This window comes from Magnolia sinica, chromosome 14 (genome assembly GCF_029962835.1).
Source record: "Magnolia sinica isolate HGM2019 chromosome 14, MsV1, whole genome shotgun sequence".
In the NCBI taxonomy this organism is placed as follows: domain Eukaryota; kingdom Viridiplantae; phylum Streptophyta; class Magnoliopsida; order Magnoliales; family Magnoliaceae; genus Magnolia; species Magnolia sinica.
Genome location: NC_080586.1, coordinates 6,942,541 through 7,014,629, shown reverse-complemented (window position 1 = coordinate 7,014,629; position 72,089 = coordinate 6,942,541). Strand labels below are relative to the sequence as shown.

General features: G+C 41.1%; 2 protein-coding genes across 2 annotated transcripts; both read right to left on the bottom strand.

Moving 5' to 3' along the window:
- Positions 1 to 38,310: 38,310 nt before the first annotated feature.
- LOC131224853 (UPF0481 protein At3g47200-like) lies at positions 38,311 to 40,262 on the bottom strand. The gene has a single exon (XM_058220280.1). It carries the CDS (start codon positions 40,022 to 40,024, stop codon positions 38,516 to 38,518), a length of 1,509 nt encoding a protein of 502 aa, XP_058076263.1. The 5' UTR covers positions 40,025 to 40,262; the 3' UTR covers positions 38,311 to 38,515.
- A 3,201-nt stretch (positions 40,263 to 43,463) lies between these two features.
- Positions 43,464 to 45,999, bottom strand: LOC131224852 (UPF0481 protein At3g47200-like). Its single transcript, XM_058220279.1, has 2 exons — positions 45,678 to 45,999; positions 43,464 to 44,898 (listed from the first exon to the last, which is right to left on the bottom strand). The coding sequence occupies exons 1-2, from the start codon at positions 45,982 to 45,984 to the stop codon at positions 43,517 to 43,519; spliced, it is 1,689 nt and encodes a 562-aa protein (XP_058076262.1). The 5' UTR covers positions 45,985 to 45,999; the 3' UTR covers positions 43,464 to 43,516.
- Between the last annotated feature and the right edge of the window lie 26,090 nt (positions 46,000 to 72,089).

Below are 72,089 nucleotides of genomic sequence, written 5' to 3'. Positions count from 1 at the left end.
TCACCGTTCCAGATTATCTACGGACGAGTGCCTCGCTACACACTTGACTTGGTCCCTCTGCCCAAGCACCCAAGAACGAGCATTGCAGCAGAACATATGGCAGACAAGATCATGGACATCCATGCAGAAGTGCAGACTAAGCTACATGCCTCGAACGAGAAGTACAAGGAACAAGCGGACAAACATCGGCGACAAAAAGTGTTCGAGGTGGGCGACCGCGTTATGGTCCATCTGCGCAAAGAGAGATTTCCGACCGGGACGTACAACAAGTTGAAAAATAAGAAGATTGGACCGGTATCAATTATCCGAAAGATCAATGACAACGCTTATGTTGTTGATCTTCCAGATGACATGACAATCTCACAGACTTTCAATGTCGCGGACTTGACCGAGTATCATGAACCAGAGCATAACGAGAACTCGAGGACGAGTTCTTTTGAAGTAGAGGAGACTGATGTAGAGCGGGTCGCGGACAGTTACATGGCCAAGATGGTCGACGACAGAAGTGATCCAGACCATCGAACCTTAAATCGGGCGTATCTTGCAATTCGGAATGAGTTATCTAACGTAAAATATATGATTTTGGGGTAGAACGAGCTACTGAAGCCAACCAACCGGAATTGCGAAAAACCCCTGGATCGACGGTCATTTTCCCGTTTTAATTTCATTTTTACTATAAATAGTAAGTTTTAGTTTGATTATAACTCTTCATCCGTCGGGCTTTAGGAGTTGCGCCCAACGTGAAAAGAGCTTAGAATAATCAGGAGAACGGTTTGGTGAAGCCAAATAGGACACTTACTATTTTTGGCCGAAAACCTTGCGCACTAGTAGACATCACGACCGTCTATAAATAGTAAGTTTACTATTTATAGTAAGTCGCGGATTCTAAGAGTTTGAGTTGTAGTTTGATTCTGATTTCTTTCCCATTGCCTGTTACCCTTATTTAAAGGGTTGTGAACTCATTTTTATTTATCAATTAATCAATTTCGAATTTATTAGAATTTATTTCTATTTTCTGCTTTCTTTCCTCGTGGATTCGAGAAGTCTCTGTGAGGAGTCCAGAGAAGCTCCGTGGATTCGGAGTAGTTATCCTCATCACGTTCATCCCTGCGTCATACCTCGTGCATTTGGTCAGTTCCCTCCAAGTCTTGGGATGTCCCAAAATGTCGGCCATATTGAGAACTCAAATTCGCCATACAATTTGAAATCATAATAAAAGCATCTAAAGTATTCTGTGAGGCACACCTGAATTTTGGAATGGCTTGAAATTTTGTGTGATCAGTCATCCATACGAAACGCACACAATAGATGGGTTGGATGACTAGATCACATCCCATGGGCCCTGTAAACAATCAGTAAAGTTCTAATGTGCAGGTATACAATTCAACCTTTTTTTTTACACATACCTCACATGGGCTCTCGAACTCATGACCGTTGAAACATGCTCTGTCTATCACTAAGCCATGAGTAGAGACTAGGCATACAATTCAACTGTTGTCTATGATGTGGCCCACCTACCGCAGATTGGCTTGATTTTAATTTCAGCCTCGACCTACCGTGGAAGGACACATTTACTTGATGGTGTTGATTTCTGGAACGCATCACAGTGGGGCCCACAGAGCTCGACCTCATGGGAAACTCCCATAAGATCGACCACATGGAACCTTTAAATGTATGTGAACGAGTGACGACTTCAAGGATCCAAATCGTTTATTTCACAGGCCTACAATGGTAGCCGCTCAATGGGGTCCACATGATGAATGTGGCTGTTATTGGAACCATCCATGTTGGAGAATCCATGTTATGTCGGCCATCAGAGCTGAGCATATGATTATTAACACCACTATCGGTAGACGAATTTAGAAAGTGAAAAGAAAATTCTTAATGGCTAACAATCAAGTATAAAAATCAAAGGCGAGGATTATTATTATGACATAATTATGGGAGATAATAAGTCATTCAAACTAGCAAACAGAATATGAGGTTCATTGCCTAATTTAAGAGATAGAGGTGAGTCAGTAGGACAGGTCTGAGTCTGACCCAACTCATCCGGGTTGACTTCGATCTGAGTAACCGACTCTTTTTATTTATTACATAATATTAACCACGAGTGAAATTAAACAACGGTGAAGATTAAAGAAGAGAAAAGAGATGAACCGTCCGTCTAAGAGCGATTAACATGGTAGGCTAGGATGGAATACAAGGTCTGAGTCAGCGTGAGGCCGATGATGAGAACAGCGGCCACGACGGATAAGGTAGACCATGGATGGCGGAAATACTCTCGCTTCAAGCTGGCCCTCCAAGTGGGCCACTTACGCGAGACATACTCATTCAACTCAGAAGACAGGGCGTAGATATGACAGCCGTCCCTGTGGTCGATGCTTATACCTCGACTAAGATCATTGAAGAGCTGTGCCACAGCCTCCTCGCTTCCTAGCTGGTGGTTGATAATCCCTTTCTGTTGTAGATAGGCGACGTCTCGTTTGGTGTTGATCAGCCCGTCCATGAAAACAATGTAGGAACTGATTTGGTCACTACATTGCGGGTGGCACTGCTCGAAGGCCATGAGGTTGAGGAAGATGGACTTTGTGTTGTCGTCCACTAACAACGGTGGGATTTTGAGAACGCCTCTTTCGAATTTGATATCCGTCAATTTGCTCGATGTTCTCTTCTCGAACTTCACCCCGGAGTCCCTTAGAGATGAGACGCATCGCATCATCAGATCGGGACGAGGATAACTATCTGGGAGTTTATCAAGGGGCCGTGATGATGATGATGATGCTGATGTGGGCCGCGTTGATTGTAATGTAATGAGGCTTTGCCGGAGAACATTGAGAAGATGCAAGCCTTCCTCATCCTTATTTCCTGTGCTGGGAGTCTCTTGAAAGTTGATGATTCCAGGGACAGTCCAGCTGAAGAAGCAGAGAGCGAGTTGACTCACTGAGTAGTCATTGTAATCTGGTCCTGCAGTGATCTCGAACATGCGTTCCAGGAAGAACAATGGGATTTGGTTCTCGAGCAATAACATGTCGCTTCGGATCTGTAGGACCTACAGCCGCACGGACGGAGAAGAGCGGGTCATCCTTTCGGCTGAAGCCTTGTGCAACTGCATAGAGTAATTCAAGGATGAAGGAAGAGTCGAGCAGCAGCATCTCGATGAAATCTTGATCGTTTATCTCGTCGGTGGGTTCTGCATAGCATCTTCGTGCCCGGTCCACGAGTGGCGAGATCTCATTGATGAAGTACTCCAGATTGTGCCTAGTACGGCCGATGCAGCGACCCAGGAAACGCCACTTGTGTGCTTCCATGGATTCCAACAGCTCGTTGTAGCTGCTTCTGTGGAATGGTCCAATGGAGATAATATGGGGTTCGTAGGCCTCCTCGTTCACTTCCTTAAGGTTTCGTGGGGCCCAAAAGATGGAATAGCTGCGCCATACTTTCTTATCCAGTTGAGGAAGTCTATCTAGTTTTCCTTGGATAGAGATTACCCAATTCTTCTGATTGTTTCCTTCTTCAATATTTGCTGTTGGTGCAGGGGAGGAAATCGCCTCATTTTCACTGCTGGACTCCGGTTGGCTATCTTTTATCTCACGGTCTCTGTAACTAACTGGAGGAAATCACCCCAAAAAATTGATGGTTAAAATTATAATTAACATATATCATTTTTTTTATTAACATCGAATAATTACAATTTTTATAGGCTTTTATTTTTATTTAATGTTTTTATGACCTTAGATTGACGTCACCGGCTAAAAATGAGTTAAGTCTTCCGTTGCTTGGGCTAAACACCGATCATATTAGGTTGAGATCATGAGAAACGGTAGACACTGAGCATCCCTGGTTGAAATCTTTTTAGGGATTGTTTAAATATCTGCATTTGCTTATAAAGGCTTTAAAAACTGTAAACACATTACAGCTTTTCACTGTAATATAAAACGAAGAAAAAAGCCGTATTGCAGGTTATCCGTAAAGTTTAATTTGCTGTTAAAACGACATTATACAAAATAGAATACAATGGTTGATATATAATCCTGATGTGAGGGGCCCATCATAATTTGTATGATTTATCTAATTGGTCGATCATGTGCTTTCCTTGATGCTCTCCTATGGTGTCTATCATAATGTGTATGGTTTATCCAATCGGTCCATCTCGATGTTCTCCTATGGCTTTTTTTAAAAAAAAAAAAAAAAAAAGTTTCATTGGTCATCAAATGAACCACACATGACAGGAAAGGATGAGATGCCCATTATTAAAAACTTTCAAATTGCACTTAGGGTTTATATATCAACCACACATGAGAGGGTTTCTTGCTACCGCTCCAAATTCCGTAGTATTCCAGCTCGTTTTCCAAAGCATGCCAAACTTATAGCAAATGAAAAAAACCAACAGAACATCGTAGTAGTACAGTGGTATCTTTTAATTCAATCCCATCTAATACCACCCGATATATAGCAAAATAAACAGGCCTTAAACCAAGTAGGGATACATTATCTGTAAAGTAATTTCTAAGGTGAGGTTGCAATGACACGTATGTGAGCGTACACATGTATCCACGTGGCCTTTTGCACAGTTTTAAAAGCCCTCTTCTCTTAATAGGAGGAGAGAGACCCGTTCCTGCGATGAACAGCGTTTGAACAGGAGAAGCTTTCTTTGGATTGTAATGGACAAAAACTTAATATTGCATACAAATAAAGGTTATAAAATTAAATTAATCGCCATCGTTGAAAAACAGAGAAAATATAGAGAAAGTGATGGGAAAAAGGAAAAGGGAAAATATATAGAAAGAAACATATAAGGATCACTCTTACTGGCGTTACTCTTCAGCCATATTGGACGCCCGATTTGATGAATACGGGAGAAGGGAAAAGGGATTGGCTGAATACCATCATCGCTGACTTCCATTGCTGAAAACCTATCACTGCGTCCCTACACAAGAAGAAGGATTCTAAATCCTCGTCACTGTGTCACACCATCACGAGCATGTAGCAGCCCTTCTCTGACGCCTACAGCCACTGCTTCATTTTCTTTCCTTTAACACGTCCTGACAAACCCACTCCATGTAAGTGAGGGCCACGGTGTATTGATCCAAACCATTATAAATAGGTGTCTTGAGTGACTGCCTGCGGATCAAGCCTCACATTCCGCCTAAGTATCAAATAAACGGATGGACGGTGAATTTCTCGCAAACATCAGCGTGGCCCCACCTAGCATCCAGTGCAGTAACTTCCTGCGAAACCCGTTGGCAGGAAATCCGCGTCCAAAACGCGTTGACGGACGGACGCGGATTGCGTCCTACCCCGTCCGAGCAAGGATCTGTGGGGTCCACCATGATGCAAGTGTTTTATCCATGCAGTTCATCGTTTTTTTCAGATCATTTTAATGTAGGATCGAAAAAATGAGGTAGGTCCATGGCTTAAGTGGACCACAAAGTGGGGATTGAACATCTACCATTAAAAACTTCCTGGGAGCCGGATAAGTTTCGGATCAAGCTGATATTTCTGTTTTCACTTCATCCACGTCTACATAACCTTATGAATAGTTGGACGGTAAAAAAACATCTCGGTGGCCCTTAGAAAGGTTTCAACGGTGGATGTCATTATCACCGCAGCTTCCTTTGGTGTGGTCAACTAGAGTTGTGGACCTCCTTCGTTTCTAGGATCATGCCTTAAAAGGATCTTTGAAAATCTATGAACGGGGTGGATAAAACACTTACATCACGGTGGGCCCAAGGAGTCCTGCCCAGACGGATTGCCTTCCTGGCGTGGGGTAGGACGCAATCCGCGTCCGTTGACGGACTTGGACGCGGATGGGGGCACCGAAACTTATCCGGCTCCCAGGAGACAATATGCAATCCAACACTCAAGTGGGCCACGCCAAAAGAAATAGTGGCCCCACAAAGTTTTTAACGGTAAGTATTCTATTCCCTTTTTTCATATGACGTGGTCCACTTGAGCATTGGATATGCCTCATTTTTTTTTACTCATACTATAAATTCAACTGGAATAGTGGATGAACGATGTGGATAAGTGAAATGCATCATAGTGGGATCCACGGATATTTTGTAATATTTTTTATTTTGGTGTCAAAAAGTAAGCAGTCAAATCAGGTATGTTATAAATGTACGGGGAAATAATTATTACTTTTTTACATGGTATTTATCTGTTCACCGAAAAATCAAACAAGCCCTAAATGCAAAAGTCATCTGTAGTGTGGTCCAATTGAGCATTAGATTTGCCTCATTTTTGTTCTGATGCCTTAAAATAATTTGAGAAAAGGGATAAAGGGTTTGGATGTATAAATACATCATGGTGGGCCTGCCCACAGAATTGCCCCTTCGGAGCTAGGGATGGGCAGGGTAGTACGCAATCCGCGTCCATGTGCCACACACCATCGACCTCGGTGTGCTGACATCATCTAGTTCAACACAGATCATAGCTCAAGCCACACAAAGAAGTGACGAATTGGCTGGTGTATGGCCCACACCAACCTGGATAATGTGTTGACGTTACCAAGTTCTGTGAATCCCATCACGAGGTATGTGTTCTATCCAAACATCGGCCATAATACATATCCAAAGATCAATTGCAAAAAGCAATAGGAGGTTGAACATCTACTATCGAAACATTTTTGGGGTCACAGCAGTTTTGTATCAATGTGATATTTGTTTTTTCTCTTCATCCAAGTTTGTATGACCTTATGAGCAGATTGGATGGAAAATAAACGTTATGATGGGCCTTGTGAATGTTTTAATGGTGAGAAATTTCACTGCTATTTGTGGTAATGGTCTTCTTAATACCTGGATATAATTCATTTTTGGGATTATGATCTAAAATGATCTTTAAAAATAGATGAATAGTGTGGATATAATAAATAAATAAATTATTATGACTTGTCATGGGTAAAAATGAATTAATTAAAGAGAAGAAGTCAGCTCGGACATCTCAGCAGGACATGAGGTCAGCTAACGCCGATCATGATTAATGAGCTCATCAATGACCAAGGAAGAGAAGTCAGCCAAAACCACCTCAGCCTCGACAGCTCAGCTCGGCCGTAACAAGTTAGCTCGACCTCGAAAGCTTAGCTCGGCCTTAATAGGTCAACTCGGCCTTAACAGGTCAGGTCGACCTCGACAGGTCAACTTGGTCTCGGTCAGGTCAGCTCGGCCTCAGCAGGTTAGCTCGACCACGACTTTCTCAGGATTCGATCACCTGATCTTATCTTGACCAGAGATCATGCGAAATGTCCATTGAATGCACGCCCATAATTCAGGAAATGTCTCCACTCACGTAATCAACTCTTGCCTTATAAATAGAGGACTTATTTACGGTGAAAGGTACGTAAAATCTCACACCCTATGCCCCTGCTACACTACTTAGACCAAGATTCCTAGCCTGACTTTGGCATCGAAGGATTCTCTGCTCTAGCCAGGGTCTCCTTTGCTTTCTTCCTATGTAGGCTTACAAGGCTTAGCGCAAGCATTCGGAGCTCGGCGAGGGTAAACCAATTTTCTGCATCAACATTTTGGCGCCGTCTGTGGGAAGTTGAACAAAAAACCGCTCTTACTCACTGAGGAAAAATGACAAGACGAAAGAAGAAAATGCATACACCAACTGTTGCTGTTGATTTAAAGCTATCTAGGGCTCGAAACTCAACTTTTGAACTGCAGATAGAGTCTGCGCCTACGGAGTCTACTCACCGATCTAGAAATCGAGGATGCAGATATCAAGCATTATAACACCAAATGGAGATGCTGGTTAATGAGGTCAGCCAGATGAGATAACAAATTAATAGACAACATCCACTTCTACATCAGGAGGTAAATGCTCCGATGGTTACAAAACGCCAAGCTCTTGCAATGTCCCGAGATGCCTCGCGAAGAGCATCTACTTGGATCCCGATGCGACCGTGAAAGCCATAGAACTGAGCCTCGACGCCTGTCTCTGAGACATCAGCATTGACTCCGACTGATCTCCGCCACGAATCGGAACAAAGAAGGTGCGAGAGGACCCTTGAGCCTAACCAGGTTCAAGAGGCAGTGGCCGAGAACAAAGATCCCCGGGAGACTCAGCTTGAAGAACTACGAGGACACAGATCGATACAATGCATTGGATGTATCAAACTCAGACCCCAATCACCGTGGAAGTGATGATGGAGGAGACTGAACCCCCATACACCAGCGAGATAATGAATGCGGTGATGTCACCGAGGTTCCGGATGCCTCCCATCATGCCCTACGCGAGCTCCGAGGACGCTACCGAGCACACAAAGTCCTATCGTTCATGGATGGAGCTCTAGTCAACTTTCAGGCCCATAATGTGCTGAGTGTTCTCGATAACGCTAACTGGAGCCGCACAAGGCTGGTTTCAACAACTGAAACCAAAGTCTATCGGCTCGTTTGCTGAGCTCAATAAGGCATTCCTCACACAGCTTATCGTAGGAAAGCAGCGCAGGAAATCCTTTGCACACCTACTCACCATCAAGCAGAAAGATGGAGAAACTCTAAAGGACTACATTCTCCGATTCAATGGAGAAGCGATGCAAGTCGACGACTACTAGGAAAAGATGGCTCTGGCTGCGATAATCTCTAGGCTCAAGGAAGGAAAGTTCCTATTCTCGATAGGGAAAAACCCTTCGACTACGCTGTGAGACTTTATCAATCAAGCATAAAAGTACTCGTACGCCGAGGACTTCTTCAACTCTCGGAAAGGGACTCACCATACGGGAAACTCATTCAGAGACAAAAAGTGCAAAGATGCCCCGTTCCAGCCAAGCACGAGCAAAAAGAGGACGGATGAGGACGGATCCTGCTGCCAAAGGCCAAGTAGAAGACCCGAAAGTCGATTCAGTTCGTATACTCCTCTTAACACATCTCTAGAGTAGATCCTCTTGGATATCTGAGATAAGAAACTATTACATTGGCCGAGCTGTATGAAGACGGAAGTGGGTCAGTGAGACAAACGCAAATATTGTCGCTTTCATCGTCACCATAAGCACAATGCTAGTGACTGTTTTTAATAGTGAGCATTCAATTACCACTGTATCTAGTGATACCGTCTACTTGAAATGGGCCAGGAAAAATGGATGGACGGCGTGGATACACGACACATCATCAAGGTGGGCCCACGATGAAGGTAACAACCATCAAGGTGTTACTTTACCCAGGTAAAACCTAATCCACTCCAGTCAGTAGCAGGAAATAATGATCCTGCACATGGCACGTACCAGTTCGCTGACACTCATGATCCCACACCCGATGCAAAATGCGTGGATGCAGATTGGGCACTGACGCGTTGATGGGAAGCATTAGTAGGGACCGTTACACGTGGTAAGCGGATTGGCTGGTGTACCACGCACCAATGATATAGCTAGAGTAGGTATGTCGTGCGAAGACGAGTGCTGACCAGAGTTGGGCATCGAACCGAGTCGGATCGGATTGGGTCTAACTCAATCCAATCCGAAATCTCAGCAGCCTGACCCGAACTCGATCCGATCCGGGACCCAGTCCAGGTCACCTGACTCGAACCGATTCGAATGGAACATGGCTTGAACCGATCCGAGTCCAACTCGGTTAGGAAAACCAAGTCGGATCGGATTGGGCAATGTTCAGATATCTTTGTTGCTATTTTCGGTGTAGTCCATTTAAGTTGTAAATGTGTTTTTTTTTTTTCAAATGCTCTAAAATGGTCACGACAAATGGATAAAAGGTATGGATATAATAAATACATCATTGTGGGGCCCATGCAATTTTGATCTCATTTGAGCCGATCGTACAACTCGGAGCTCCTTGAAGTGCACAACACGAAAGTGCAGTCTTGAGATGCACTTTGCTATATTGACGTTAGCAAGTTCTATAGGTCTGATGATGGAGTATGTGTTATATCCAAACTATCCATTCATTTAGCAAGCTCGTCTTAAGCTTTATACAAAAAATAAAAAAGATCTAACTATCAAGTGGGCCACACAAATAATATAACGGTGAAAATCATTATCTCTATTGCTATTTGTGACGTGGTGTTGATGATATTTGGATATTATTCATTTTTTAGATAATGTTTTATAATGATAGCTAAATATGCGTAAAAATTGTATGTATAATAAATACAGAACTGCAGGGACCAGATAACTTTGATCTCCTTTAACCCGTTCGTACAACTCGGAGCAGGGGTAGGCTTGACGTTCAACAGCACGAAAGTGCATGTCGAGGTGCACTTTGTTGTATTTATGTTAGCAAATTCTATGGGTTACGGGGAATATGTTATATCCAAACCGTCCATTCATTTGGCAAGCTCGTCTTAAGTCTGACAAAAAATAAGAAAGATATAACCATCAGAAGGACCACATGAACGGTTTAATTTTAACGGTGAAAATCATCACCTGTGCTGCTATTTGTGGTGTAGTTCAAATGATTTTTGGATATTATTCAGTTTTTGGATAATGCTTTATAATGACATATAAAAATATATGAACGGTGTAGATATAATAAATACATTACTGTGGAGTCATATAACTTTGATCTCATTTTAAACGTTCGTACAGCTCGGAGCTCGAGGAGAGTCAGTACCCGCACGGACGTGGATTGCGTCCTGCCCCCGCCCGTCTCTAGCCCCGAATGGGCAGTTCGGTGGGCTGGCCTATCTTGATGTATCTGTACATCCAAGACGTCCATGCCATTTCTAAAATCATTTTAAGACAAGACTGTAAAAATGAGGCAGTTCCAACGCTCAAGTTGAGCACACCAAATAATAAGCTTGGTTCCCTTAAACGTACAAAGCATTAAATGCCAGTAGCATTAAATGCCATAGTCATATATGGTATGGTTCATTTGAGCGTTGGATCTGCCTTATTTTTGCGATCATGCGTTAAAATGATCTTAGAAAATGGTTGGACGGCTTAGATGTACAGATACATCACGGTAGGCCCGCCCACAGAACCGCCCGTTCGGGGCCAAAGACGGCGGGGGTAGGACGCAATCCACATCCCTTTCGCACGACACGTACCTTTGGCTACAGCTACAAGCTTACAGGCTACAGCTATACCTGCACCTACACGTACATGTAGTTACAGAAACTCGGTGCTCTTTGAGCCGCACTATGATGTATGTGTTTCATCCATTCCGTCTATCTATTTTTCCATTTCATTTTAACTTAAGAAACCAAAAATCAGATATATACCATTATCAAGTGGACCGCATTAAAGGAAATAATGTTCAATGAGCATCGACCATTAAAAACCTTTTGGAGGCCATAAAAGTTTTGAATAAAGCTAATATTTATTTATTCCCTTCATCTGGGCCATAATGACCTAATCAACAGATTGGATGTCAAATAAACAATACAGTGAGCCTTAGGAGAATTTTAATGATGTATGTCCAGTTACTATTGTTTTCCTGTGGTGGGACCGACCTGAGACTTATATTCCTCTAACTTTTGGTATCAAGACTTAAAATGATCTTAAAAAATGGATGAACGGAATGGATGAAACATATATATATCATAATAGGGCCCACAGAGCACTCAGCAGCAGCTACAGGGCTGGTGGCAGGGGGAGTAGCCGAGTAGCCAATCTGTTTCGTCATAATACAGTACTCTCTCGTGAAAGCTCTCTCTCTCTCTCTCAAGCTCCGTCTCTCATAGATGCCATCTCTGGCTGAAAATGAAAGCTCTCTCTCGACTGTATGATATCATCGTCCCATTAGTGCACGCGGCGGATCGAGTCGGATCGGTCCGGATTGATTGCAACCCGAACCCGATTCAAAAACATTCGAATCGCAATGGCCCAGCTTGATCCGCACCGATCGAGGCCGCTGGTTCGAATTGGGTCGGGTCTGACATTCCCTGACGGTCCTCAAACGGTCCAAAGGAGATCAAAGTTACATTGGTGCTAAAATGATATATTTATTATATCCACACCGTTCATCTCTTTTTGGAGATCATTTTAGAGCATGAGCCAAATAACGAATTATATCTAGAGCTTAACTGGAGCACACCACAAATAGCAGCGGGATAATGATTTTCATTGTTATAACATCCGTAGTGCCCCCCATAACATTTTTTTTTCCATCCAATCTGTTCATAAGGTCACAAATACCTGGTTTAATACGAAAAACAAATATCATATTAATCCAGAACTTATGTGAGTACCAAAAGGGTTTCAATTGTAGACGTTCAGTCTCCCACTGATTTTTGTCGTGTGGTCCACTTGATCTTTAGATCTTTCGTATTTTTCGGCTGAAGCATTATAACGAGCTCTCCAAGTATATAGACGGTTTGGATATAACAAATACCTCATGATGGATCCACAGAATTTGCTGACGTAAGCACACCAAGGAAATGGATGGTGTGTGTCACACCAAGGAATCTGTTTCCTGGTTGGAGCTATTTGGGCCCAGCATGATGAAACCTGTGGCATCTTTAACTTTTTCCAGCTTTCTATAGCATCGGTGCTCTGTGCCCACCATGATATATACGTTTTACCTGGAAACGGATTGGCTACTCGCCCTGACACCAGCCGCGTGGCTGGTGGTTGGTGCTCTGTGGGACCACCATGATGTATGTGTTTCATCCATTCCGTTCATCCATTTTTATAGATCATTTTAAGTTTTTATACCAAAAATTAGAGGGATATAAATCTCAGGTGGACCACACTACATGAAAACAATAGTGATTGGATATCCACCATTAAAATCCTCCTCAGGCCTACTGTACTGTTTATTTGACATCCAATCTGTTGATTAGGTCATACAGGCCCAGATGAAGGGAAAAAACAAAAATCAGCTTGATCCAAAACTTTTATGGCCCCCAAAATATTTTCAATGGTCGAAATTTATTTAACACTTTTTCCTGTAATGTGGTCCACTTGAGATCGGAATATACCTCATTTTTGGTCTCATAATGTAAAATGATCTGTAAAAATAGATGGACGGCATAGATGAAACAGATACATCATGGTGGGGCCAAAATAGCACCGACCACCGGCCATTGGCAGGTGTAGGGGGAGTAGCCAATCCGTTTCTGGTTTACCTCTGGCATCTTTTCATGATTCCAGCTTTCTAAAGCAGAAGCAGCTTTGTTCACGCGGTGGCAGCACTTTATCCCGCTTTCTAGCGGAAGCAGTTTTGTCCACACGGTAGCAGCACCTTATCCGTGTGTTTTGGAGGCGTCTATAATTTTAGCGATGGGCCAAGATATCGTGGGTCAAGATGGGTGTCATCTGGTAGGATTTTGGTTTGCTTTGGTCACGTGCAATGCCTATGAGTGTACTAGAATTGATTGTGTGGCTTGGTTCTAACCAAATGACGACCCTAAGCACAAGACAGAGAAATACATCGAGATTCACAATATATTATTGTCAAAACATGTCTAAAATCTGTTTGATCCGAGTTGCTCGACCTGCTGAGGGACTGGCTCGACTAATTGAAGTTCCTTTCGACTGGTCGAAGCCTGAACTGGGTCAGACTCCTAAATGAGTTTTATAGTGCCTAATGAGTTTCACAGTGACTCAAGTCAATCTCTGGTTGAGTCAAGTTGACTCAGCTGAGTTTCAAGTCAAGTTGCTGAGTTTTCGAACTATGATTTTGATCTGTTCAATCCAATGCTTGATTTGGAGTCATGGAGCAGTCCAAACAGTTTCCATTCCAAAGTGGGCCTCTAGATGAGCCGATCCATTGCCTGTGCAGCCCATATCAAAACCAGTTCAACGGACCAGATCGCACCGTTCCGGTTCTGAAAAACTAGTAGAGACAGGCCCGAAACTTGCAATCGCAAGAGATTAATAGAGATGGATGTCAGACGAAAAATCATTTAATATGGGCGAAAGATTTCTCTGTCCTGTGTAGAAAGTTTAGTGGGACCCACCTAATGCGTTTTCCTTGTAGATGCCTTTTACATTAGTTGTACTGGCTCAATCTATTGTCTATTGGTAGCTTAGGGCCACGTCTAAACATGGTTGGATGACTCAAACTGACAAGCACCGTGGGGCCCAGTCCAAAAATGGGCTGATCATATGATCTGATTGGTGATCAGCGGACTGTTTTTTTTTTTCAGCCTTTTCTCGCTTGGGCATGGGCCACTTTTTATATATTCCGAGTATAAAACAAGCGTCGATTAGCATCATCTCCACGAATTCTCGAGCGTCCATTTCCTTGATGAGCCCCGCATAGCCCCGCATCTAGACATGGTTAGATGGCCCAAACTGACAAGCACCGTGGGCCCAGTCCAAATATTGGCTGATCAACAGAACTTTTTCGCTTTTTCTAGCTTGGGATGCGCCACTTTTTTTATATTTTTGGTAAACCAAGAGATTCTATTAACAAGAATGAGAAAACATACAAGCGGAAACGTCCAACAGAAGATAATTACATAACCTTTCATTAATGATTGTTTGTGGAAACATTAGATTTTTATTCAACTGCTTGTTTCAATGACACCATGTGATGGACAGGAACATCCAATTAGCATGGCCATGGACCGAGGAATGAGGCAGAAAAGTTCCCCATTATCTTTCCATCTCATTTTTCTTTCCTTTAAATGCTTGTATGACATGATATGGAAATGTGGCCCACTAGCGAAAGGAAAATCCGGTGGAATGATAGAAAACTCCCCAATCAAAGCAAATGGGTTTACGGTATATATCCTATTCCATTGTTCTGTAATAGTCGGGGAAGTTGCCTCTTTATTTCAAAATTTGGCTAGGTTCAATATGTATTGGCGTGCCAAAACTGACTGTGTAGGTTGATTCCAACCAAATTACTTTGACCTCAAGTGTCAAGATTGGCTGATACGTCAAATTCGACTATATGTTACTAAGATCTAAGATCTGATTAGACCGGTTGCCTTTTCAGCCACTCATGAGGTGTTTAAAATAATTAGGCAATTATTGGAGGGGTAGGGTTCATCCTTCCAAAATGATGCTAATGTAGTATCAGGTTATTGGTTACGCTAAGGAGTGTAAAAAAAATAAATTATGCTAAGGAGGATTATACTGGAATAGATTTGTTTAAATTAGTTTGTTTGATTGGATTAGCTAGTATGATACCCTTTACATCGTTGAGTTCTTAGTTCTTGAGCTTTGAAATAAACATCTGGATGCTTCCCACGTCTAACTACTACAATAATCGCTTTAGCACTACACTTGAGTTTCAGAATGGACTGAAATTTGGTATTACCCATCATCCAAATCTGACACACGCAATGGATGGGTTGGATGGCTGAATCACATCTCAGTAGGCCCATAAACAATAGGTAAGATTTCAATGTGTGGTAATGCACTTCAACTGCTCTCTATGGTGTGGCCTACCTAAGGCAGAGATTGGCCACATTTTCGGGCCCATGGCCACCATGGAAGGGTACATTTAATTGATGGCGTTGATGTATGACACGCATCACAGTGGAGCCTGCAGAGCTCGACCTCATGGGAATCTCCCATGAGGTCGACCACATAGAACCTTAATGTATATGTGCATGTGTAACTATGCCAATGATCCAAATCCTTTATTGCATAGGCCAACATTGGTAGCTGAACAGATGAAATGGTAGGGTCTTCATGATGAATGCTGCAGTTATCGGAACCGTTGCTGAACAGATGATTGCATCACTATCAGTAGATGAATTAAGAAAATGAAAAGAAAAATTTCAATGGGTCACATTCAAGTAGGAAAATCAAAGGTGCGGATTACCATTACGACATAATTGTGGGTGATAATAACTCATTCACAGTAGCAAACAGAAGGATTATCATTATGACATAATTAAGAGAGATAATAACTCGTTCATACTGACAAACAGAACATGCGGTTCAAATTATCGGCAGCATGTAGGACCCAGAAGGTTTCGATGGTTACCCTTCAATCCTAACGTCTCTTGAGGTGGCGTCCAATCCCTGTTGAGTTTTAACAAATATATAGGTCCAACTGTTGCCTAATTTAAGAGATAGAGGTGAGTCAGTAGGATAGATCTGAGTCTGACCCAACTCATCCGCGTCAACTTCGATTTGAGTAACCGACTCTTTTTGCCTTTATTTATTTTATTTTATTTTGTTTTATTTTTAACCATAAGTGAAGTAAAACAAGGAAGGAGATTAAAGAAGAGAAAGAGATGAACCGTCCGTCTAAGAGTGACCGCGATGGTAGGCTAAGATGGAATACAAGGTCTGAGTCAGCGTGAGGCCGATGATGAGAACAGCGGCCACGATGGATATGGTGGACCATGGATGGCGGAAATACTTGCGCTTCAAGCTGGCCCTCCAAGTGGGCCACTTACGCGAGGCATACTCATTCAACTCAGAAGACAGAGCATAGATATGACAGCCGTCCATGTGGTCGATGCTTATCCCTCGACTAAGATCATTGAAGAGCCGGGCCACAGCCTCCTCGCTTCCTAGCTGGTGATTGATAATCCCTTTCTGTTGTACATAGACCACGTCTCGTTGGGTATTGATCAGCCCGCCCATGAAAACAATGTAGGAACTGATTTGGTCGCTACATTGTGAGTGGCACTGCTCGAAGGCCATGAGGTTGAGGAAGATGGACTTTGTGTTGTCGTCCACTAACAACGGTGGGATTTTGAGAATGCCTCTTTCGAATTTGATATCCGCCAATTTGCTCGATGTTCTCTTCTCGAACTTCACCTCGAAGTCCCTTAGAGATGAGACACATCGCATCATCAGATCGGGGTGGGGATAACTATCCGGGAGTTTATCAAATGGCCGCGATGATGATGATGATGCTGGTGTCAGCCGCGTCGATTGTAATGTAATGATGCTTTGCCAGAGAACATTTAGAAGATGCAAGCCTTCCTCATCCTTATTTCCTGTGTTGGGAGTCTCTTGAATCTTGATGCTTCCAGGGACAGTCCAGCTGAAGAAGTAGAGAGTGAGTTGACTTACTGAGTAGTCATTGTAGTCTAGTCTGTTGGGGATTTGAGCTGCCGAATCACACAGATCTAGATCTATGATAGCAATCCAATGGCACCAAGCAAACACAAGAAAACACAAATTTAACGTGGAAAACCCTTGTAGGAAAAACCACGGCACAAAGCGACAGATCTCCACTATGAAAATAGAAATTACAAAGAAAGAAGACTTACTCGATTCGAACAACCTCGAATCTCACTCTTGCTACACCCTTTAGAAACCCTAAAAACCTTTTAGGAATCCTTGAAAAACCTTTAGAAAGCCATAAAATCCTTTAGAATAGCCTCAGGGACTCCTATTTATAGTTTAGGAAACTCCACCTACGCACCTCATTTGGAAAAGTCCGGAAACCGCATCAAATTTACGCAGTCGGCGCACCAGCTACGTAAACCCTCGACTGGTTAAGCATCACGGACACTCAAAAAACGAGCTCATTGGACTTTGAATCGAGCTGGCCTTGACTAGTCGAGCAGCCTCCTCAACCGGTCGAGCATCCCGGATTCAAGACATCTGACAACAATCTCCACTATGTCTTTAATCTGCAATCGTGTAGCTCTCTGACATCTTTTCTTATCCCTGCATTACATCATATCTTCTCGTGTACACTCCGTCCTTCTTTTCCGCCATCGCTGAGCCTAGAGAAGTTACACAGAACTTGAACTTCTCTACAGGAATGATTTAAGTGAATATGCCTGCCGGATTTGAATCCACGTGCCCAACCGCCTTTGCTCTTGTCTTTTCAAAAGAAAAGACGTAGTCTTCTTACCATCTCACCGCTACCCAATATTGTTTGCTGGGGTATTTGCTCACAATACTGATAGCTTGTGAAATAACCGGTTTAATCCAGACTATGGCATACACTGTCAACCGCATTCGAATAAGGCTCATGAAATATTTTTCTTTTCCTCATCTGCTTTGGGACATGTCCTGAGGAAAACTTTGAGGAGAGAAGCGTAGGGAATGCTCTCCAGCTTTACATGGTCTATCATCTCCTTGATCAATACCTACCCTAGGTATCCTACCTAAGATAACCAAAGCCTACTCCTCTTTCAGTCTCAATGCTGATAACTATCTTTGCAACCCCCCGATCATTCATCCTGAATGTTCCACTTAACCGAGTCTTCAGTATATTGATATCAGACATGTCACAATTGGCAATCTACATGTCATCAACATACAATACCTGACCCACCATGAAGGAATCAAACCACTTGCCTAGGCGACAGGTCGTACCATGACCTCCTGCAAACTCTTTTTCTTAGTCCCTTTTAACTTCGAACAGCTCTGGTTGCTTCATGTAGATATGCTCTTCCAATTTCCCTTATAGAAGTATAGACTTCACATCTATCCTTGCAACTCAAGATCATATTGGCCAACAAGTGCCAATCACAGATCTAATAGACACCTTCTATACCATCGACGCGAATATCTCTAAGAAGCTGATCCCTTCTCTCTGAGCATAATCTTTCGCCACCAACCTCGTCCTGTATCTATGATGTATCCTCCTGAAGATTCACCTGCATCCAACCGCTTCTCGACCTACTGGAAGCTCCACCAACTCCCGTGTGTCGATCTGGTATAACAAGTCCATCATATCGCCCAAAGTCTCCTCCACTTCTTAGCACTAGGTTCACCTAGAGCCATCTGAATAGTATACAGATCCCCTGCGATATTAGAGTCATCCATGTACCTCGCCGATATCATGCAATTATGCTGTGTGATTCTTCTCACAGGTGGCTGCCCCACCTGCAATGATCTCGAACATGCGGTCTAGGACGAACAATGGGATTTGGTTCTCGAACAATAACATGTCACTTCAATTTTGTAGGTCAACCGAACGGACGGAGAAGAGCTGGTCATCCTTTCGTTTGAGGCCTTGGCCACTGCATGGAGTAATTTAAGGATGAAGCAAGAGTCGAGTAGCAGCATCTCCATGAATTCTTGATCACTTATCCTGTTGGTGGGTTCTGCATAGCATCTTCATGCTCGGTCCACGAGTGGCGAGATGGCATTGATGAAGACTTATAGATCGTGCCCAGTAGGGTCGAGGCAGCAGTGCAGGAAACGCAATTTGTGTACTTCCATGGGTTGTTGGTAGTAGTAGCCTCTGTGGAATGGGCCAATAATCTGGGGTACGTAGCTAGGCACTACAGTCCATTTCTTTAAGGTTTCGTGGGGCCCGAAAGATGGAATGGCTGTACCATGCTTCCTTATCCATTTAAGGAATTCTATCTAGTTTTTGTTAGATAGATATTACACAATTCTTCTGATTGCAGTCATCTGTTTGATATTTTTCTTTTTCGTTATTTGGTGTTAGTGTAGTTGAGGAAATCACCTCATTCTTTTGACTGCTGGCCTCCATTTGTTGCTCTTCTATCTTAGTGTCGCTGTAACCAACTGGAGGAAATCACCGCAGAAATTGACAGTTAAAATTATTATTAACATATATCAAAATTTTTTGTTAGCTTCGAGTAATTTCAATTTTATATGTTTTTATTCTTATTTGAAGTATTTATGACTTTAGCTTTACGTCACAGGCTAAAGATGGGTCAAGACTTTTGTTGCTTGGGCTAAACACTGATCATATTAGGTTGAGAATCTGAGTCACAGAAGGTGGCACGATTTATAGGAGGGTTACAATCGACAATTCAGGATCGAGTTCAAATTTACCTGGTTGGGACCATGAATGAGGCGATTCAGTTAGTAGGTAGGGTAGAAACGCAACTTGCAAGAGTCTCGAATCGGCCTTATCCTTTAACTCTACCCCCTATAATGGGTCCCACGAAGGATCCAGTGCTGGTACAAAGAAAAGAACCAGTAAGAGAATGTCATCAACCTCCCGCGATCGTAAACTGTGGTAAGGGAAGCAGCTTATATAGGCCTAAACATGTAGCACCAACAATAGCGGGCTTGAGTAGGATTCTTAATCCTTATATTCGGCCAAGGTCGAATAATTGTTACTATTGTAGCCAACTGGGCCACTTATTAAACACATGTCCTCAATGTCCCGCAGCACACTTGGCCATAAATAAAGGGGGCACTGAAGGTGAGGCCACAGAAGAAGACCCTGTCTTTGATGAATATGAGCAAGTCAATGAAGAAGGAGTAGATGACCATGAATTAATGGTCCAAGATCATGACAAATCTCTAGTTGTGAGGCGATTACTATATACCCACGAAAAGAATTACATCTACAGTGACACAATATATTTCGTACGCAGTGTATTAATAGAAATGTCTGTGACAAAATATCCTTCCTTGTACTCAATTGACTGGATAAAAAAGCTAAACGAGACCAAGGTAGCTAAACAATGCACTATCTTATTTTCAATTGGCAAATATTATAAGGATTAAGTACTTTCTGATGTGGTCGACATAGAAGCATGTCATATGTTACTCGGGCGACCCTGACAGTCGGACCGTGATGTGACCCATCGAGGACGAGACAATGTATACTTATTTGTTAAGGATAATCGAAAAATAATCCTTGCCCCTATGGCACTAGAGAACCACCCTGAAGCCTCTAAAGTGGAAGGGAGTTTCCTTCAGACCATTAGGGATTTCATAGATGAATTTAAGGAAACCGGTGAGGTATACGCCGTAGCGGTGAAATGTGAGGAATTAGAACCCTCAAACATTCCTCCAAGTTTAAGACTATTACTAAATGAATTCAAAGAAGTCTGGCCTAAAGATTTACCCAACGGATTGCCCCCCATGAGGGACATCCAACATTACATCAACCTTGTCCCTGGGGCTAGCCTCCCTAACCGCCCTCATTATCGCATAAGTCCGAAGGAGTATGAGATACTACAGGGGCAAGTGGAGGAATTGATTTATAAGGATCTCTTGTGAGAGAGAGCATGAGTCCATGTGTCATACCAGCATTATTAATGACAAAAGAGATAAGAGCTAGCGCATGTGTATCGACAGCCGGGCAATCAACAGAATTATTATCAAATATCAGTTTCCAATACCGCGGTTAGACAACATGCTTGATATGCTAGAAGGGGCTAAGGTGTTCTCTAAACTAGACCTAAGGAGCGAGTACCATCAGATTCGTATGCGACCTGTTAATGAGTGAAAAATGATATTTAAGACCAATAAAAGGTTGTATGAGTGACTGGTCATGCCCTTTGGTCTATTGAACGCACCAAATACTTTTTATGCATTTGATGAATCAAATTCTAAAAATGTTCACTGATCGATTCGTGGTAGCTAGTATATTTTGATGACAAACTGATATATAGCCAGGATGAGACGAAACAAAGGAACATCTCAGACTGGTGCTGCAGGTCCTATAAATTAACAAGTTATACTTCAACTTGAAGAAGTGTAGCTTTTTAACGGACAACTTGTTCCTAAGATTTGTTGTAACGTCAACAGGTATTTGTGTGGACAATGAAAAGGTGTGAGCTATTAGGGAATAGTCGATCCTGATAAACATTCAAAAGGTGAAGAGTTTTCATGGGTTAACTACTTTCTATCGTCGATTTGTGTGAAATTTTAGCATAATAGTCACGTCTATTACAGAATGTATGAAAAAAAGGATCGTTTCAGTGCACCGATGAAGCTGACAAGAGCTTTCATGAGATCAAGCATCGTTTGTCCACAACACCGGTCTTGATGCTTCCTAATTTCGACAAGCTATTTGAGGTCGAGTGTGACGCTTCGTATGTCGAAATTGGAGGAGTATTATCACAAGAAGGCAGGCTGGTAGCCTTCTACAGCGAGAAGCTCAGTGAAGCCTGAAAGAAGTGGTCGACGTATGAACTCGAGTTGTACACAGTTGTTCAAACGCTACTACATTAGGGGCATTATCTGATTCAAAGAGAGTTTGTTCTGTATACTGACCATAAAGCATTAAAGTTTATTAATAGTTAGACTAATGTGATTCGTGTGTATATTAGATGAGTTGCATTTTTATAGGAATTCACATTCATTTTGATGTACAAGTTAGGGTAGCAGAACAAGGTGGCTGATACACTTAGCTGTCATGCATCATTACTTGTTACGATGGACAATGAGGGGGTTGACTTCGACTATCTTAAGAAGCTGTATGCCGAGGACAAGCACTTCAAAGATTCTTGGATGAAGTGCCAAGAAGGTCGTCCCAATGATCTTCATATATAGGATGGTTTCCTCTTCAAAGGGAATCGACTGTGCATCCCCCAAAGTTCTCTAAGGGAACAGATTATTCAAGAGCTACATGGAGGTGGCCTTGGTGGACACCTTATGCGAGACAAGACACAAGCTCTTATGGAAGTATGGTATTACTGGCCGTAATTAGTACGTGATATGGGAAAAGCCATATAACGTTGTCATGTTTGTCAGACCTCCAAGGGACAATCTTAAAATACAGGCCTCTACACCTCGATACCTATGCCTGACAGTCCTTGAGAGGATTTATCTATGGACTTCATGCTTGGTCTCCCACGAACACAACGCAGTATGGATTCAGTATTTATAATGGTAGATCATTTCTCCAAGATGATGCACTTTATCCCATAAAAGAAAACCTTCGATGCAACACACGTGGCGAATTTATTCTTCAGAGAGGTCGTACAGCTATACGGGGTCCCCAAGACCATTACTTCTGATCGTGACATGAAGTTCATTAGCCACTTTTAGTGGACTTTATGGACTCGATTCGATACACGACTTCAATTCAGCAGCGCCTATCACTCATAGACTGATGGGCAAACTGAGGTTGTGAATCGCACGTTGGGAAAACTCATTCGCTGTATTTCAGGAGAAAAATCGAAGCAGGGGGATTTGTCCATATCTTAATCAAAGTTTGCATTCAACAATACGATTAACCATTCGATAGGGAAATCACCATTCCAAATTATTTACGGACAAGTGCCTCACTACACAATTAACTTGGTCCCTCTGTCTAAGCTCCCAGGTATAAGCATTGCACCAGAACATATGGTTGATAGGATCATGGGCATTCATGCGAAGGTGCAAACCAAGCTACATGCCTCGAACAAGAAGTATAAAGAGTAATGGACAAGCATCGACGACAAAAAGTATTCGAGGTGGGCAACCACGTTATGGTCCATCTGCGTAAAGAGAGATTTCTGACCGGTACGTACAACAAATTGAAGAATAAGAAGATTGGACTGGTACCAATCATTTGAAAGATCAATGACAATGCTTACATTGTTGATCTTCTAAATGACATGGCAATCTTACAGACTTTCAACGTTACGGACCTGACCAAGTATCATGAACCAGAGTAGGACGAGAACTCGAGGATGAGTTCTTTTAAAGTGGAAGGGTGTAACGCCCAGAAAATTGAGGGTCGAGCAGACGCTCAACTCCCGAGTTCCAACGCATCACTTATGCAACATAGATAATAATGATTAAATGTTGTCTGTATTAGTGCATTAAACATGAATGAGATTATACTAAATCAACATATCATACTCCACAGACAATTAGATTACACAAGCAGAAGACTGTGATAAGTATATAAAGCATATAAGTGGTTGTAAGTCTCCAGAGTATGAACATAATACCAGGTTAAATAATTACATGTATAGTTCCAAAATATACAAAATGATAGAGTGTAATGTCATCTAATTCATATCCTTGTAGCCCCAGTGACATAACTCTAGGTCTACGTAAACCTGCCAGAGAGTTGCATGTAGGAGAACTTCTCCACGTCATCGTAGAGGATAGGCTCCAACTTGTAAGCCTCGCCATTATCTGAAACTAAAACAGGGTCTGGTTGGTGTTTTAAAATACCGTCCCAGAGTGGGAGTAAGTGATTAACTCAGTGGAGCTATAAGGCAAAGGTTAACATGTTATCAATTTAATCAAGCAATAATGATAAATCAGTGCAACAATCATGTCCTAAGTACTCTTGTTAATGCAAGAATGGTATGTCTTAATGATGTATTACGTCGCCTGCACTCCCTCTGCGACATCATCTCATGGTCGGCATTCTAAACTCCCACTGTGCTTAACACCCACGCCAAAGGCACATGCAATGCGGTGCATGGTCGTGTTAGCCAAGTTCTCAATTAAACTTATTCATACAGCAGATTCGGGAAGCTAATGTACCTCCCTTTATATCATTTACCAAAACAATGATCCATTTAGGATCGTCAATAATCACATACGATAGTCAAGTTATAGGGCAACGTCACCCCTGATTTAAAAACAGTAGACATGCAAGTTCAGGTCACTACGGGAGACTCGCCACCTTAGCGTAGGCTTAATTTATACTCGAGGTCACTATGGGAAAGGCTTATCACCTTAGCGTAGGCTGACAGCTTGAATATAGTGTCTCATATCACTGTATTTAGTTCACGAGTTTGAGTTACTCAATGGACACTACGGGGAGGCTTGTCACCCAAGCGTAGGCCGACAGCTCGATCACAGTGTCCCATACCACCATGCCCGGCTCTTGAGTCTTAGCGGATTATGGTACCAAGATTAAACGGGCTTTGCATTGGTAAGTGGTACCTTAGATTCAAAAAGTAACGTCCATACATGGTAACCATACATTAGGCCAATCATGTTACTTGACAAGCTCGATTGGTATGAGCGCACGCTAAGTTAATCGACATGGAGCATATACGCACTCTTTATGGCCTAACCACTGTCGATAACCACTGTACGACTTGGATTCATCGAATGTATCCATTGTGGTGAGACTAGTTCGTTCACTGATAGTAAATCGTTACTGATTGCTTGGACTATATATTAGTCCCAATCATACTCAAATACAACAAGTATTCATATGTAATAGTCAAGATAACATGTGACAGCCAATTTAAATAGAAATCTCATTTGAGCATTTTAACAAACATATAGTGCACATGTTTAACATACATATGCATTTTCATACATGAATCATGTAGCCGAATGTAACTTACATGAAGGAATCTATTCGTATAGATAAGGTAATTGAGAATCTCATCTCAACACCTTTAATAAATGCATTTTATCAACTAATTACTCATTTAGATATTTTATCAAACACTTAGGCTATACATTCAACATACATGTAAGAAATTAGTTATAACATATAATATGGTAAATCCTTTCACTAAGGAGTTGTCACACATACAACAATCATTTATTCTCACTCAATAATCATGGCAAGCACAAATCAAAATTCCATATTCATTCAAACATTTCAACAAACACATGGAATGCATCATATTCAACATACTTTATATATATGTGTAATACACAGAAAATATTATATCTAAACATATGTGACAGCAATCAAGTCAGTCATAAATCATTAACTGACATTGAAAGCCTTGAAAACCATAACCTAAAAGTTTATAGTCCACACTTTTCATCGGTAACTCGTATCAAACTTAGTTCGAACAGTCTTTGACTACGACACAACGACTACTTGAATCACGAAATAGGTTAGTTATTTCGCCAGTTTCTCTATTTGGATTCCTAAAATAGATTAGGGTTAGGATCTCTTACCCAAGAATGAAGTCGAAATCGCCGGTATAGTGACACGGGAGAGGCTATTCGATACGTGGAGTGGTGGGAATGAATCCCAGCAACGAATCACAACTCTCACTCACTTCTACTCACTTTCTCCTTCTCTTTTCTCTCTTCTCTCTCCTAGGGTTTAGGAAAATCGTATGGAATGAGAGAGGGGTGGGTTTAGGGCTATATATAGGCCCAAAAGTGAAGTCAATGGCCGCAGGGCCATGGTATACTTAGGTTATAGCCAAAAGTCATCCGTTTCGGGCCAACGGAGCTCATCTAGAGGCCCATTACCTGCATACGGTCTGGATAAAGTTCCCTGACAATGGATCTATGTCAGGTTAAGATTTTGGTTCGATCGAATTTATGGATTGATCGCGGTGGACCAGTTTCAGTTCGACGGTCATTGACACTCGATCAGGGGGTTAGAATCTGATGGTTAGAAACCTTAAATTTGGCCTGCAAGTGAATGGCCCAGGTTACTTAAGTTGGAGTCTATTTTCTAAAGATAATCACATTTCTCACACACTTCGCTCTGGGTTCAAGTTGTACATTTCTGGATACTATTTGGACTTCATTTCCGAGATGATTGTCAAGCCCAGTAAGGTGGTCATAACCGTATAGTTTCACGTTAATCGGACTTTCGACGCGTGGTCCAGGTCCGATACGGAGTTTGAAGATGCTCCTGAGAGCAACTAGGTTTTGAGATTGATCGTAGGTTTTTAGGTAATGTAAAGTTAGTGATTCTACTGGTTTTGGGTCTTGCAGTTCGTATAAAAACCGGTTCAAGCTAATCTAATAATTAATTTAGTTTAATACTTAATTAATTCTCGTCTAATTTCTAAAGGATTCGGTCCTTACTGATTTCTGCCTGAGGTGATACGCGGGTTTTTTTTGTACGGATTTTTCTGAGACATTACAATCTACCTCCCTTGAAGAAAAATTTCGTCCTCGAAATTAGTACATTTTCGTACTCCTCGAGAATCTAAAGGTAGTTCTTATAGACCTCGGCTTTTGTTTCCCAAGTAGCCCCTTTCTCAGTGTGATGCATCCACAGTACCTTCACAAGTGGGATAACCTTACTTTATAACACCTACTCATTCTTGTTTAGAATACGTGTTGGTCGTAGTACATAAGTAGCATCTTTACTCAACTGTACCTACTCTCATTTGATAATGTGGGAAGGATCAGGAACGTATTTCTTCAGCATCGATGCATGAAATACATTGTGCACGCTTGCGAGTGGTGTGGGTAAAGCAAGGCGGTATGCTACCACACCCACTCGGTCTAGAATTTGAAACGGACCAATAAATTGTGGTGTAAGTTTCCCCTTATTACCAAATCGAAGGACTCCCTTCATGGGGAAAACATTGAGAAACACAGTCTCCGACCTCAAACTTTAGCTGTCGTCGCCTCGTATCGACATAACTCTTCTGTCTACTCTGTGCTGCAAGAAGTCGACGCTTGATAATGTCGATCTTCTCTGAGGTCGCCTGTATAACTATAGGCCAATCAAACCCTTCTCGCCAACTCTACCCAGCAATGTGGTGCTCGACATGGACGCCCATACAGTGCCTCATAAGGAGCCATGCCAATACTCGCCTGAAAGCTGTTGTTATAAGCGAACTTAACATAAGGAAGACAGTCATCTCAACTGTCCTTGAAATCAAGCACACAAGCTCGCAGTATATCTTCTAACACTTGATTCATCCGTTTCGTCTGCCCATCCGTCTGTGGGTGGAACGCGGTACTGAACTTCAGTTTCACACCCATTGCTTCCTGGAAACAAGTCTAGAAGATAGATATGAATCACGTGTCTCGATCCAACTCGATCTCCATAGGCACTCCATGCAGACATACTATCTCCTTGATGTATAGCCTGACGAAATTGTCTATTGAGTTTGAGACCCTAATCGAGAGGAAATGAATTGACTTCGTCAACCGGTCCATAATCACCCAAATGGAGTCATGTCCCTTCCTCCCCTTCGGTAACCCTGAGATGAAATCCATAGAAATGAAATCACATTTCCATTTTGCTATGAGCATAGGCTGAAGCAGTCCAGGAGGTCGGCGGTGTTTGGCCTTGACCTGTTGGCACATGATATAATGGGATACATAGTCTGCTATGTGAGCCTCCATGTTGTCCCACCAGTACAAGCGCTTCATGTCTCGATACATCTTCGTTCTACCAAGATGTATCGCCATCTTCGAATTGGAACAACTTTGAGAACTTCCCTTCTCAAGTCATGAAGATTTGTGACGCATAGGTGGCCACGATAACATAAACCCCCATCCATACCAACTCTCCATTCCGAGTCTTCACTGTCGCTCACCTGCTCTCTCATCTTTGCCAATAGTTCATCGTCTTTCTGAGCCGCAATAATCCTATCATTAATGAGTGTCTACACACGAATATGTGCGACACTCTCGAATGGTTCCTCTACCGTAAGTTTTTGCTCAAAGTCTCGCACAAATTCTACTATGTTCCATTCATCGATTATCAGCGGAGCTATAAATGCTATCGTCTTCTTGCGGCTCAACGTGTTTGCCATAACGTTGGCCTTACCGGGATGGTAGGAAACCTCAAATTTGAAGTCTTTTAAGGTTTCCATCCATCGCCGTTGCCTCATATTCAAGTTTCGCTATGTGAATATGTACCTAAGGCTCTTGTGGTCGCAAAATAGCTCGAACTCCTCTCCATAGAGGTAATGTCTCCAGAGCTTCAATGCAAAGATAATGGCCAAGTTGTGTGTAGGGTAGTTCTCCTCATGTTTTCTCAACTGTCGCAATACATAGGCAATAACCCTGTCCTCTTGCATTAGAACACAACTCAATCCAACACGAGATGCGTCGGTGTATATCGTATACCTGACCCCTTGCTCTGGCAATACTAGCACAGAGGTGGACGTCAGCTTGTCCTTCAATTCCTGAAAGACTGCTTCTGCCTTCTCATTCTAGGCAAACTTAAGATTTTTCTAAGTGAGCTGAGACAACGGTCTAGCTATCTTGAAAAAGTTTCTAATGAACAGACGGCAGTAGCCTGCCAGGCTAAGGAAACTCCTTACTTCAGTAACTGAATCAGGTCGCTCCCAGTCCTGAATTGCTGTCACCTTAGCAAGGTCCATAGCTATCCCTTCCTTGGACACCACATGTCCCAGGAACTTGACTTCTTCCTTCCAGAAGTCACACTTCTTGTACTGGGTGAACAACTGGTTCTTCCTAAGCATATCAAAGACTGCTCACAGGCGCTCTTCATGATCTTCCTGACTCTTAGAGTATATCAGGATGTCATCTATAAATACGATGACGAATCGGTATAGATATGGCCAAAACACCCGGTTCATCATATCCATGAACACGGCTGGTGCGTTTGTGAGCCCGAATGACATCACAAGGAACTCGTAGTGCCAAAAGCTAGTCTTGAACGCTATCTTCTACACGTCCACATCCCTGACATGCAACTGGTGATACCTTAACTGTAAGTTGATCTTAGTGAATTATTGTGCCCCTTTCAACTGATCGAACAGATCATCTATCCTGGGTAAAGGTACTTGTTCTTCACCGTTGCTTGGTTCAACCTGCGATAATCAATACATAATCGCAGTGATCCATCATTCTTCTTCACAAACAACACAGGTGATCTCCAAGGAGATACACTCGGTCGTATGAAGCCTGCATCCAATAGATTATCGATCTGTCTCCTCAGTTTCTTCATCTCATACGGAGGCATGCGATATGTCGGTAGAGATATAGGTTTCGCACTTGGCACTAGATCAATGGTAAAATTAATCTCGCACCGAGGAGGTAGTCCAGGTATCGTCCTGAACACATGTGTGAAATCTCGGACTACAGGTGTGCTCCCAAGTGTCAGACCATCAACATGCTCTAGCAAGGTAGCATAATAGCTAATACGGTATTACCAATTGACCTGAACTGGGAAAGTAAAGGTCATTCCCTCAGGTCCATGGGCTGTCACCACATGTAAGATTTAGCATAAGAACATCCACTCATCCAAATATCATTCACATTCCAAACTAAAAGGAACTTCATGCATTTCATTTACCAAAATTGTCACAATATATGAGATACAAACTTACATGAATTATGATAGAAGATGCATGTGAGCTAATCTAAACAATCTTTAAACACTATAACATACTAAAAACCAACCAAGCCTACAAAGGCTAGCATAAAAGAAGACTAACAACAAAGCAAACTAAAAGATGACTGCGCATATGACTAGTTGTCCGAATCTGGTGATGGAGGAGGGGCACCCTTATCCTGTATGCAGCACAGGAGAGCCTTCAAGGTGCGAGAGACCTTCTTGAATTTTTATTTCATGAAAGTCCTATTCTCTTCAAGTTTGGCCTGGGTCTCTCTGACCTCTTGTCGCAGGGCGACTTGGCCCTCCTTAATCTGAGCCAAGCGGGCTTTTAAAGCAGCCCGATCACGGTGGAGCTCATGTGTAGCAGGTGGAGAGCCCCCATCAGAGTCTTGGGCCTCCTCTTCTTTCTCTTCATACTCTCCTTCTTCTTCACTTCCTCCCTCTATCTCATTTCCGCCTTCTTCATCACTCTCTTCCTCTTCATTGCCCGTCTCATCCTCACTCTCATCGAGTCGGGCTTGACGTTATCGTGGCCCAATACCCATGTTGTTGAGAGTAGTGTCGTTGATGAAATAGATCGGTGCAAGCCTTTCTGAGCCAAGTTTATAGCCGAACTCATGAGCAAGCTTGCATATAAGTCGGCTGAATGGGAGTAAAATGTCTGTCCTAGGGGAGCGTGCGGTCTGAATTATCTGTAGTAGCACATACGTAGGTAGGCACAACTTGTCTCCTTGCCCAGTTCTGTATAGGAAGTCTACCATCAGATGTGTGCATTTGCTGTGATTACTCCACCTAGGATACACATTGTGTGTGAAGATGTGGAGTAGGCGAAAGTCATTGGTCATCTTGGACGCCAGGAGGTAATTGCCTTGATTCCAATGGACCAGTCGGCCATAAAGAAATCACGTGCGGCGATCTCTTTTACGCACGCTCATGAAATTTCTCTCGCTAACATGTACCTCTCCATGCGGCATCCCCATGATCCGGGCTTTCAAGTTCACATTGACAATGACTTCCCGCCTTCCCATGGGGATAGAGAACTGTAGAGGCTCCAGCAGCGGCTCTCGTATATGGGCGTAGAAGGCTCGGTCGGTGCTCTCATTCGCACGGGACTTGCCCTTAAATATGGGACCCCAACCGGCGTCTAATAGGAGATCCATCGCCGGATAAGGCCCAAATAGTTTTTCGTTCACGTATGCTTCAAAGAGAATCCTATGGCCTTGAAATCTTTCATGTGTCATATCCGCTAGTAGAGCTCTTTCGAGAGGAATCTGGGGATCGAGATCCCGCTTTGTCCTTATCTCCTGATCGACGCTTGTGCTAGCCTCGGCGCCTCTCTGCCTCCTTGAAAGGGTATGACAGCTAGGCCTGACTTTATCCGTAGAAGCCTTCTTCTTTCGCATGAGAGAAAGAAGTGTGGAAAGTGAAAACATGGCCGCCACCAGCTCAAAAAAAGCCATGGAAGTCGAGAAAAAAACTTGGGAATAGGGTGGATTGTGAGGTTTAAGAGTTATGACACACAAAAGTATAGACTTTGTGCTCAAATGGGTAGCAAATAGGAAAAATAGGGAGTGGTAAGAGATGGATTTGAGGAGTATGATAGAGGTTGGTATGTAGTGATGAAGAAGAAGATGATTTGAGAATGGAGGGAGGATTTGGGAGAGAAAAATAAAAATTTTGGAAGTTTGGAAAGCTTGGAGGGGTGAAAATGAGGGGGGTTATAGGGGCCCCCACACAATTTTGTGGGCCCCAGAGGCATGTACAATGGCTAGCCCGATCGGCCCGCTGTGACTCGACGGGCCCGGGAGAATCGGACAGCGAGGCCTCGCCCTAGGCACGATGCCATCGCGGTCCGCTGGACCTAAGATGGCATCGCCCTAGGGGCGATGGTATCCCCCCCCGGTGCCGAAAATGTGCGGGTCCCACCTCGGGTCCCACTGTTTTATGTGGTTTAGGCCCCTGAGTCTTTTGGTATGGTTTCGGGTTCCATCTCACGTATATTCATGCTTTTCGTATTATTCGAGGGTAGAATACACCGAATCATTGCCTAAACCCGTCGATGGACAATCTGGAAAAGAATTGGGACATCTCGCATGATCACAGATGCCTATGGTCATGTTTCGACAGTCAGTTTCGCCTGTCGGCGGAACTTGGAATCCTACGTTCGTTTCTACATTTTTATCACCCCCTACTAAATTAAAGTATATCAGTATACATCGTTACCATAACCCAGGTCTAGTTTAATCCAAATTATGCTTTGATACCAACTTGTAATGCCCTGAAAATCGAGGGTTGAGTAGACGCTCAACTCTCGAGTTTCAACACATCACTTATGCAATATAGATAATGATGATTAAATATTGTCTGTATTAGTGCATTAAACATAAATGAGATTATACTAAATCAACAAATCATACTCTAGAGACAATTAGATTACATAAGCGGAAGACTGTGATAAGTATATAAAACATATAAATGGTTGTAGGTCCCCAGAGTATGAACATGATACTAGGTTAAATAATTACATGTATAGTTTCAAAATATACAAAATGATAAAGCGTAATGTCATCTAATCCATATCTCTGTAGCCTCGGTGACGCAACTCTAGGTCTACGTAGACCCGCTAGAGAGTTGCATGTACGAGAACTCCTCATCATCGTAGAAGACAGGCTTTAACTCGTAAGCCTCACTATCATCTAAAACTAAAACAAGGTCTAGTTGGTGTTTTAAAACACCGTCCCAAAATAAGAGTGAGTGATCAACTCAGTGGAGCTATAAGGCAAAGGTTAACATGTTATTAATTCAATCAAGCAGTAATGATAAAGCAGTGCAACAATCATGTCCTAAGTACTCTTGTTAATGCAAGAATGGTATGTATTAATGATGTATGCTCTCACCTGCACTCCCTTTGCGATATCATCTTACGGTCACGCATGCTAAACTCTCACTATGCACAACACCCACGCCAAAGGCACATGCAATGCGGTGCATGGTCCTGTTAGCCAAGTTCTTAATTAAACCTATTCATACAGCAGATTTAGGAAGCTAAGGTACCTCCCTTTATATGATTTATCCAAATAATGATCCATCTAGGGTTATCAATCCCAGTTAATCACATACGATAGGCAAGTTCTAGGGCAACGTCACCCCTGATTTAAAAACAATGGACAAGCAAGTTCAGGTTGCTACGGGAGGCTCATCACTTCGGCATAGGCCTAGTTTATACTTAAGGTCACTAAAGGAAAGGCTTGTCACCTTAGCGTAGGCCGACAGCTTGAATACAGTGTCCCATACCACCGTATTCGGCTCACGAGTTTGGGTTGCTCAATGGACACTACGAGGAGGCTCGTCACTCCAGCGTAGGCCGACAGCTCAACCATGGTGTCCCATACTACCATGTCCGGCTCATGAGTCTTAGCGGATCGTGGTACCACGGTTAAATGGGCTTTGGATTGGTAAGTGGTATCTTAAATTTAAGCAGTAGCGTCCATACATGGTAAATATATATTAGGCCAATAGGGTTACTTGACAAGCTCGATTGGTATGAGCGCACGCTAAGTTATTCGACATGGAGCGCATACGCACTCTTTGTAGCCTAATCACTATCGATAACCACCATGCGACTCGGATTCATCGAACGTATCTGCGGTGGCGAGACTAGTTTGGCCACTGATAGAAAATCATTACCGATTGCCTGGACTATGTAATAGTCCTAATCATACTCAAATACAACAAGTATTCATATGTGATAGTCAAGACAACATGTGACAACCAATTTAAGTAGAAATCTCATTCGAGCATTTTAACAAACACATAGTGCATATGTTTAACATACATAGGCATTTTCATACATGAATCACGTAGCCGAATGTAACTTACATGAAGGAATCTATTCGTATAGATAAGGTAATTGAGAATCTCATCTCAACACCTTTAATAAATGCATTTCATCAACCAATTACTCATTCAGACATTTTATCAAACACTTAGGCTACACATTTAACATACATGTAAGAAATTAGTTATAACATATAATATGGCAAATCCTTTCACTAAGGAGTTGTCACACATACAACAATCATGTATTCTCACTCAATAATCATGGCAAGCACAAATCAAAATTCCATATTCATTCTAACATTTCAACAAACACATGAAAGGCATCATATTCGACATAGTTCATATATATGTGTAATACACGGAAAACATCGTATCTAAACACATGTGATAGTAATCAAGTTAGTCATAAATCATTAACTGACATTGAAAGCCTTGAAAACCATAACCTAAACGTTTATAGTTTGCACCTTTCGTCGGTAAACTCGTATCAAACTCACACTACAAGAAACACCGTTTTTAGCGACGAAAAAAATTTCGGCAGTAAAAGTAATGTTTTACCGACGAATTTTTTTCGTTGGTAAAACAACACTTTTACCGACAAATTTTTTTTTTTGTCGGGAATAAATTTTTTACCGATGAAAATTTTCATCGGTAAAAGTCATTTTCCCGCTATTGTGAAATTTTCCCACTAAGAGTTTTACCGACGAATATTTTCATCGGTAAAAAGTAGAGAACCACTTTTAGCGACGAATATTTTCATCGCTAAAGGGTGTTTTGAATTTTTGAAAAAATAAAAAAATTGAAAAGTTCACTTTTAGTGATGAAATTAATTTCGTAGCTAAAAGCCACCTTTAGCGACAAAACTTTTCGTCGCTAAAGGGTGTTTTGAATTTTTGAAAAAACAAAAAAAAAATTGAAAAGTTTCATTGTAGTGATGAAATTAATTTCGTAGCTAAAAGCCACCTTTAGCGACGAAAATGTTCGTCGCTAAAGGGTGTTTTGAATTTTTGAAAAAAAAATCGAGAAGTTTCCTTGTAGTGACGAAATTAATTTGGTAACTAAAAGCCACCTTTAGCGATGAAACTTTTCGTCGCTAAAGGGTGTTTTGAATTTTTTAAGAAATAAAAAAAATCGAGAAGTTTCCTTATAGCGACGAAATTAATTTCATAGCTAAAAGCCACCTTTAGCGACGAAAATGTTCGTTGCTAAAGGGTGTTTTGAATTTTTGAAAAACAAAAAAGTCGAGAAGTTTCCTTTTAGCGACGAAATTAATTTCGTAGCTTAAAGCCACCTTTAACAACGAAAATGTTCGTTGTTAAAGGGGTTTTTGAATTTTTGAAAAAACAAAAAAGTCGAAAAGTTTCCTTGTAGCGATGAAATTAATTTCGAAGCTAAAAGCCACCTTTAGCGACGAAAATGTTCGTCGCGAAAGGGTGTTTAGAATTTTTGAAAAAATAAAAAAATCAAGAAGTTTCCTTGTAGCGACAAAATTAATTTCGTAGCTAAACACCACCTTTAGCGACGAACATTTCATCGCTAATGGGTGTTTTGAATTTTTGAAAAAATAAAAAAGTTGAGAAGTTTCCTTTTAGCGATGATATTAATTTCGTAGCTAAAAGCCACCTTTACCGACAAAATGTTTGTCGCGCAAAAGGGGTTTTTGAATTTTTGAAAAAATAAAAAAGTTGAGAAGTTTCCTTTTATTGACGAAATTAATTTCGTAGCTAAAAGCCACCTTTAGTGACGAAAATTTTCGTCACTAAAGAGTGTTTTGAATTAATTTTTACGCTGTTTTAGAAATGTTCGTGGTAAGACTTTTACCGACGAAAATGTTCGTCGGTAAAAGTGTTTTTCCTAAATCTTTTTCTTGACGGCTGAAAACCGTCGGTAATAATGTAAAAATGTTTTAATTTTTTAAAATTTTTGTCTGTAAAAATGTGTGTGTGTGTGTATATATATATATATATATATATATATATATATATATATATATATATATATATATATATATATATATATATATATATATATATATATATATATATAGTTTTTATATCATATGAATGGAAATTTTTATATATATATAATTAAAAGGTAATATTTAAATGATTTGTAATATCACATGAAAAAGAATATTGAAAAGTTTAGAAATTTTAACTATGCTTAAGACAAATTTTGAGAACAAAATAATGCTTTTGGAGAAAAAAATCGGCATTTTAAAATGTTTGAGAAAAAATTAAAATATGAGAAAATTTTTGAGATTTTGAAAATAAAAATTTAAAATTTATATTTTAAATAATTTTGAAATATGTTATAATAAAAATGATATTTAGTTAAAAGAGTAAAAAAAAATATACATTTTGAAAAAAAATGTTATTTTTAAAAGGAGATTTAAATTTATTTGTGAAGAGTATATAACTTCAGATGTTTAAATCAAATTTCACTAAAATTGTTGATCAATCTTGTATGCCCAATATCTTTCTCATATGTAGCCTGATTGAGGCGAGTAACTAGTCAAATTGAGAGTATTGTTCACTAAAATATAGTGAATGGACCAGACATGTAAAATGGGCCAAATATTTTGGTCAAAATTGTGACCCAACTTACTGACCACGTGAGAACCTAAGAATTGAAGTTAGTAAGTTTTGTGGGCCCCATCATGATGTGTGTCGAACATCAATACCGTGGATTTGATGTGTCCCCTTTAGGTTATGAGACATTTGAAAAATCATATGTATATGAAACTCAAGTGGGCTATACCATCTAAAACTATGTGAAGACATCCTAAAAAATATAAAAGCACTTGGTGGGGCCCACATGAGTTTTGAATGCAGTTGAAACTTGGTTTGACCCCTCATCCAAGTGGGACAAAGGATTGGATGAATACAATTATCATATCATCCAGTCCCAACAGTAAAAACTGTGGGATTGCTGGTGGAGATACACTGCAACTTTTGCAATTGGAATCCATTATCCCAATAGGCCTTGAGAACTCAACAATCAAACTACCATTTCACAATTTGGGTTTTTGATTTGTTGGGATTGTGTATTTGTTATTAGTGATTGGTTTTTTATTTTTAATAATTTGCAAATGCGAATTCTTTGTGATTTTTGAATTTTCAGATCGCAGGGTGTATGGTTGCTCTACTGGTAGTGGCTTCTACTCTGCTGGCAGCCGTGGTCGTTCTACTTTGTGATTTTGACCATATCAATAAGGTCTTGTTTCTAAACATGCTTTTGCTTCCTGTACTTGCTTTCAACATATGATCAGCGAACTGAGGAAAAGTATTTATTTCCTGCAGTTTTGGTACTACACAGAGAAAGCCCAACATTGTTCCATTTAATGAGGAATTGATGAAATCGACTCTAGGTATTTCATATGTCCTGTGCTTTCAGAAACAGGTATATGAGATTTGAGACTCTTGTTTCAATTTTAGAAAATTTCTTGCTTCAATTTGTTGATGGTGTGCTTCCCATCGATTTGGATCTCACAATTGTTCTTTGGCTGTTTCATCAATCAAAGATATGTTATCTCAAAAAAGATTTTATAAAATAGTTTTTTCTATATGAGTCTATATTTATTAATTTATTGAAAAGATGAATTCCAATATTTGTGCTGGTCTGCTAATTACGCGGCACAAATTTTGTAAAATAGTTTTTCGGCTTATATAACTCGAGGTAGCTAGGAATTAGGATGAAAACTGAGAGTAGTATTTTAGGAGCTCACCATTCTCCAACTGCCAGAATAATGGCCAAAAATTCATAACTGACGGTTCTGAAACTGCCAGTTGATTCATGGATCAGCTTGCTTTGAAGGCCCTAGAGGTAACATGTGCTGAATATGATGGATGTTCGGTTTTATGCATGCATCACATGGGACCCACATCTACCTAGAACCAAATCAAGGTACCACTCGAGTGCCCATATAGGGAAATAGCCCACTGCTCTTAGAGCACTACAATTATCGTGGTCCTAGTTTTATGGGAGCCATTGGATGGGCTAATTGGTCTGGGCTGTCCATTGGGTGCATCACAGGTTTCATCGGCTACCAAGAAAAAGTTGCACCGATCGGGTTATCTGATTCATCAGTAATTTGGCCTATTTTATATAACCATCCATTTCCCAAGCTATGGATGGGAGTCATGTGATGCTTAGGGTGGTCTGATAGAAGTGAAATCTTTGAAACCATAAGCAATCATAATAAATCAAAGCAAATAGATGGTTCAGATCATTGGATCGACATTTCCATAAGTGATCTTGACCATCCATTCTATTGACCATCATTCAGATGCTTAGATTTGTCTACTTCATGTATTTTTAGAAAGTAGCCCATGAAATGCATGTTGCACCTAAAGTTCAGTTCGGATAAAATGATCGGAGTGAACTGATGTCCACATGCGGCTAGGTGCACCATAACTTACAATGGTCTAAGAACACTAAATCATTTATGGCTGTTATATTATATAGATACAAAAATCTTAGCACGACCAAATTAACAATATAAAGGGTGAGGGAATTATATATATATATATATATATTTTTTTTCCAGAACTGGGGGTGTTATATTGGCACTTGAATCCAAAATATTATAATAATGATGAGGAGCTGCAGAAAATCGGAGAGAGAAGGGGCTATAATTATATGGTGGGGTCCGTCTCTTGCTTTCTTCTTCTTTTGTAATTTTTATATTTTTAGATAAGAGGTCGGTTCCTATACGACTGTTGTAGAATACTCTTGTAATTGTCATTGTTTTGTGATTGCAATTTATTTGCTCTCTGTTTTGTAAGTCATCATGGGAAACGAGAAGGTTCACATTAACATTGTCGTCATTGGTCATGTCGACTCTAGCAAGTCGACCACAACCGGACATCTTATCTACAAGCTTGGTGGAATTGATAAGCGTGTAATTGAGAGGTTTGAGAAGGAAGCTGCTGAGATGAAAAAGAGTTCATTCGATGGAAAAAGCCTAAGAACTTGTAAATGGACAGTATGAAAGAAAATACACCAATGGTTCACATTCAACCTACAACAGGCAAAACATTCAGTATCCAGGATCTTCCAATTTCGGGCATTTTCGTGGCCTGGTCCATTATATCAACGGTTTGGATCACTGAGCCATGGCCGCACGTTTCCAAAATGAAAACGCAAATGGAAAGCTGAGTACAATGGTCAAAATAACGAAAACTCAAAGTCATCTAAGAGGAAGGAACGTAGTAAGGAAAAATTGTGTAGAATGTCTGCGCGAGCGTGAGGCCGATCAGAAGAATCGCAGCCACAAGAGAAATGATGGCCCACGGATGGCGAAAATACTCATGCTTCAAGCTAGCCCGCCACACGTGCCACCTCCGATCGAAGTACTTATTCACCTCATCAGACACGTGCGAAAGATAACAATCATTCATGTTGAACGCGATCTCTCTACACAGACCGTTGAAGAGCCGTGCCACGTCGTCCTCGCTCCCCAGCCCATGATCTATAATCCCCTGTTGGCGTAGATAGCCCACGTCTTGGGAAGAGTTGATCAGACCATCCATGAAGCTTATGTAAGACGTGACGTCGTTGCTGCAATGCGGGTAACACTGCTCAAATGCCATGAGGTTGAGGAAGATGGACTTGGTAGAGTCATGGATAACCAACGGTGGGATTTCAAGGACACCATTATGGAATTTGATATCCATGAATTTGTCTGATCTCTTCTTTCGGAATTTGATGCCAGATTCCCTCAGATTAGTGACACAGTGCACCATTAGCTGAGGTTGGTGATCTGTTCTGATCTTCGTAAATGTGGCCCGTGGCGATGGGAGTAGGCTTTGACGGATTAGATGAAGAAGATGAAAGCCATAATCATTAGAATTAAATAAATGGGTGTTTTCATTCTGGCATCCGGGGATAACTGAGTCAAAGAACTGGAGAGCGAGTTGGGCTACTGAGTCGGTCTCATCTGGTCCGGCCGTCAGGGTGAACAAACGGTCAAGAACGAATAAGGGAAGCTGGTTTTCGATCATAAGCATGTCGCGTTGGATGCATGGAACGACACCGCGTGTGGTGAATATTGGATCCCCCCATGAGTAGCCACAGTGTATGATTCCTTGTATGGAGGTGCGGAGGAGTTCGAGTATAAAACAAGCGTCGATTAGCATCATCTCCACGAATTCTCGAGCGTTCATTTCCTTGATGAGCCCTGCATAGCAGTGGCGCGCATGATCTTCGAGCTGTGACATGGCGTCAAGATACATCTCCACGTGGTGGCCTGTGCGGTCGAGAAGGTGGCGGAGGAACCGCCACTTGTGCGATTCCATTTCCTGGAGGTGGGATTTGCCATTGTGGTAAGGGCCAATGGAGACAATCTGGGGGATGTAGGATTTCGGATCCATCTCTAGGAGGTTTCGTGGGACCCTGAAGATGCAGTGGTGGGCCCATGGGCATCCTCTTTCACAAGGGGGGCCAGCAGCGTTGATCTTCTCTTCGATGGTGATCACCCAATCTGATATTGGATTTGGATGGTTGGATTCTTTTAGCAGACTATCTTCATTTTCTTCATCATTCTCTCTCTGTATCTTCTTTTGTTCTAGTGGGACTTCTTTGATTGGGGCTGGCTTTCGAGCGGTGGGTCTTCTTCTTCTTTTTCCTGTGTTTGCCGTTGCTGAAACGACGAAAGGGGCTCGTACCTTTTTCCTCCCTATTCTCATTTCAGGAATCGTCATCTTGCAGAGAGATCGGATGCTTAGGGTATGGTAGAAGCACAGGGGAAGATGGTTTGCTTTGCAACTTGCATTTCATTATCTTATCCCGACGGCTCTACAGATCGCGGGACCCAGAAAGTGGGCCCCACTTCATCAATAATGCTAATATACAGTCTACTTACCAGCTTGCATCGAGGCATGCGGACCGGCGCGTCTACAACATCTGTTTTAAGCCCAAGCTCCGTGGGGATCACCATGCTGCAAATTTGAAATCCACTCGGTCCATCAGATGAGAACCCTTTATGTTTACGGTACGCACAAAAGGTTTACGGATTGAAAACTCATAAAGGCCACACCAACGGAAACAAAGTAAAATTACAATTAAAACCTTTAAGTTCACTCGCTGTGGCCCACCTAAATATTGGATTTGGCTGTTTTTTTGTATCTTCCATTCATCCTTTTGAATTACACCTGATGAACAGGTTTGATGAAAGATATACACCATGGTGGCCACATACAAACCTATGGTTTTCTGTCGTGGCCCACCTGAGTTGTGGATCTTGATTAGTTTTTGGTGCCATGACCTAACGTCGAGGAGCGCACCAAGTCAACGGCATGAATATCATAGAGACAACAAGGTGAGTCCCACCTGAGTTGGGTGAACAACTCATTTTAATATAATAAAAAATGTGGTTTTGGACAGACTCAAGTCAGGTAAGGATGGCCCTGGATGCCAACGGATACTAATCTGATCCTGTCTGAAATTTTTAGAGTTATAGACCGTTGAATGTACTCTTCATTATTTATGGAATATATACGAGTTGTGTTGAGCCGACCCACTAGGTGAGTCAACTCGACGAGTCAAGCTCAGTCTGAACTGGGGTCAGACTCAATGAATTTCATAGTTACTCAAGTCAATTTCTGGCTGAGTCAAGTTGACTCAGCTGAGTTTCAAGTCAAGTTGCTGAGTTTTCAAATTATGAGTTTGATGTGTTCAATCCAATGCTTGATTTGGAGTCATGGAGCAGTCCAAACAGTTTCCTTTCTAAAGTGGGCCACTAGATGAGCCGATCCATTACCCTGTGCAACCCATATCAAAACCAGTTCAACGGACCAGATCGTTCCGGTTTTTGAAAAACTAGTAGAGACAGGCCAAAAACTTCCAATCGCGCGCAAGAGGTTAATAGAGATGGATGCCAAACGAAAAAAATAATATAATATGGGTGAAAGATGATCTCTTTTTGTCTTGTGTAGAAAGTTTAGTGGGGCCCACCTAATGCGTTTTCCTTGTAGATGCCTTTTACCTTAGTTGTGCTGGCTCAATTTATTGTCAACTGATAGCTTGGGACCACGTCTAAACATGGTTGGATGACTCATACTGACAAGCACAGTGGGGCCCAGTCCAAAAATGGGCCACTTTTTATATATTTTTGGTAAAACAAGAGATTCTATTAACAAGAAGGAGAAACGTCCAACAGAAGATTATTACATAACCCTTCATTAATGATAGTTTGTGAAAATATTATAAATTTACATATTCAACTGCTTGTTTCAATGACACCATGTGATGATTAGGAACATCTAATTAGCGTGGCCATGGACCGAGGAATGGGGCACAAAACTGCTCAACGGTTCAGATTATGTTCCCATTATCTTTCCATCTCATTTCTTTCCTTTAAATTCTTAGATGACATGATGTGTAAATGTGGCGGACTAGCCAGAGGAAAAGCCAATAGGTGGAATGATAGAAAACTCCCCAAAGTAAAGCAAATGGGTCTTCAGTAGTAGTAGCAGGGATATTGCCTCTCTGTTTTAAAATTTGGTCACGTGTGATAGGCATGGTGTACCAAAACCGTCGGTGTAGCTCGATTTCAACTGAATAACTTTGACCCGAAATGTCAAGATAAGATGATACATAAAACCCAACCATATATGACTAAGATTTGAAAAAACTGTTCACCTATTCAACCATTTGTAAGATTTTTAAAATAATCAGGAGATTATCGAGAGATAGGGTTCATCCTCCAAATATTGGTTGCATAGACTTGTGCACGAAATGACTTTCACATACAACAGTAAATAAAAAAGAAATAATTACAGTCAACCGCGAGGAGTAACTACAAAACACCTTTCTAAAAGACGAGCTTGTTGTATTAAAACATGGTTTGTCCAGTGTGTACGTGTAGACTTAGATTACCATCAAGGATTACAACTACTAGATTACTACTACTGCTGTAGGATTAAAGCTACCGATTACACTAAGGAACATAAAAAATAAATTATGCCAATAAATATAAAGAATTATTTATAGGACCATACTAAGGATAGATATGTTTAAATCAGTTTGTTTGACTGGGTTTGTAAGAGATCTTTTGCTTTGTTGAGGGATTTTTGGCTATTTATAGACTTCTTTAAAAGAATCGTCTGGAAGCATCTTCTCACATCAAGACGATCACAATAATCGCTTTAGCACCAGTTTGGCCTTCCAATTCTTTTTTTTCCTTTTTAACACATGTCCTGGTAATCACTTGCAAGACCTCTTTTGTTCAATCATATTGGATCTTTGAATGATGTGTATTATCCAGGTAATACTAACTGTCATTTCCACAACATATGCTTTAATATTCTCATGGATCTTATGTAACAGTCATTTCCGCGACATATGCTTTAATATTCTCCTGGATCTTATGTGTGCATTATATTCTTGTGTAACGACACATACTCAATTCGATCTGTACGAGAGGGCCCAAGAGTTATTTGATACTAGAAATGTGAGGGTTGATACGCAGGCAGTCAAACATTATATATGCTGCATACATTAACTCAAATTAATCAATTTAAATTATGGAACCCACTATTAATGGGTCAGTCCCATCCGTGACCGTTTGGATCACCAAACCATTGACCTCATAGAGATGTGCGTCAGTAGTATTCTAGTTGTTTGGAGGAGATAATGATCCTGCGTATGGCAGACGTACGTACCACTTTGCCGACACACATGATTCCATATCTGTGGGGCCCACAGTCGGATGTTCCAAAAGGAGAGCGTATTGCGTACTGAGTGAACTCTGAACCCGGCCGCCGTGATTTATGTCGTTTATCCATGCTGTCCATCCATTTTACCAGATAATTTTGACATAAGCTCAAAATTAAATTAAGCATACCCAAAGCTCAAGTAGACCACACCGTAAGAAATATTGTGAATTGATTCACACTCCAATTATTGAAAACTTCTTGCGGGCCACAATAATTTTGGATTAAGCTGATATTTTTTTTTCTCGCTCTTATTTATTTATTATTTATTATTTATTTTAATTTTCTTTTCAAAGTATATTTCCATTACTAACTCCGATGATTTGTACAAGCATGGACATGTTTCGACGGTGGATGACAAATAGAAATGCGATAAAGTACATTACGGTGGGCCCCAAGAAGGTTTCAATGGTTGGCGTTTAATGGGAGGAGTAAAACAATGGTGGAGATTAAAGAAGAAGAAAGAGATGAACCATCCGTCTAAGAGTGATGAATATGGTAGGCTAGGATGGCATACACGGCCTGCGTCAGCGTGAGGCCGATGATGAAAACAGCAGCCCCGAGGGATATGATGGACCACGGATGGCGAAAGTGCTCGCGCCTCAAGCTGGCCTTCCAAGTGGGACACTTAAGCGAGACATACTTATTCAACTCCAAACAAAGGGCGAAGACATGAGAGCCATACATGTAATCTATGCTGATATCTCGACATAGATCATTGAAGAGCTGGGCCACGGCCTTCTCACTCCCTAGGTGGTAGTTGATAATCCCTTTCTGTTGCAGATGGGCAACGTCTCCTGGTGTGTTGATCAGCCCGTCCATGAAAACAACGTAGGAACTGATATCATCACTACATTTGGGGTAGCACTGCTCGAAGGCCATGAGGTTAAGTAAGATAGACTTGGTGGAGTCGTCAACTACCAATGGTGGGATCTTGAGAATGCCTCTTTTGAAGTCAAATTCGATGTTCGTCAATCTGCTCGACATTCTCTTCCTGAACTTCACCCCAGAGTCCACTAACATGGAGACACATCGCATCGTCAGATGTTTGTGTTCATAAGTATCTATAAATTTAGAAGGGGGCCATCGTGATGATGATGATGGTGGTGGTGGCGGCGGCGGCGGTGGAGGTGGCGGTGGAGGCCGCATATATTGTAATGGTATGAGGCTTTGCCGTATAAGATGGAGAAAATGCAGTACTTTCTCATTTCCTGTGTCGCGAGTCTTTTGCTTCGTGATGTTTCCAGGGACGGACCAGTTAAAGAAGAAGAGAGCGAGTTGACTCAGTGAGTAGTCCTTGAAGTATGATCCTGCAGTGAGTGGGAGCAATTTTTCCAGGATGAAGAATGGGATTTGGTTCTCGAGCAATAACATGTCTCTTCGGATCTCTAGGACAACCGCACGGACATCGAAGAGTGGGTCATCGTCGCGGCGGCTGAGGCCTTGGGCCACTGCAATGAGCAATTCAATGATGAAGCAAGAGTCAAGCAGCATCATCTCGAGGAATTCTTGATTGCTCATGTGGTCAGTGATCAGCGCATAGTATCCACGTGTTTCAGCAACGTGTGGTGAGATGGCCCTGATGTAGACATCCAGATCTTGCCGGGTGCGGTCGAGGGAACGATGGAGGAAACGCCATTTGTGAGCTTCCATTAATCGAAGGTGGGGCTCGCCTCTGTGAAAGGGGCCAATGGAGATGAACTGGGGTGTGTAGGCCTCGGGCTCCATTTTTCGAAGGTTGCTTGGGGCCCGAAAGATGGAATATCTGGACCAAACTTCCTTGTCCAGTTGAGAAAATTGATCTAGTCTTTCTTTGATAGAGATTACCCATTCGTTCTGATCGCCGCCGTCTGGTGGTGCAGCTGGAGGAAATCACCCCAGAATTTTATAGTTAAAATTTTAATTAAGATAAATCATTTTTTTTGTTAACTTTAAATAATTTCAATTTTTATATGTTTTTATTTTTATTTAATGTATTTATGACCTTAGCTTGACCTCACCGGCTAAGCTGATTCGACCGGTCCCAACCACCGAATAAAATGGGTCAATTATTACAAGTCTTACGTTGGTTGGGCTAAACTCGGGTTCTGATCATATTAGATATCTAGCTGTTTCTGGTCGAATCTTTGATACACACACACACACTTGAAGTCTCATGCCAGTGGTAGACTCACATGAGTTAATCACACTCAATCACGGAAAAAGTGTGTGTGTGTGTGTGTGGTTTTGTGGACCATCATCATAAGTGTTATACCATATTAGCTTATGTACCATAGTAACTTGTTTTTTTATTATTACCCTAAATTCTCTGAAATTACAAAAAGATTTTTCCCGCGTATTGATATGATATGCTCAGGCAGTCGATGACGGATACATGTACTGTACTGCCAAAGTTATATATGTGACTTCTATTAGATCAATCTATAAATTGATCAACAATCCATTATATAAACTAAATATTCTAAAGTCAGATTGTGTTGAGACATCGTCACATGGCCTTTTCCACAGTTACGTTGGAAAGGTCCTCTCTCCTCAACAAGCAGGTGAGTCTGGATGAAATAGCGTTAGGCTAGAAGAAAGTTTCTCCGAATTGCAACTGTAAAAAGATCAAAATTGGATTTAAATAAGAATCACTACTCACTGTTGCTTGAGGAAGCAAGAGCCGGTGGGGGCGGGGTGTGCCTGGGGGGCTCGGGCGGTGGTGAGCTGGTGCTTGAGGAGGCAAGCTCGGACTCAGGCGAGGCTGGTATGGGGGGTTCGGACGGTGGTGAGCTGGTGCTTGAGTAATTAAGCTTGTGCTCGGGCGAGGTGGGTCTGGGGGGCTTGGGTGGTGGTGAGCTGGTGCTTGAGGAAGTAAGCTCGTGCCCGGGAGACGTGCGTTTGGAGGGCTCAGGTGAGGTCTTGAGGCCTTCGGGCCGAGGTGGACTCCCATCATTGTTGACCTCCATCGATGAAAACCACCCCGAAATGGTTGAAAACGGGCACGGCGGCGACCGTATGTAGCCCTGATGCAAGAAGAAGGCCCTATGTAAAGAGAAAATATGCAGGGTACATTGTCTTTGTTCAATTGTCCTGTTCGTGGAAATGTGCTTTTGTCTTTTTTATTCCTTTAATTTTCTTTTACTCATGTTTGTATCTAATCGCCCTTTATAAATAGCATTAATTCCTGCTTCAGGACTTTCGTTGATTGGGCCATTGCTCGCCATTATTATTAGTGGCTATCAAAAAATAATACACCATGCGGTGCCTTAGGAGATGAGTCTCTTTCTTATCCTCTCTCAGTCCTCACAATCTCACATCCACACGCATTGTTACAAACACACTAAGGAGGCATTTGTCACCTTGTATTTCGATGCATTTTAGGAGATTTGAGAGGATTTGAAGAGATTTTTCCCCTAATCCATCATTTATTAGCATGAATTTAGGAGGTACATGTAGCCATTGGAACCGGGTCACTACTGTAGATGGAGGAAAGTCAAGATGCTATCCATACTCAAGACAAATGCTACTGCTATTGTTTCTTTATATAAGAAAATGGGTTTCTGATACAAGAATCTACGTAAGGGAATACACCCATATACTGCAAAAAAAATCATATAGCCTAATATTGATGCATACAATATTTAAAACACACCTATCTCTACACTCCCTTCAAATTGAGGCTTAGCGAACAACATTAATTTGTTTATTAAGTGATTCTGTCCAGCACAAGTCATTGCATTAGGAGATATGTCCGCGGTAAGTTGTCCCTGTGAGAGGATGTAAGGAAGAATAATTTAGTTCACAAATTAGTTATTTTCATAAATAAATTAAAATGACATTCTATTTAGATGTTCCCTGCTTTCATAGGACTAGGATAGTTTGCTTGATGTCGTTCTAGGATAGTCGGCTTTATGCCGTTAGGTTAGTTTGATTCCTACATTGTTTTAGGATAGTTTGCTTTTGTTAGTTTCTCTCTTATGCTGACTCGCTCTTACAATAATATGTAGAGTTCCAGATTGTGTCGGAAACGCCACTTATGCACTTCCATGGATCGCAGGTGGAACAAGCCTATGTGGAGTGGGCTAATAGAAAAGATCTGGGGTGCACTACCAGAAAAAGGGGCAAAGGCTATGGATAAAAACCGTAGCTAAAGGCCTATTGCTACGGTTATAACCCGTGGCACAACCATAGCAATTGGTGGTGTAGCTAAAGGTCAAAAGGCTATGGCTACAGATTAAATCCGTAGCAATAGATATCAACAGCTACGGATATAATCCGTAGCTATACTTTCTATAGTGAAATGTACATACAACTACGGATAATATTTATAGCTAAAAGTAGTATGAAATCCGTAGCAATATGCTAAAGTTAGCAATAACTATGGTTTTCAGAACAAGAGCTAAGGCTAATATCCGTAGCTACTTTTAAAAAAAAAAAAAAATTTATAAGAATGGTGTCTGTTACTGATGTAGAGCGGGTCGTTGACAGTTTCATGGCCAAGATGGATCAGAAAAGGCCCGGTCGACGACAGAAGTGATCCGAACCCTTGGACCTTAGACCGGGCGTATCTCACAATCCGAAATGAGTTATCGAGCGTAAAATATATGATTTTGGGGTAGAACGAGCTACTTTAGCCAACCAACCCTTTTACGCTAGGTTTTGCAACTTGGATTTGCAAAATATCCCTGGATCGATGGTCGTTTCCCTGTTTTAATTTCGTTTTTACTATAAATAGTAAGTTTTAGTTTAATTATAACTCTTCATCCGTCAGGCTTTAGGAGTTGCGTCCAACATGAAAAAAGCTTAGAATAATTAGGAGAACGGTTTGGTGAAGACAAATAGGACACTTACTGTTTTTGGTCGAAAACCTTGCGCACTAGTAGACATCATGACTATCTATAAATAGTAAGTTTACTATTTATAGTAAGTCGCAGATTCTAGGAGTTTTAGTTGTAGTTTGATTCTGATTTTTTTCCCATTGCTTGGTACCCCTACTTAAAGGGTTGTGAACTCATTTTTATTCATCAATTAATCAATTTCGAATTTATTAGAATTTATTTCTATTTTCTGCTTTCTTTCCTCGTGGATTTGAGAAGTCTCTGTGAGGAGTCAAGAGAAGCTCCGTGGATTCGAAGTAGTTATCCTCATCATGTTCATCCCTGCATCAATTGGTATCAAAGCGAGGTTTTTCCTCGGGTCGATGGCAAACAATGAAAGTATGAATCAAAATCCTGTGGATGGTGATCCAGAGATTCGTTATCTTTCGGAAAGAATGAAAGCTTTCCACCAAGAGAATCAGTTGACCATGCAAGGGCTGCAGGTAACCCTCAACCGTCTTGCGGATGCGCTACTTTCGCCCCGAGCCCTAGACAATGCTCCACCACCTATGGTTGCTCCACCACCCGTGGTTGCTGTACGACGCAATCCCGATTTTCATAGAGCACTACTAGTGGCCAACCGTAGGGCTACACCAGATGATTCAAGTTCTAGCGATGAGGACCTTAATGAATGTTTTGCCCGACGACCAATCCATGAAGACGATCATTTAGATCGTGCTGAAAGCGACTATCGAGGTAAGGCTGAACTTCCTAGTTTTAATGGTTTATTACGTATAGAAGATTTTCTTGATTGGCTAGCCAAAGCAGAGAGATATTTTGATTATATAGACGTGCCAGATCATAAAAGGGTAACATTGGTAGCGTTTAAATTAAAATTTGGTACTTCTGCATGGTAGGAACAATTACAACTTTCACGAGCCCGTTAGAACAAGGCACCCATCTCATCATGGCCACGGATGAGACATCTTCTTCGGTCACGATTTCTCCCCAGTGATTATGAGCAGATATATTCCAGCAATATCAAAATTGCCGACAAGAAATCGAACCGTCACAGATTACACTGAAGAATTCCAGCGGTTGTCTACACAAAACGATCTGTCAGAATCTGAGTCACAGAAGGTGGCACGATTTATAGGTGGGTTACAATTGGTAATCCAGGACCGAGTTCAGATGTACCCAGTCGGGACCGTGGATGAAGCCGTTTAATTAGCGGGTAGGGCAGAAACTCAACTTGCAAGAGCTCTTGCTCGTCCATATCCTTCAACTTGAGCCCCATGACGGGTCCCACGCAGGATCCAGTGTTGGCACGAGGAAAAGATTCAGTAGGAGAACGTTCTCAACCTCCTACATCCGCAAACCGTAATATGGGAAGCCGCTCATCCAGACCTTAACGTGCAGTACCTATAACAGCGGGTCTGAGTAGGATTTCAAATCCTTTTGCTCGGCCAAGGTTGAACAATTGTTACTGTTGTAGCCAACCAGGCCACTTATCAAATACTTGTCTTTAACGTCCCGCAGCACACTTGACTATAAATGAAGGGGGCACTGAAGATGAGGTCACAGAAAAAGACCATGGCTTTGATGAACATGAACAAAGCACTGAAGAAATAGCAGGTGGCAATAAGGTGACAGGCGAGGATCATGGTGATTTTTTAGTTGTGAGGCAATTACTATATACCCCACGAAAGGAATTACATCCACAGCGACACAATATATTTCGTACTCGGTGCACTGTCAACGGAAAGGTCTGTGATATGATCATAGACATTGGTAATAGCGAGAATATCGTCTTAAGAGTGCTGGTGGACAAGTTGCAACTACCAACAACGAAGCATCCTTCCCCGTACTCAATTGGCTGGATAAAAAAGCTGAATGAGACCAAGGTAACTAAACAATGCACTACCTCATTTTCAATTGGAAAAAATTATAAGGATCAAATACTTTGTGACGTGGTCGACATGAAAGCTTGTCATATGCTACTCGGTCGACCCTAGTAGTCGGACCGTGATGCGACCCATCGGGAATGAGATAATGTCTATATATTCGTCAAGGATAGTCGAAAAATAATCATTACCCTTATGGCACCAGAGAATCACCCTGAAGCTTCTAAAGCGGAGGGAAGTTTCCTCTTTACCATTCGGGATTTCATGGAGGAATCCAAGGAAACCGGCGAGGTATAAGCCGTAGTGCTGAAGGGCGAGGAAGAGGAACCCTCAGACATCCCTCCAAATTTAAGACTATTACTAAACGAATTCAAAGAAGTCTAACCTGAAGATCTACCTGATGGATTGCCCCCCATGAGGGACATTCAACATCACATACACCTCGTCCATGGGGCTAGCCTACCCAACCGCCCTCATTATCGGATGAGTCCGAAGAAGTGTGAGACACTTCAGGGGCAAGTGGAAGAATTGATCCGTAAGGGTCACTTGAGAGAGAGCATGAGCCCATGTGCCATACCAGCATTGTTAACTCCAAAAAAAATTAGAAGCTGGTGCATTTGTGTTGACAGCCATGTAATCAACAAAATCACCATCAAGTATCAGTTCTCAATACCACGGTTGGAAGACATGCTAGATATACTAGAAGGGGCCAATGTGTTCTTTAAACTAGATCTAAGGAGCAGGTACCATCAGATTCATATCCGACTCGGTAATGAGTGGAAGATGACATTCAAGACTAAGGAAGGGTTGTATGAGTGACTGGTCATGCCCTTCGGCCTATCGAACGCACCAAGTACTTTTATACGTTTAATGAATCAAGTTCTAAAACCGTTCACTAACCGATTTGTGGTAGTATATTTTGATGACATATTGATATATACCCAGGATGAGGCGAAGCACAGAAAACATCTCAGGCAGGTGATGTAGGTCCTACAAATTAACAAGTTGTACCTCAACTTGAAGAAGTTTAGTTTTTAAACTGACAGCCTGTTATTTTTAAGATTTGTTGTAACGTCCACAGGCATTCGTGTGAACGATGAAAAGGTGCGAGCTATTAGGGAATAGTCGATCCCGACAAAAATTCATGAGGTGAGGAGTTTTCACAGGTTGGTTACTTTCTATCATCAATTTATGCGAGATTTTAGCACCATAGTCGTGCCTATAATAGATTATATGAAAAAATGACCGTTCCAGTGGACCGATAAAGCTAACAAGAGCTTTTATGAGATCAAGCATCATTTATCTACAACACAGGTCTTGGTGCTTCCTAATTTCGACAAATTATTTGAGGTTGAGTGTGACGCTTCATAAGTCGGAATTGGAGGAGTGTTATTACATGAAGGCAGGCCAGTAGCCTTCTACAGCGAGAAGCTTAGCGAAGCCCGAAAGAAGTGGTTAACTTATGAGCTTGAGTTGTACGTAGTTGTTCAGGCGCTGCGACATTGACGGCATTATCTGGTTCAAAGAGAGTTTGTTCTGTACACCAACCATCAAGCATTAAAGTTTATTAATAGTCAGACTAACGTGAATCGTGTGCATGCTAGATGAGTTATGTTTTTACAGGAATTCACGTTCATTCTGAAGCACAAGTCAGAGTAGTAGAACAAGGTGGTTGATGCACTTAGCCGTCGTGCATCACTACTTGTTACGATGAGCAACGAGGTGGTCGGCTTCGACTGTCTCAAGGAGCTGTATGCCGAGGATGATAACTTTAAAGATTATTGGATGAAGTGCCAAGAAGGTCACCACAGTGACCTTCATATACATGATGATTTTCTCTTCAAAGGGAATCGATTGTGCATCCTCCAAAGTTCTTTGAGGGAGCAGATTATTCAGGAGCTACATGGAGGTGGCCTCGATGGACACCTTGGGCAAGACAAGACGTAAGCTCTTGTGGAAAAGTGGTATTGCTGACCGCAATTAGTACGTGATGTGGGAAAAGTCGTATAACGTTGTTATGTTTGTCAGACCTCTAAGGGACAATCTCAGAATACGGGCCTCTACACCCCGTTACCTATACCTGACAGTCCTTGGGAGGATTTATCAATGGACTTCGTGCTTAGTCTCCCACGAACACAACGCGACATGGATTCACTGTTCGTAGTGGTAGATTGTTTCTTCAAGATAGCGCACTTTATCCCATGCAAGAAGACCCTCGATGCAACACACGTGGCGAATCTATTCTTCAGGGAGGTCGTACAGCTACAGGAGGTTGTTGAGGGTCAAATATTGCATATCAGACCCATTTATTGCATGGATTTACAAGCATGACACCGTTTAATAGCCTAATTTAATTGAATTTGTGATGCAGGGCGTCTTCATGAGCTTGGACTGGGAAAGGACACTAAAAAGCATGGATTTACTGATCTGATGACACTAAAGCATGGGACAGACTCTAGAAGACCAAGAGCGACGAAATTATACACCAGGGGTCCGCGGAAATCGAGGAATCGAAGCTCAAATGGCTTGAAAAGTGTCCAGAATGCAAGATTATAGGGTTTCCACCATCTGTTCAGTCCAAAACTTCATACACGGCCTGAGGACCTTAAACTAACCGTACAAGTCAAATCTCACCCATTGGATCATTGTGGAAGTGGCCCGACGGATAGATAAAACCATAAAACTCTGATTTGGGGCCCGCACAATATCTGGATATGCCTCAATTTTGGTATCAACTGTTTAAATGAGATGATAAAGGGGATGGACGGATTGGATTTTGCATAACCATCATTGAGGGGCCACACGAGTGCTGCACGAACACTGCAGCAAGTGCACTTGCAGTGCACTGCACCAGACAAACCGCACTAGTCGGTTTCCTAAACAGAGACGGAAGCTCTGTTTTCCTTTCGCGCACGGTCCGTCCGCTGCTCCATCAGCGGCCCATATTCCTTATAATAATCAACTTAAATCCAAGTTCAGTTCATGAAAAATAGGAAATAATGTCTCCCATCTCGCTACAAGCTTCTCCCCTTAGCCCTAGCTAAGGGGTTTAGCCAAACATGGGTAGGCTAATCTCCAATTAAGAGAAAGAAGAAAAACAAAAAGGAAGAAAAAAAAAAAAAAGAACCGTTCAGCCGCTGTTCCTCCACGTCTTCTGCTCCCTTTTTTTTTCTTTCACTTTTCTTCCTTTCTTCCTTTCCTTCCTTTCCTTCCTTGCCTTCCAGCCACGTCCAAAAATCCAGCAGCAGACCTCCTGTTCTTTCCCTGTTTCTCCTCTTTTTCCCTTTTTTTTTTCTGGCAAAACCAAAACCAAAAGTCGAGTCCCTTGAATCCTCTCTCCTTCAGCCCAGATCGCCCCCTTCCTTCTCTCTATTTTCTTGCTTATATAAGAATAGGAGAGTCGGTGCTGGGGCTGTCGAAACGTGTGTCAGACCTTTCGCAGCAAGGACTTGCGTATCTCTATCTAGCGCAGCGAAAAAGAAAAACGCAAGAGCATCTACGTTTGGTCTGAATTTGATCTGCTAACTGCCCAACTCTTTCGAAACTGGCTTCTTGGTTGGGGTCAGGACCTCCTTTTTATACTTTTGGATGGTCCAGATCATGCATCCGACCACCACCATGGACGCCCAATGGCCCACAACGGCCGGATTTCACGGACGCGTAACCGACGCAAGCAGCTGCGCTGATGTGATCTAAACCAAATAGAATTTAGGAAATAATTTGTGAAATAATTATCTAAAACTTAAGTAGTTCAGGGAAGGGAAACTAGGGATTCAGAGGATCCACTTGTAGAGATCCGGGAGATCTTATGCTCGCATATGGGATTCAAATTGAACTTACTTGATTTGGTTTTCAAGAGATGAGAGGTATATGAATTAGAATGGATTCCATCATCTAACCATGCCCAGGAGACAAAGCAAACAACAGGATTAAACTAATTACCAACCAATCAACAATTTATGAAGATCAGAGAGGTACTGTCATCATACCATGCCCAGGAGACGATGGTGAACAACAGGGCTTCCTGACTTCATAAATATAAAAAGAGGAAAGAAATATTCAAAGCCATTGCAAATCCATTGTAATTTCTGTCAAAACAGACCATTAAAGACTAATAAAAATATTCCTTATAATAATCAACTTAAATCCAAGTTCAGTTCATGAAAAATAGGAAATAATGTCTCCCATCTCGCTACAAGCTTCTCCCCTTAGCCCTAGCTAAGGGGTTTAGCCAAACATGGGTAGGCTAATCTCCAATTAAGAGAAAGAAGAAAAACAAAAAGGAAGAAAAAAAAAAAAGAACCGTTCAGCCGCTGTTCCTCCACGTCTTCTGCTCCCTTTTTTTTTCTTTCACTTTTCTTCCTTTCTTCCTTTCCTTCCTTTCCTTCCTTGCCTTCCAGCCACGTCCAAAAATCCAGCAGCAGACCTCCTGTTCTTTCCCTGTTTCTCCTCTTTTTCCCTTTTTTTTTCTGGCAAAACCAAAACCAAAAGTCGAGTCCCTTGAATCCTCTCTCCTTCAGCCCAGATCGCCCCCTTCCTTCTCTCTATTTTCTTGCTTATATAAGAATAGGAGAGTCGGTGCTGGGGCTGTCGAAACGTGTGTCAGACCTTTCGCAGCAAGGACTTGCGTATCTCTATCTAGCGCAGCGAAAAAGAAAAACGCAAGAGCATCTACGTTTGGTCTGAATTTGATCTGCTAACTGCCCAACTCTTTCGAAACTGGCTTCTTGGTTGGGGTCAGGACCTCCTTTTTATACTTTTGGATGGTCCAGATCATGCATCCGACCACCACCATGGACGCCCAATGGCCCACAACGGCCGGATTTCACGGACGCGTAACCGACGCAAGCAGCTGCGCTGTGATGCTCGGTGGGCCCCATATTACGGTCGACAGAGAAATCCACTCCGTCCATTAGCTGCCTAGTGGAATCTTGGCCTGGGAAATCAAGTTTTTGATCTGATATTGTTGCGACCCAAAGAATTAAATCAGCTGCATCTGCTTTGAGCGTTTTAAAACAATCTCCTTATGACCTCTGTAGTGGACACATACGTATGTATGGTTGCCCACGGTCAACGTGGATTTGACCTTTTCGATATCTTACGAATGGATGGTCTGGATTATACAGATGGGTTCGTTTTGATGGCCCACCGATCGTCCAGTGGACGGCTGTGTACGAAAGAGAATAGAGAGGCTTTGTCTCTGTTTAGGAAACTTAGCTCGTGCGGTCAAACATCGTTTGACCACTTGTTGTGGTTCAGTGCACTGTAAGTGCACTTGCTGCATTGCTCGTGCAACACTCGTGTGGCCCTACAATGATGGTTCTGATAAATCCACACCATCCATCTGCCTTCCCATCTCACTCAAAGGGTTTATCCAGATATTGTGCGGGCCCCAAATCAGAGTTTTATGGTTTTATCTATCCGTCGGGCCACTTCCACAATGATCCAATGGGTGAGATTTGACTTGTACGGTTAGTTTAAGGTCCTCAGGCCGTGTATGAAGTTTTGGACTGAACAGATGGTGGAAACCCTATAATCTTGCATTCTGGACACTTTTCAAGCCATTTGAGCTTCGATTCCTCGATTTCCGCGGACCCCTGGTGTATAATTTCGTCGCTCTTGGTCTTCTAGAGTCTGTCCCATGCTTTAGTGTCATCAGATCAGTAAATCCATGCTTTTTAGTGTCCTTTCCCAGTCCAAGCTCATGAAGACGCCCTGCATCACAAATTCAATTAAATTAGGCTATTAAACGGTGTCATGCTTGTAAATCCATGCAATAAATGGGTCTGATATGCAATATTTGACCCTCAACACAACCCCCAACCAGCATTTTGCTAGTCCCGAGCAAAGTATGCGAAGAATAAGTTGGGATTACACTTTACATCTGTGGAACTCAATGTTTAGGATTATTTCTAATTAAGGGACTAATACTTTGAATTTGGTTATGAAGCTTACCGCATGTTTGAATCTAGGAGAGAGTAAGGCCCAACATTCATGAATTGTTGAATTCTAAATATCTGGATTGTTTTCCAAAATCACTCGAGTTCATAGAAATTCTCCTGTAATTCTCAACTTATTCTTCGCATACTTTGCTCGGGACTAGCAAAATGCTGGTTGGGGGTTGTGTTGAGGGTCAAATATTGCATATCAGACCCATTTATTGCATGGATTTACAAGCATGACACCGTTTAATAGCCTAATTTAATTGAATTTGTGATGCAGGGCGTCTTCATGAGCTTGGACTGAAAGCATGGATTTACTGATCTGATGACACTAAAGCATGGGACAGACTCTAGAAGACCAAGAGCGACGAAATTATACACCAGGGGTCCGCGGAAATCGAGGAATCGAAGCTCAAATGGCTTGAAAAGTGTCCACAGAATGCAAGATTATAGGGTTTCCACCATCTGTTCAGTCCAAAACTTCATACACGGCCTGAGGACCTTAAACTAACCGTACAAGTCAAATCTCACCCATTGGATCATTGTGGAAGTGGCCCGACGGATAGATAAAACCATAAAACTCTGATTTGGGGCCCGCACAATATCTGGATATGCCTCAATTTTGGTATCAACTGTTTAAATGAGATGATAAAGGGGATGGACGGATTGGATTTTGCATAACCATCATTGAGGGGCCACACGAGTGCTGCACGAACACTGCAGCAAGTGCACTTGCAGTGCACTGCACCAGACAAACCGCACTAGTCGGTTTCCTAAACAGAGACGGAAGCTCTGTTTTCCTTTCGCGCACGGTCCGTCCGCTGCTCCATCAGCGGCCCACTTTCATCACCCAGACGAAAGATCCAATCCGTCCATCATGCAGAAGATATCGAAAAGGTCAAATCCACGTTGACCGTGGGCAACCATACATACGTATGTGTCCACTACAGAGGTCATAAGGAGATTGTTTTAAAACGTTCAAAGCAGATGCAGCTGATTTAATTCTTTGGGTCGCAACAATATCAGATCAAAAACTTGATTTCCCAGGCCAAGATTCCACTAGGCAGCTAATGGACGGAGTGGATTTCTCTGTCGACCGTAATATGGGGCCCACCGAGCATCACAGCGCAGCTGCTTGCGTCGGTTACGCGTCCCAATGGATTTGCAATGGCTTTGAATATTTCTTTCCTCTTTTTATATTTATGAAGTCAGGAAGCCCTGTTGTTCACCATCGTCTCCTGGGCATGGTATGATGACAGTACCTCTCTGATCTTCATAAATTGTTGATTGGTTGGTAATTAGTTTAATCCTGTTGTTTGCTTTGTCTCCTGGGCATGGTTAGATGATGGAATCCATTCTAATTCATATACCTCTCATCTCTTGAAAACCAAATCAAGTAAGTTCAATTTGAATCCCATATGCGAGCATAAGATCTCCCGGATCTCTACAAGTGGATCCTCTGAATCCCTAGTTTCCCTTCCCTGAACTACTTAAGTTTTAGATAATTATTTCACAAATTATTTCCTAAATTCTATTTGGTTTAGATCACATCTTAGTCTAGTTCTAGTTCTACTTGGTTTCAGATAACGTACAGGTATCAGTCCCTGTGGATTCGACCTCGGTCTTACCGAGTTTATTACTACATCACAACCCTGCACTTGGGGAGTGAACAGAGGTCCGCACGACCATTACTTCTGATCATGACACGAAGTTCATTGGCCACTTTTAGTGAACTTTGTGGACTCGATTCGATACATGACTTTAATTCAGCAGTGCTTACTACCTCCAGACTGATGAGCAGACCGAAGTTGTGAATCGCACGTTGGGAAACCTCCTTCACTGTATTTCAGGAGAAAAACCGAAGCAGTGGGATTTGGCCTTGTCTCAAGCAGAGTTTGCATTCAACAACATGGTGAACCGCTCGATAAGAAAATTACTGTTCCAGATTATCTACGGACGAGTGCCTCACCACACACTTGACTTGGTCCATTTACCCAAGCACCCAGGCACGAGCATTGCAGCAGAATAATTGGCAGACAAGATCATGGGCATCCATGCGGAAGTGCAGACCAAGTTACATGCCTCGAACGAGAAGTACAAGGAACAAGCGGACAAGTACCAGCGACAAAGAGTGTTCGAGGTGGGCGACCGCGTTATGGTCCATCTGCGCAAAGAGAGATTTTTGACCGAGACGTACAACAAGTTGAAAAATAAGAAGATTGGACCCGTCCCAATCATTTGAAAGATCAATAACAATGCTTATGTTGTTCATCTTCCAGATGACATAGCGATCTCACGGACTTTCAACGTCGCGGACCTGACCGAGTATCATGAACCAGAGCAGGATGAGAACTCGAGGACGAGTTCTTTTGAAGTGGAGGAGACTGATGTAGAGCGGGTCGCAAACAGTTTCATGGCCAAGATGGATTAGAAAAGGCCCGGTCGACGACAGAGGTGATTCGGACCGTCGGACCTTAGATCGGGCATATCTCACAATTCAGAATGAGTTATCGGGCGTAAAATATATGATTTTGGGGTAGAACGAGCTACTTTAGCCAACCAACCCCACTACGCTGGGTTGCACAACTCGGATTTACAAAATACCCCTGGATCAACGGTTGTTTCCCTGTTTTAATTTCGTTTTTACTATAAATAGTAAGTTTTAGTTTGATTATAACTCTTCATCTGTCGGGCTTTAGGAGTTGCGTCCAACGTGAAAAGAGCTTAGAAGAATTAGGAGAACGATTTGGTGAAGCCAAATAGGACACTTACTATTTTTGGCTGAAAACCTTGCGCACTAGTAGACATCACGACCGTCTATAAATAGTTAAGTTTACTATTTATAGTAAGTCACGGATTCTAGGAGTTTTAGTTGTAGTTTGATTCTGATTTCTTTCTCATTGCTTGGTACCCCTATTTAAAGGGTTGTGAACTCATTTTTATTCATCAATTAATTAATTTCGAATTTATTAGAATTTATTTCTATTTTCTGCTTTCTTTCCTCATGGATTCGAGAAGTCTCTGTGAGGAGTCCAGAGAAGCTCCGTGGATTCGGAGTAGTTATCCTCACCACGTTCATCCCCACGTCAGTTACCATTGCAAGAACCTGTTGTGATTGATCAACTCATCTAAGCTAATACAATTAATGTTGATAGGAATAGTACATAAAATGCAATCAGGAAAGAAAATGATGCATTCATATTACAAATAGTAATCAAATCATACAATGCATCCTACATTCACATTTCTAAATAAACAAATTTTAGAATACAACATATCGCCGGTTGTAAGTATAATAGGAGCAGAGGACGATGATCAAACAAAGCAAGTTATAGGATCAAACCCAAAACCATCCAAAATTGCTAGCAGGTTCGCCGAAACACAACTTTGAGAATAACCACTACATCCTTACTCTGACATGGTGACACCAAGCACATTCTAACTCCGATTCTCCATTAAGACTTCATCATCTAGCTCCTAGATCTGAAGAGAAAAAATGCTTTGGCCAGCTTGTGCTACGCCCATGCCAAGCTTGGGTCAGGCCTTTGCTCTTGAGTGTCAAGCTGGGCTTGCAACCCTTACTAAAGAACCTAGTTTTGCCCTGCCTAAAGCTTATTATAGTTCAACGAGGATAAGCACCAACCAAATTCCAAAAAGAGTGCAACATACACAAGCAACTTGTGAATAAACTTATTGATCACATACTGCTCATTGGCACCACAGCTTAAAAAAAAAAAGAGCACATGCACCTAGAGGGCATAACCCACCATATTTGAGAAAGCTGTAATGGTCACATCTGTTCCTTCTCATTCTATCTGTTAACGGAGGGCATGAGATGAGGAACTTGAAGGAAAACATTAAATTTGCAGATAACATGTGATGCACTCCAAAAAATCATACCTTAGCTTTTCCTATTGGAAGGCAGAAACTAGAATCAAGAACTTCCGCTGAAACAGGGAAAGACACTCCACAGTTGGAGCATCCCAAAATCAATGCTAATCAGATAAATACTTCAAGTTTTACATGACAAAAATAGTTCCACGTTCGAAAAGCTACTTACAGCAACTTGTTTTCAAGAAAAACTACAGGATCAGGATCTCTAATGGCAACTTTTAAAAGGCCCCGGGTGTCTTCTGATGAGTATGGAGTCAGAACTCTCAAACCAGGAACGTGAGCTTACCAAGTTGCATAGCACTGGATATGATTTCAAAATGAGAACCATCTTACATTTCTTCTAACCCACTTTAATGCATTATACAACATATTTAAGTTAAAGTTGCTTTATTTAGCTCTATTCACTAACAATAAATGCAACTTACATTACACAACAAAGTTTCAAACATCTTAAACTACTAAAAGACCAATCAGCTTGACTCAATTTTCTAGTTTAAAATAGCGTTTATGACAGCATAGAGAGAATATAGCAACTTACAACTTGCACTTTGCAGCTTCCTAAAATATATAACAGGCAATTAGGATGAAAATTGGTTTTTTATTAAGCCACATTAGGTAATTCAAAATGGTAGAATAGAAGTAGATTAAAGTGCAGTATCAATGCAATAAAAAATAAATAAATAAATTTGATAGACTGGTAGTGAAATTGGGTAGATTAGCTTTCCCCATGTGTGTACATATCAGTGCCACATCTAGGTTATATCCTGAGCCATATGCCTGCGTAATAATCCATTGATATTTTTATAAATAACTTATTATAATGATGACAAGTTTAACTCTTGTCCAGCATTTTCTTGCACATAAATCAAAGGCCATGAGCTTCCCATATTTGCAAGAGAGTCAGTTTTTATATATTTGGAGGACTGGTGCTATATGAAGAGATTTTGCCCTATCCGGTTGAAGATTGGTTGAAAACTCATTTCATGTTGTTGCATGTACAAATAGAACGGTGCACCGATTTGTTGAGTACGTTTGTCTTGAAAAGTTCAGCGCATTTGTTACGTGTTTGGATCGTTTTTCATATTTAATCTTGGCATATCCACTATTATTTTGTTTTGCAACAGCTAGTTCTCTTCCTTTTTACCTTTAACCAAGTTCTCTGATTCCAAAGATCATTTGAATTATGAGAAGGTGCCACCATAGTCTGTTCCATACCCCAAGTAAAAATGGAAGGTTGTTGTTCGGTATCATAAAAGATTTGTCAATCTACCATTCAAAAGCCAACACCGAAGTGTTGGAAGGCTAATATAAAGTTGATGATGAAAAGATGACAACGACATATTGAGAACGGAAAAAGTTCCACTAGCACAGGTTACCTTGCTTAAGAAGAAAAGAAGTACAAAAGCAAGGCATTTCTACTAATCCAAGATTTGAATATAGCATACAAGCTAGCAACTGAGACTCTCCCTAGCTTTTAACGAAGTGTGAACTTTTATACAACTCATGAAACTCTAAATATCTCAGGAAATCATAACTCGTAATCATTTTTCTTTCTTTTTTGCTTAACTGGCATCATTTTAAAGAAAGTTTTACCACACAAAATGAAACATTGCAAAAGAACTCAACAAAACATGTATAACAGTTCCTATGCATTCCCCCAAAAATTCAAGAGATGCATTGTACATTTCAGTCCCATGCACTCCTGCTTTTTAAAATAAAAATAAAAATGCACCATGGCATTGGTTTATACATGTTAATTGTGTAGGCCTTGGGCTCCATTTCTCGAAAGTTTCTTTGGCGGACGGAAATTGTGAATTGCATGTTGAGAAGCCTCCTTCTATGTATTTTATGTGATAAATCGAAACAGTGAAATTTGACATTGTCTCAAGTAGAGTTTGCATTCAATAACATGGTGAACTGCTCGACACGAAAGTCTTCATTCTTGATTGTTTTTAGTCGAGTGCCCTAACAGATATTTAACTTGGTCCTTTTGCTCAAGCTCCTGAGCATGAGTATTGCAACAGAACATATAGCAGACCGAATTCTAAACATTTTATGCGGATGTGTAAGCCAAGTTGCATGCCTCGAATGATAAGTAAAAGGAATTAGCCGACAAGCATTAGCGACAAAAATGTGTTCGAGGTGGGTGACCATATTATGGTCCATTTATGCAATGAGAGATTTCCTATTGGGACCTACAATAAGTTAAAGAACAAGAAGATTGGACCGGTGCCAATCCTCTGAAAGATCAATGACAATGTTTACATTGTTGATCTTTTGGATAACATGGAGATCTAGCATACTTTCAACATTACGGACCTAACCGAGTATCATGAATCGAAGCGGGATAAGAACTCAAGATCGAGTTCTTTTAAAGTGGAGGGGACTGATGTAGAGCAGGTTGCAAAAACTTACACAGCGAAGATGGACCATAGAAGGCCCAATCGGAAGTGGAAGTGATCAAGACCATCAAAACCTTAACACAATCCTATATCACAAACTAGAATGAGTTTTTCGACATATCATATATGATTTTGGGGTAGGAGAAGCTACTTTATCCAACCAACCTAGTAATGTGGGGTTACCCATGCCGGATTTGTGAGATTCCATCATATCAATGGTTAAAAGTCTACTTTATTTTCGGTTTTACTATAAATAGGAAGTTTTAGTAGGATCATAACTTTTGATCCTTTAAGTTGTAGGATATGAAAAAAGGCTCATAAAAATTAGGAGAATAATGTGATTAGGTCAAATTGGACACTTACTATTTTTGGCTGAAAACTATGAAGTCTAGTAGGAATCATGACAGTCTATAAATAGTAAGTTTACTATTTATAGTAGGTCATGTTTTTAGGGAGTTTGAGTCCAAAACATCCTTCTCACGTTTGAGCTAATTATTGAAAGGATTGTAAATTTTTTTGTCATTAATTAATTTATTTTAAATTATTAAAAATTATTTTTATTTTATATCTCATAAATTTAAGGAATCTTTGCCAGGAGTATAGAAAAGTTATATGAATTTGGAATAGTTATCCTTTCAAAGAGGGTTATCGAACTCATCACGTCCTTAATTTCCTACGTCACGCTGTGAACCAAATAGGTTTTGGATCATCCTTTACAGTCACACATGATGAACAGGTATGAAAGAGATACACCATGATGGCCACGCACAAACCTATGTTTGCCTGTAGTGTTTACCACCTGAGTTGTGGATCTCGACTAGTTTTTGCCGCCAGGACCTAACATCGAGGAGCACAGCTGGTGGACGGCATGAATATCACAGAGACAACATGGTGGGTCCCACTGATGAATGCTCAGGGTTACACGTGCACCAAAGCATTACACGTATCGTACCTTGCAGTCTCACAGCCCACCTATCGTTGATTGCACCTCCATCGGTGTCTCAAAAACTTTTCACACCGTCCCGTCGTTCTCATCAATTAAAGTATCCGCATCATCACGGATTAAAGTCAAGAGCTGAGTGGACCATGTACGAAATCGTGTTGGCAAGGTTAGGTGAACTCACTTTAACATGACAAAAATGAGCATAGCCTTCCAAAAGCAACGAAAGCTAGCAAACGTTGTTTTTTTTTTTTCTTTTTTCTTTTATTTTTTTTAGCTACGCGGAGCGGAGAGCCGATTAAGTACTGCCCAGATAACACATAAGTAGGTGTTTTCCTGATCGTGGGCTCACCTTGATTATATGATTATATGTTGTGTATGCAAGCTGAATTAATAAGGTTGAAAATATATATATATTTGAAGTAGATCTAAATCTCAAGTAGATCACAAAATAGGGAAAAGCTCGAAAGTAGAGGTGGGCATCGAGCCGAGTCGAGTCGAGGTGGGCCAAGCTCGGCTCAGCTTGTCCATGATGTACTCGAGTTCGAGCTTGGCCTCGAGCTCAACATTAAAGCTTGACTTGTTTGCCAAAGTTGTCAAGTCGAGTTCAAGTTGAGTCGAGTTTACCTCAAGTCGAGCTCAAGCTTGTTGGGTGAGAGAATAATGGATTCTGTTCTTGATTCTCTTCCATTGATGAAAAATTCAGAAATCTTAAGAGAATCAAAGCAAAACCCAATGAAAAAACCAAACAAAGCTTTGAATCGGATGAGAAAACCTGTAAGAACCGACCTATTCTTGATCTTCTTCCACCAGCAAAAATCCAAGTACTAGAAAAGAAACAAAGCAAAACACAGATCAAAAATCTAAGTAAAGAGCTCTAGCCAATCAGATCATTGGATTTCCTTGAAGCTCTAACAAATCTGAGAAGAACGCATCTTGGATTTCTTGGGTTTCTTACCCAAGAAGTAGATCTCAAGAGATTGAAATCATACTATTGTGGAGCTGAAATGAAAACTGGTGGTGGTGGTCCGGGCGGGCGTGCGGCTGACAGTGGGTAGAGAAAGAGAAAAAAGGAAAAGGGAAATGAGGTGCATGAGGTCGGGTAGAGACTCTAGGGTTTGTTTGTTTTGTTTTTTTTTTTATTTTTTTATTTTTTTTAAAGTTAAAACTTAAAACTTATATTAATATAATATATATGTTATATATAATATATAAAATATATAATATTTAATATATTTATTAATCAAGCCGAATCGAACTCAAGTTCGAGCTTCGAGTTGAGTCGAGTTGAAATGCACCCTGGTCGAACTTGGCTTGAACTCAACTCGAGCTTCAAATAATTAGCTTGGCTCAGCTTGAATCAGCCATTCAAGCCGAGTCAATCCGAGCTGACTCGAGCCGAGTCGAGCGAGTTTTTCGAGCTAGCTCAACTTGTGAACAGCCCTACTCAAAAGCTTGTAAAAGTTTTAGATAAAGTTGAGTTCTGTGTTTTCTATTCATCTATATTCATGGGACGCGGATTAGCTACTGACAAGTTGAGTAGCGAGGTGTGTGTGTGTGTGCGTGTGTTAAAAAAAAATTTTGAGTAGGGAGGCTCGCTAGTGAAGTGATGTCACCAAGTTACGTGGGCCCCACCATGTTGTATGTGTTGTATCCCCACCGTCCATCCATTTTTAGAGATCATTTTAGGACATTAGCCAAAGAATTAGGCTGATCGAAATCTGAAGTGGACCCGCCACGGAAAACAATGGGGAGAGTGACGCCCATTGTTGAAACCTTCCTAAGGTCCACCTTGATGTTTATTTGAGATCCAACCTGTTCATAAGTTAACACAGACTTTAAAGAACGGAAAACACTAATATCATTTTGATCGAAAACTTTTGTAGCCCTTAGAAGTTTTTAATGGTGAACGTCACTCACTCCACTGTTTTCTGTGGTGGGGTCCACTAGAGCTTTGGATCTGATTGGTTCTTTGTTTAATACTCTGAAATGATCTCTCCAAATGGATAGACGGTATGGATACAAAACATACATCACGGTGGGACCCACATAATTAGGTGACGTCACTTCAGTAGGAGTCTAGCTACCCAACCTGTCAGTATCTAGTCCGCGTCCATATATACGTCGCCAAATCACAAGGGGAAGTGGATTGCGTAGTAAGTTAAACTATTTGAGGTCCTCCATAATTTATTTATTTTATCCGCTCTGTTCATCCATTTTCCCCTATGATTTTAGGGCTTGAACTAAAAAATAAAGCATATAGAATATTCATATGGACCACACCAGAGGAAACATTTGAATTGAAATTCTACCATTGAAAATTTCATCACAAGGCCGGATGGCTATAGGAATATTTTAAATACGGTGTGGTCTACCTGAGATTTAGATTAGATCACTGTTTCATGCGGTGTAGTTCACTCTAGATTTGATTAACAACGGTAACATTATGCAATTGATCCCTTTGATATCCTGACCTTCCCATCAGAATGAGTTTTGTATCTTCCCACTATACAACCCACTTATGGGCCATGCACCTTACTAAACCTACTTATTCTTATTTTCCAAGAATATTCCCCTATCATACGGACAACTTTACACAAGTTGAAAAAATGCCCCTACCTTATCAATTTCACTCCATTCTCCCCCTTGTAACCAAATACACGCATGAACTCATCTCTATCATCTCTATTCCTTCTTTTCACCCATTTTCTTCGTTAAATCTCCATAGAATCTCCATCTTACTATCATATTATATCTTCCATGTTCCATTCTACTCAAGGCTACCTGCATTCTTTTTCTGAGAGGACGTCGATGCATTAATAAACGTGAAATCTTGAAGGCTTTTCTCTGAAGAACGTGTTTCACATCAATGCACTCTTATTCTTCTTCTCGAACACGAATTTCACTGATACAGCGGCTATGGGAGGTAAGGATGTTTAAAATCTGAAGAAATTACCTAGAAGTTTGTGGTCAATTTCATACACTGCTAAGTCAATTTTACGCGGTTATCCAATAAACTTCAAGAAGTTCACGGTCAATTTGACGAAGTTTCGCGGTCAATTTCACTTAGTTCCCAGTCAATTTATTGAATTTATTGGTCAACTTCATGCACTACTTAGTCAATTTCATGCATTTTACCATCTACTTCAAGAAGTGAATGGTCAATTTGATGATGTTTTGCGGTTAATGTAATGAATTATCGGTCAATTTTATGCACTTCTCGATAAATTTCACACATTTATCCGTCATTTTCACTCAAATATGACTGACACATCGGTCATTTCACTCAATTCGCGGTCTATTTCACTCACTTCGCGGTCAATTTTACTCATTTTGCGCTCAAGTTCAATCACTTCACGGTCAATTTACTCACTTCGCGATCATTTTCAATCAGTTTGCGCTTAAGTTCACTCACTTCGCGGTCATTTTCAATCACTTCATGACTGAGAAGTAAGTGAAATTCATCATGAAGTGAGCGAACCCGCCCTAGAAGTAAGTGAATTGACCACGAAGTGTGTGAAAAGCATCGCGAACTGAGTGAAATACATCCCTGCAATTGAGAACTTTGAAATTTTGACTGATAAGTCGGTCATATTTGAGCTAGTACAATTATAGATTTCCCATCAAGGCACTCTCGATCCCTTCAGTCATCGTTTGGAAGGCCAAACTACCCCAAGGGTAGATATTAAAGTCTTCAAACGAGCCCACAAGGTCAATATACTATATACAACACATAATATTCATGTCGGTTCCTCTAACAAACCACTCTACACATAATATTATGGCTACCTTCACGACATCTTCTTGCTTTGTAACACCCCGTACTTTTCAGTACTCGGGGGTTATCATGTAACCTAACTTACTCGCACATTCACATTCATTCTAGTCTAAATCCTTCTGTTGTTATTAGGGGTGCACATCGAACCGGTAGAACCGGAACGGAATCGACCAAACGGTCTGGTTTGGTCCAGTTCTAGAGTGCACCGGTTCCGGTTCCGGTTCCAAAAATCAAATAACCGATTACATTGGTTCGGTTCTCTGTTTGGGGGTATGTAGAACCGAACCGAACCGTGAACCAATCCGTAGAATCGAATCGTGAACCGCTCTGTTGAACTGAACCATGGAACCGAACGTGGAACTGAACTAGGAACCCTTTGATTGTTTCCATATTTGACTCATGATTTATGGTTTATAATGCACCATTTGATTGTTTCTATAAATGTATTTTTGCACACCTTTTATAATATCTAAACCATTCATCAAATGGATCACAACATGAATGGACATGGGCTATATGATAAAATAAAACATGCAATTAGGCTAAATTATAAAAAGCCCAGAACCGTGGAACCGATCTGGAACCGAACTGATTTTAACGGTTCGGTTCCGGTTCAGTTCTAGGGAGTTAACGGTCTGGTTCCAGTTTTAAATATCCTAGAACCATTAGGAACGGTTCGGTTCTGGTTTCACCCTAGAACCGGACCGAACAAGTTGATTTTCTATTCACCTTACGGACTACACTTGTACCATGATTTTCGGGTGGAGTTGAAGTTCATTTATCGATTTTCTAGCCATCTTGCAGAGTTCACGTACAATGTGATTTCGGGTACAATAGAAAGTCGAATGATTGATTGTTTGACTATCTGTACATATTCCCTTATCTTGTGATCGCTATTATAATTTGCTTATGATGAGATTTTGTTGATTGGATTAATTTTTGAGTACATGATCATGATTATGAAATGCCCTGTTTAATATATACATTTTCATAACTTGTGATCTATATTGGATTATGAATGATGAGAGTGCAATCTTAGAGGGTACTCCTCACTGCGATAGCCATTGACGTTATCAAACCGTAACAGTTGATGCAGGTGTATAGCTAGCTGATGTTGTTCACTGGGTTGCTTGAGCAAATCAGGTAGCTAAGGAGCTAGACGAGGTCCCTGCGGCCCATATTAAGCTCCACCATTAGATGATAGGTTTCTGTTTTTTTGAAGGGCCCATATTGAGCTCCACCATTAGATGATAGGTTTCTATTTTTTTTTTGTCATTAAGGAACTTTGTATTTGGGATTGTATAAGTCCTGTATGGGCGCTACATTTGGAAATTTGTGATGATTAAAATGTTTGTATTTAATGCATGGTTTACTCTATATTTATTGCTGTTAACTCTGACTAATGATAAGCCGTTCAAATTTACATTGAATTTTATAGGCTAATACTCAGGTTTTTGGAGAACGAGTCATATACTCGGGTTCCAAAAACAAGGGCGTTACATACTTATTGCTATCAAATATCTTATTGAACACATCATGTACATGTTTCTTTAGGATAGGATATTCCTTGAAGTATTTCTCTCTTATTGACTTACTGGAACGATGGATATTGAGTTTTGAGAGGTCACCAGTTTTTAGTCCTGTTATTAGGGTGAAGTCTATCTTCAAAAATTTAAACGGTTCCCCTGTATCTCGAATACTAGATTACCTCTGTATCTCTCAATAAGTAAGTGAAAAAATGCTCCTATAAACCTAAATGATGTAATGTGTAGTTAAAATGAGAATGGGGACTGCCTAAATATATTTAATTTACTGTCATTCTTCTCCAAACCACTCTTCACAATATCAAACCACCATGTCAATGAACGTCTACATGACAAGGTCGGGGCCGACTCGCCAAATTCCTTACACAAGGGTTTGTTATCTGTAAGGATGAATTAGAAATTATATCAACAATAACATTCAATATTTAATGAAGCATAATGTGAAAGTTGACTTGTTGCAGTGAAAAATCTTAAAGTATGGTGTGAGTTTGCCGAGTCGGCGGTCAGTTTTTGGCGAATTCCAAATGAAAGTACAAGACTTATAAGTGAATTTTCACAAATTTTGAGCTTGTTTCACTCATTTATCAGTCAATTTCATGAAGTTGTCAGTAAATTTATACAAGGTTGTTGGTAAAAAAGATGTCAATATCAAGTAGTTATCGGTCATTTTGACAAATTTCAAGTCAAAGTTGCTGACTCATAGGTGAAATTCAACAAGTTTGCGGTCAATTTCACTTAGTTATTGGTCAATTTTTCGAGTTATATGTTGCATTTTGGCCCGACAACGTTATGAAATTGACCGTGAAGTGAGTGAAGTTGACCGCTAACTGACTGAAATTCACCACGAAATCACTTCAATTGATCGCGAACTCACTGAAATTGACTAGAAACTAAGTTAAATTGAACGTGAACTGATTGAATTGACCGTGAACTGACAGAAATTCACCGGCCACTGAGTTAGATTGATCGCGAACTGATTGTGTTTAACTGCGGACTAAGTGAAATTGATCGGGGACTAAGTGAAATTGATTGGGGATTGTGAAATTGACTGATAACTACTTTAAGTTAACATTTTGAATTGAGTGAAATTGACTGCGAACATCGTGTAATTACTAAGAACGGAGTTAAATTGACCACGGACATCGTGAAATTGACCGCGAACATCATGAAATTGACCGCAAACTTAGTGAAATTGACTGCAAGCTAGCTTAAGTTAGAGAAATTGACTGCGAACTAAGTTAAAATGACCACGAACTAAGTTAGATTGACAGGTAAGTGAGTTTCAGGCAGTTATTGATCAATTTCACATAATTATCGGTCGATTTCAAGTGGTTATCGGTTAATATCACACCGTTCTCGGTCAAAATGTCAGTTTTTTGCAGTTGTGAGTCGAATTTCACTTAGTCCTCAGTCAATTCCATTCACTTTGCGGTCATTTTAACTCAGTTGCGGTAAATTTAACTCAGTTCGCGGTCAATTTAACTTAGTTCGTGGTCAATTTAACTCAGTGGGTCCCCATTAATAACTCAGTGGGTCCTCGGTCTATTAACTCAGTCGGTGCTCGGTCTCTTTCACTCGATCTTCGTTTAATTTCACATCAGTTTTCGTTCTTTGTTTCAAAAACCTTCAATGTGGGCCATTTGAGCATTGAATTTGCTCATGTATCAGGATATGCCATACCATTCAATGTTTAAAAAATAAAAAATGGATTATGGACCGTGTGGATATATATATCACATAAAATACAGCGGGGTTCATAAAAAGAAAGCATGGATTTCAAATATACATGTCATTCAAAGCTTCTGAGATGGGGGGGACCATTTTCATCCTATTTTGAGTTCACAAAAGTCGAAAATGACGTGTGTGGGGTGTATATTCTCAACCAGATAAAGGTATACCGAAAATAAGGGTTTTACTCTTAGGGTAGACAATCAGAAAAGGGGAGAGAAGAAAGCAGTAAAATGAGGGTTTAGGGTGGATAATCACAGAGGGGGATAAGTAATCAGAAAATGGGATTCTTCAGGTAGGATGAATGATTAGAAAGAAGAAAGAAGAATCGGTGAAATTTGAGAAGGAAATGCGGCCGACAGCTTTCGAAGGTGCGTCTGATAAAGCAGGGGCATTTTTCGACCCGTGGAAAGTTATCCACACAGCAAGGGAGTATTCTTGGAAGGTAAGAATAAGTGAACTTAGTAAGGTGCGTGACCCATAAGTGGGTCGTACAATAGGAAAAAACTCCTCGGTGAGTTACAAATGATGCACTGTTTGATAAAAAGATAGACGCATGCTGGCTTAGACACAAACCTATGGTTGCGGACCCATCTCCATTGTTTCCGCCCAACTAAGCTGTCGATCTCGCTAATAATTGATCCCAGGGCCTACGTATAGAGTAGAACACATGATGGATAGAGTGAATTTACATGGTGAGACCCACAGAGCTTACATGCATAAAACTAGTGCGGCAAAGTATACCGGTCCAAGCTTTGAACTTCTGACCATTTTTTCTTTCAAAAACGGCGGCTTAACGCTGACAGAAATTGTCCATGATACTGATTTTGCTGCGCGTAAAAACATATCGGTTCATCACATGAGAAACCTTACGCTAACCGTGGATATAGAAGATCGGACTGACTAAAAAAATCATATGGACCACAACAATGGAAAAATGTCTAATTGCATCAAAAACATCTAAGTTTTCACTGTTCGGTTCGCCTGAGGTTTAGACTATGCTGATTTCTCTCTTGATCATTCTTCTAAGTCACACCTGATGAACGGGTATCATGAAAGACAAACACCATGATGGCCTCACGCAAAAACCTATGGTTGACGTCCCATCTCTAATTTCCCTTGTCGTTTGGCCTACCTTAGGCGAAATCTAAAGCATGAATTTGAAATCTGAAGTTAAAAAACTCGTTCGATAATTATGGTTGAAGTCTGAAAATTAAGTAATGAATGTGAAATAAATTGTTTGTTACCAAACATCTTAAATGTTTGAAACATTTAATTTGACACATTTGCCCCTATGTCTCATTTCAAAATATTTTATATTATAAAGAAATTATTTTTTATTAAATAAAAATACAATCATTATATTAATTCAAATAAACTAAAATACTTAATAAAAAATTAAAATATCATCATAAGGCCCTCAAATCCTCTTAGTGGGAAGATTGTCACTGTGTTGTATAGGATTGAACACCAGTGACAACAAAACCTTCAAATAAGGCCCACCTTATATTTATATGCTATCCAAACCGTTTATAAGGTCATTCCCAAGGATGAAATGAAAATACCTAAAATATTTTTATGCTATCCAAATTGTTTATAAGGTCATTCCCAAATAGATGCAGTGAAAACACCTAAAATATAGCTTGATACAAAACTTTTGTGGCCTATTTAAGTTTATTTTTCATCCAATATGTTCATAAGGTCCCAAATAACTGCATGAAGAGGTAAAAATAAAATAAAATCATATTGATCCAAAACTTCTGTCACCCAAGAAGGGTTTCAATGGTAGACGTTCAATCCCCCACTGCTTTTTGCAATTTATTTTTCGTCTCAAGCTTTAATACGAGGTCACCAAATGGAAGGACGGGTTGGATATAACACATATCTTATGATGGGACCCCACAGAACTTGGTGACGTCAATACAACAGCTATATAGCTGGTGTGAGGTACACCAACAAATCTGCATCCTACTTGAACGCAGATTAGCTACGACAAGTTGAATAGTGAGATTCACTACCGAAGTCACATCATCAAGTTCCATGGGCCCACTATGATGTATGTGGGCTCACTATTATATATGTGTTTTATCTATAAATTCCATCTATTTGGAGACTTAATTTT

Excerpts from the sequence above, each read along its gene's own strand:
- LOC131224853 (XM_058220280.1), bottom strand. The coding sequence starts at position 40,024 with ATGACGATTCCTGAAATGAGAATAGGGAGGAAAAAGGTACGAGCCCCT.
- LOC131224852 (XM_058220279.1), bottom strand. The coding sequence starts at position 45,984 with ATGGAGGTCAACAATGATGGGAGTCCACCTCGGCCCGAAGGCCTCAAG. Across the intron at positions 44,899-45,677 it reads TCTTGCTTCCTCAAGCAACA|CTGCACCACCAGACGGCGGC; the intron begins GTGAGTAGTGAT and ends GATTTCCTCCAG.